We start from the raw sequence: 72,089 nt of genomic DNA, 5'->3' as shown, positions 1-72,089 counted from the left end.
ATTCTAAAAGTTAGAAATTTAATTACTAACAATTAGAAACATGAAAATAAGCTAACTTAGAGTACAATTACCATTTTACCCTCTACATGTGAAAAAATGACCATTTTACCCCTAACTTAAGGATTTCACATCTTAAATCTAAAAATTTCCAAAATTTACGTTACTCATTTCAATTTTGTCCTAAACTCAAATATCAACTCAGAAAAATTTAAAACAAATCATAACTATGGAAAACACACTATGGCCGAAACATCCATAGGCCATTTATCTTATTTTTGTTGCAATTCCTTCCAACTTCAAAACTTATGCTTAAACCAAAATTTTGCAACAAAGATCTTCCTATCCTAAGTTTAAAACCATACTTAAAACATCCATTTATAAAAAGTTAATAATCAACACGAAACTTTTTGTAAAAAGATCCAAACACTTGAATCACAAGCTTTGACCCTAAATCAAAACATCTCAAAGAATTCTAAAAAAGTCAAATCTTACTAACCAAGATATGTCCATTAGCTTGGTCAAAAACTCCAAAACATAACATACTCTCCAGTTTTACGCTCAGAATGACCTTTCCATAGTTAAAAATACTTTCGACCAAACAAATGACCATGGAATGAGACAAATAATATATATACGGAGACTAGACTCAACGAAGAACAACTTTTGTAAACATTTGAAAATACTTACAAAGGGTCAGTAATTGCCACGCAAAAAGGCCCAGAAATATGCCCGAGAGAGCTCTTTTGGGTTTTTCTCTAAGAACAGGGTGAAGAAGTGATAAAATGGAAGGAAGTGTGTCTTGCACGACTCAGGACTTCTGGAGGGGAGAGATATGGACTTGAATGAACCTTGATTTGAGGCGGATATGTGACATAATGTGGAAAATAGTGAGGGGTAAGGGACTGCCAGCAGAAGCTGTGAGGTATGAAGGTTGATGAGATGGATTCTCATTCCCATCAAGATATTATTGGGTGCAGCCAAAGGCAGTGGATGATCTGCCATGTGGGGGAGGAAGCTTCTTTAAGAAGCTTTGCCAAGGTGGCCAAATTCGTGGGCCTTCGTGGGCCTCAACCAAGTCGGCTTCCAACTTCAAAACTTATGCTTAAACCAAAATTTTGCAACATAGATCTTCCTATCCTAAGTTTAACACCATACTTAAAACATCCATTTATAAAAAGTTAATAATCAACACGAAACTTTTTGTAAAAAGATCCAAACACTTGAATCACAAGCTTTGACCCTAAATCAAAATATCTCAAACAATTCTAAAAAAATCAAATCTTACTAACCAAGATATGTCCATTAGCTTGGTCAAAAACTCCAAAACATAACATACTCTCTAGTTTTACGCTCAGAATGACCTTTCCATGGTTAAAAATACTTTTGACCAAACAAATGACCATGGAATGAGACAAATAATATATATACGGAAACTAGACTCAATGAAGAACAACTTTTGTAAACATTTGAAAATACTTACAAAGGGTCAATAATTGCCACGCAAAAAGACCCAAAAATATGCCCGAGAGAGCTCTTTTGGGTTTCTCTCTAAGAACAGGGTGAAGAAGTGATGAAATGGAAGGAAGTGTGTCTTGCACGACTCAAGACTTCTGGAGGGGGGAGATATGGACTTGAATGAACCTTGATTTGAGGCGGATAGGTGACATAATGTGGAAAATAGTGAGGGGTAAGGGACTGCCAGCAGAAGTTGTGAGGTATGAAGGTTGATGAGATGGATTCTCATTCCCATCAAGATATTATTGGGTGCAGCGAAAGGCAGTGGATGATCTGCCATGTGGGAGAGGAAACTTCTTTAAGAAACTTTGCCAAGGTGGTCAAATTCGTGGGCCTTAACCAAGTCGGCTTCAATTTGAGATTTAAAGGGGGTTTGGTTAGGTTTTGAGATGCTATCAAGCCCAAATCCAAATTTTTTTCGCCCAAAAAATTACCAAGGTTTAAAAGGTTGGATAATGATGTCATAACAAGAATTTGAGAAATTAATAGTATATGGAAGTGATTTAATCAAGTGATTAAACACAATGCTAGAAATTGGATCAAAAAGGGTTGAAGGCCAACTTTAGGGTTTGGGAAAACTGTTTAGGGTTTCAGTTTTAACCAAGCTTTTGGGATTTCAATTGGATTCTAACCATTTAGGGTTTCACTAGGGTTGAAATCCTCTTTGATCTAGCTTAAATTGGTAGATCAGATAAAAAAAATTTTGCTTAGGTGACATGATCTCACACCTTGGTTTCATTTACAAATCCATCTAATGGTTCCTCTTTGTGCCAAGTGTCTAATACTATTCACTATGTGTGGCTAAGATCTTGCCAATTGTTCAAATAAAACTTTCCTAACCTAATTTGGACATTCCACACTATGATTTTGAAAATACTGTACTTAGTGCGCTTATCGAGGTTACTATTCACTCCACAAAAATGCATAATAAACTTAATTTTGAAAAATCCTAAATATTCATATTAACCTACGGCGAAAACCGTTTATCAAAACTCAACCCCGAAGTGGCCCTAAAAATAAATTCACAGTTTCGAACAGCCATTTCGTCCAAAATTATGAAAATGGGTTATTGCGCCATAAAATCCTAAACATTCAACTGAGTCTAGTGGCGTATACCATAACGTATTCTAACACTTTTAACTATCTCAAACAATTAAAATCACAATTTTGTCACCACAATGAGTGATAACACTAACTATATTTGAGATGAGAATTTTGAGTTTGAGATGAGAGTTTAAAATATTAGTTTTACTATTATTATTGTTTTGGGATTTAAAAAAGTTGTATTGGGATTTGAAAAAGTTGAATTGTTTATTATATTTTGTGTGGGGATTTGGGAAAGTTGTAATGATGAGATGAGAATTTTGAGTTTGAGATGAGAATTCTCATCTACCAAACCTGCCCTAAAACCTGTGTAATTGGTCGATTCATGAAAACTTATGGAGTTTTCATGAGGTTCCTAAAATTTATAGAAATTTCACCATTGAATTTATAGCGGGCTATTACAGACTTGATTGGTATTTGTTTGGAGAAAATAGACTTTGTGAACCTACTAGTCTTATGCATGAGTTGCTTGTGCATGGATGTAGTTTGTTGGGACATTTTGGTGTAAAGAAGATTTTTGTCCTATTTCATGAACACTTTTAGAAGTATGGTTTGCCATTCATTGAGTTCGCATATAATTGGAGTGGTCATTTTGGTGAAAGGAAGAATTTAGATGTGTTTCATGAATGTTTGTGGGAGTATCATTTGCCATTTATTGACTTGTTGCATGAACATTTCTTTTGGCCTAAGATGAAAAGAGGCGTCAATCGCATTCGTGGCAGATGCATTACATGTAGAAAGGTTAAATCTAAAGTTTTGTCACTTAGGTTGTATACACCCTTACCCATTCCTAGAGAGACATTGGTAGATACATCTATGGACTTTATTTTGGGGCCGCCTAGGACAAAAAGGGGTAGAGATTCTATTTTTTGGGTTGTGGATACATTTAGAAAAATGACACATTTCATTCTATGTCATAAAACTAATGATGCCACAAACATAGCTGACTTGTTTTTCAAGAAGATAGTGTGACTTCATGGTGTGCCTAGGAGTATTGATTCTGATAGGGATGTTAAATTCCTTAGCTACTTTTGGAAGGTTTTGTGGGGAAAATTAGGTACTAAGCTTTTATTTTTCACTACTTGTCATCCACAGACTAACAACCAAACTGAAGTAGTTAATAAGACCATAACTCAGCTCTTATGCATTGTTGTTCATAAGAATTTAAAAACTTGGGAGGATTGTTTGCTATTTATAGAGTTTGCATATAATAGGACCATGCTTACTACTACTTTATATTATCATTCTGAAACTGTTTATGGTTTTAATCCACTCACTCCTTTTGTTTTGATGTATTTGCTTATTGATGACAAGAGTAACTTGGATAGACTTTTCCAAATTCATGAGAAAATTAATGATAATTCATATCAAGTGGATCTTCCAAGTAAGTATCTTGTTTATGCTATTTTCAATATTACTGATCTTTTCCCCTTTGATGCAGGTGAAGATTCGAGATCGAATCCTTTTGAGGAGAGGGTGAATGATAGGCTTCAAATTGGACTGAGTCTTAAAGATCCCTTGCAAGTTCCAAATGGGCAATCACAAGATCGAGAGCTAAGAAGAGAAAGTAAGCAATGCAAGGATTGGTACAATTCACTTGGGATGAGTCTAGTAAGAGCCCAATATTCAAGATGGGCTTGAGAGAAGGAGATCCAGTTTTCATCCATATGATACAGGTAATGGAATAGTGCAACATAAATTATGACCTATTATTATGTTTATGTGATTGAAGGCCTTGGATTTGTTATTTCATTAGAAGGGCTTATTTTTTTAGTTATATGAATTAGTTTAGAATAATTGGGCTTGAGGATGCTTGGCCCACATATATTTTTATTTTGTTGAATTAGGGTTTCGAAAGGCTAAGTTACTGTAGTAGTAATGTAGCCATGGCACTATTCACTTAGGGATATTTTTGGAAGATGGGGGTTTATTTTGGCTAGGGTTTTAATTAGGTTTTGGTTTAAATACTCTTTGTAGCTTTATTTTAAGAAGCTTATGAAAGTTTATGCAATTTGATGAATTTTATTCATTGTGAGTTGAGTTTATCTCCTCTTGTTCTTCATTAAACTTTTGAACTTATCAAAGGTAAATCACAACCTTTGTGGCATTCCTCTTTTGTAATCTGGGTTCTCGGGTCTAGATTTTAATATAATCTAGGTTCTTGAAACAAATTCCTCAACAGGTCTAGATTCTTACATCCAATGGCTTGATTTTGGCTTTTTTGGGTGAGTTTTCAAATTAATTGTGGGTTCAAAGGATTCCAATTCTGTGGATTCATATTAGTGTGTATGCTATAGATTATTCTCTATTTTGATTATGTTCTTTTTGCAGTTCCATGGAACAAGAGGGCAAGACCAACCCTTTCAGCATAGCGAGTGCGCGAGATGCAAGAAGAGCTTTGTAGGAGACGACTTGTCGAGCTGAATAGGGAGTTAGCCGCTGATTGGCAGAAGATGAAATGCCAAGAGCACCACCATGCACACATCTTAGATATTGATAGTATCAAATTGGGATACTCGAGGAGAGCGTTACCTCACAAAGAACGTTACCTGCCGTTGCACCCAACTATATGGTTAGACCAAGATAGTTTCAAGGCTAAACTCCGCAACAAAGGAGCACGCCGCAACCACCAACCGTGAGCCTATGACGTCAGGCTCATCCATGTCATCAACTCACCACAGGTGTTTGCTGGTAGAGGGTCAAGAGCTAGATAGTAACAGAGAAGAGGTCGTGCAGCACCCCGACCAAGTTCATTGCGCCAACATGGCATATGATTCAGAAGATGACGCGTTCTACTACTTACCCTAGCATGCCATGCTGCTGGACATTGAAGCACCATCAACCGGAACTAACCAGTGATGATACATCCAATGATGGATACTAGGTTTGGTGAGCAAAATCTTCCCCTTAGTTTTATTGATAGTTAGTACTTGCATCGATATTGAGGATGAAATCTTTTTTATAGAAGGAGAGGATGTAACAGCCTGCTAGAAATGAATGGTATGCTTTAGGAACCTTGTGACAGCCCCATAAGTTTTTACGAATGGACCAATGACGTAGGTTTCAAACTATTAGCATAGTTAGTTTCACAACTCACTATGGTGCTAGAAGTGCAATTTTATTTATTTGAGGTAGTTAGAAGTATCAAAATGCATTTTCAAAATTACAGTGTGGAGTGTCCAAATTTGTTAGAAAATTTTTATTTGGACACTTGGCAAGATCTTAGTCACACTTGGTGAATAGCATTGGACACATGGCATCAAGAGGAACCATGAGGTGGATTGTGAGGGAATCAAGGTGTAAGATCTTGCTACCTAAGCAAAACCCTATTCCATCCAACTATCCAAATTGTGTCAAACCAAAGAGTGTTTCAACCTTAGTAAAACCCTAAATGGTTAAAATCAAATCGAAACCCCAAATGCTTGGTTGAAACCCAAACCCTCTTTGATTTGATTTCTAGCATTATATTTAATCACTTGATTAAATCACTTCCAAATGCTATTAATTTCTAAAATTCATGTTATGACACCATTATCCAACCTTTTAAACTTTGGAAATTTGATTGGGCCAAGAAAAATTAGATTTGGACTCGATACCATCTCAAACCCTAACCAAACACTCTTTAAACCCCAAGTAAAGTCCACTTGTTTAAGGCCCACGAATTTTGGTCACCTTAGCAAAGCTTCTTGAGGATGTTTTCCCTCACTCATGGTAGACCAACCTTTGCCCTTGGCAGCCCCAAATAGTCCCTTGATATGAGAGGAAAATCAATCTCACCTTCTCCCTTCTACGCGGTAGGAGCAGCAGCCACTCCCCCTCACTATTTTCACCTTTTTGTGACATAATCACCACATATCAAAGTGTCACTCAAGCCTGTACCTCACCTTTCAGAATTCTAATAGGTGTGCAAGCACCCTTTCACTCAGTTCACCACTTTTCATTCTCGTTCTTGGAGAGAACACCTAGAAGCTCTCTTGAGAAGTTTTTTTAGCAATGTTGCTTAACATTTTTGGAACCTTTGTAAGTATTTTGTCACAATAATTATTTCGTGAAAATTGTTCATCTTTGAGTCTAGCTTCCTTGGTTATCTTGTTTGTTTCATGTCATGGTTATTTGATTGGTAAAAAATTATTTTAACCATGCAATGATCAATCTGGGTGATAATCTGGATAGTGTGTTATATTTTGGAGTTTTTGACCAAGCTAATGTACAAATCTTGGTCCATTTTATGGAGTGTTATCAACATTTTTATATGAACGTTTGTTGGAGATTAGTTACAAGATTAAACTTTTTTATGGAAGATTGTTTTAGATCTAAAAGTTTAGAAATTGGAAGAGGAAAAATAGTTTCTATTTTAAAAAAGTTTGGATCTTTTATGGTCTATCCTTACTCTGATCCATGTTTTGGTTTATTTATAGCAATGTGATTTTATAGTTAATGCTTGGATCTAATTTAGGACACATTTTTAAACCATGTGATGTTTTGATTTGAAGATCTCATCATTGTATGTTAGGGATCAAGTGTTTGATCAAAGCAAGTTGAGAAAAAAAATATTTGTTTTTGGACTAAGTGTGGAGTTGTGTACTTCAAGTGATGTTTTGTTGATTTTTAGGACTTTTATGTGATGATTCAAAGCCTCTTTTTTTTTTTTTTTTTTTTGAGTAAAGAGACAACTTCTCATTAAAACAGAAATATTTGTAACATACGACTCTATGACTAGAGACCAGCATAGAGTACCACGATTACGTCTCAGTCATTGCCAAATCCCAAGTGCTAGCGGTGCCACAATTGTGTTGGGAACCAAAAGCAAGCTTTTTGACAAGTGGCATGTGTAATATCCGCTCCTTCTTCTTCTTCTTTAAGTATGAGCCTTGATCTACATGTCAAACTTTGGTGTACGTGTCGAGCCTCGTTCTACGTGCCAAGCTTCAATTTACGTGTTGAGCCTTATCCTAAGCGTTGTACCTCCATGGCGTGTTCTAAAAATTATCAAGCAAATTTTGAAGTAAGATAGATATTTTAATGCTTATAGATATTTTAAATATTATGAAAATATCTATTGAATATATTTTCAGTATTATTAAATAAGCTTACTTTTAATGTAGCACAATTATAATATTTTAATGAGCTCTAAAAATATTATAATTGTGGATAATTACTTATATTAAATATTTTAGTTGTTTTAAAATATTAAGAGGTTTAACTTTATGTTGAAAACTCTTATTTAATTTAAATGATTTTATCCTCTTTCAGTAATTAACAATACTTTATCATTTTAAACAATGATGAAGAAATATTATTTTATAAACTAAAGTGTGATATCCCGTTTTTACGTATATTTTCACTGAATCAGTATTTTAAATTAATTAATATATTGGTTCATTATTTTAAATTATTTTATTTTAATTGGTTTTATTTTAGTTTGATGTAGTGTTTAATTTATTTTAGTCTTTTTATAGTTTTTAAATTTGTTTTCGTCGGATCAGTTTTTGGATTCTGGAGGTGAGGATTGGACCTCATTTCTTTTCCCCATTTTTTCTTTTTTCTTTTCTCTTTTTCTTTTTCTCTTTTCCTTTTCTTTTTTCTTTCCTTCTTTTCCTTTTTTCTTATTTTTCTTTCTTCTTTCTTCTTCCTCCCGTGCGCACTGCACTTCTCTCTCTCTCCTCTGCCGCCGTCCAGCTCCTCAACCCAGAACCGCCGCTTGTCGGCGATGTGACCAACACCACCCATCCAGAAACTTCCCCCTCCAGCCGGCGCACCTCCCCACCAAATCTCACCTCCATCCGAGTAGCCGTTTGCCACCAAGAGCCCATCTAAGCTGCACGATTTTTGTGCATTTCGACTGCCGTCACTCCACCTCCAGCCACCATCTCTTCACCACTTCATCACTTACCTCTTGCCGTCCTAACCCACCCATTTTCGGCCCCGATCCGTTGCTGGAGCAGCTCCCATGAGCTCAATTCCGATTTGCCCTTTTTTCACTTCCACCGCCATTTCCACCGCCACCCACGGCCAAAACTCACTTCCATTAGTTTCATAAACATCTCTAGGCCATTTCCTATCAATTTCAAGTCTTGGTTTGTCCCTGTTCGAAAGTGGGTATTTTACAACCCACGGTCACAGTGTATTTTACACTGTTACGTTGCCTTTCTCTGCCGTTTATAGCTCCTTGATCCTTCAAAAATTATCTTATAGCGCTATAAGTATTTTCCAAACTTCATTTTAGATTTAAATATATTATTGCTTTTACAATAAATTATTTGACTGGTTGGTTAATTTCGGACTGAGTCTGAGGAGTCGGGGATCGGATAGATTGAGGACGGAGTTGCTTGGTTTTGTTGATATTGTGATTGGTTGGTTGAATTGTGTCTTGAGGTGTGCATTACATGGTGCATTCATGTGCATGTTTTAAATTGAGAAAAATTGGTTTTATTTGCGTAAATGGATTTTTGAGTGCGTGTATATCACGACCCCAAGCCGGGATGGGGTATTATCTCAGTGGAGCTCCTCTGGTCACTCGGGAGTGGATAATACTGAGTGACATCCCCTGGGTTGTCGCTGGGCGACGACCGGATTGCAAGATACAGTAACGCTGTCGTGTCGACTCCGTGGTCCCTAGGGTGGCGGGGACTAGAGGCTGGTCTGATCCAGGTACGCGCTGGGCTCGAGAACTGGGCATTGCTCGTTTAGGTGTCACACTCATAGTCGTTACCTACGGTGTGGCACAGGAGCCAGAGTGTGCGGATGATCCCTAGGGGAGATCATGGTGCATGCAATAAATTGGAACAGGTTTTGGACATTGGATACGGGCCATTTTATAGATAAATGGCAAGGTTATGTTTAAGGTTTTGTAATCCATTTTCTGGGAAAAATGGTGGTGTTCTTGGTTTGGGCCATTATCTAGGATATTGGCAAGGTTTTATTTAAAGGATATCTTTTGGGCCAAAATGGGATTTTGGCATGCATGGAAAACTGAGGTTTTATGGGACATGTGCATTTGGCATTCTTTCATGCATATTGTTTGAGTTTAATATGTTTTTATCCTGTGGCGTTTGGATCTTTATTTACCTGCAGCACCATTATTGGTACCGTAGATTTTGATGCAGAGGTCGAGGAGGAAGAGGAGGCTGAGCCCGAGGAGGCGGCTCTACTGGAGTATTGATTTAGAGTTTTATGCCTTGTAGTTTGGTTTTGAAACAATATTTGTGGCTTGTAATATTTTATTATGTATGTTTTGAACGGGTTTGTATTAAACAAAGAAAAATTCTGGTACTTAGTTATAAGACTTTTGTTATCCGCTGTGTGTTTTTATTTGCACACTTATTGCATGTACACACACTTGGCACTTGGTGATAGGGTGGTGACCTGTGTTGTCATCATCCTGACGTCTCGATTTCCACGTGTCTGTACGTGGGATTTGGGGGCATCACATAAAGTTTATAAAATAATATTATATCTTAATTCCTCTTAGTGTTTTATTTTTAAATAAAACACTTACGCATTTTCAAATTAGTGTTTAAACTCATCGTTAGATAGTTTTGAGGATCCTGGAGTGAAGAGCTGAGATTAAATACCCAGGCCCCTCTCTATTCCTCCTCACTTTTTCTCTCCCCATGTCTTTCTTCTCCTCTAACTCTCTCTTTTTCTCCAATGGGTCTCCAAAGCCTTAGTTTCAGTTGCACCACCGTGCGCCGCCATGCACGGCTACCCATGGTGTTTTACCACCACCATCTTGTTCCTCTCATGACCATGATCTTCTCTAACAAATTTCATGGCCAACAAAGCTATGTATAGCTCCCACTCTCCCTCACTCTCCAAGGCACAAAACTAGCTTCAAGTGGCCGATCTGCCGCCGTGAGCCACCGTATGGCCACCACCTCACCACCATAACTCCACCACATCTTCCTCTACCTTTTCCTAGCTTTCCATGAAGTTCTATACCCTTCATCCACCTCAACCAAACTCCTAGCATTTCGGATTCACTGTTCACGGCGTGATGCTACCGTGCTCCGCCACCTTTGACCACCATGAGGCCATCATGATCCTTTCCAGGCCATGCCTAGCTATCCTCAAACCTGAATCACCACTTTATGTGGTGGACAACCACCGTACATGGTGTTACTGCCACAAATCAAGTGTTGTAGTGAAGGGAGTACGCGTGCGCGTACTCCATGTTGCGTAGCGATGCACTGTGAGACGTGTATCGTAGTGATGTTTGTTGTAGTGTGGGTACAAGAGAGTTCACGTCAGCGTACTCTATACTAGGTCATGATACACAGGATGGCATGTCACGAAGGGTTGGATGGCGTAGCAGAGAAGTGTAGAGTGTATGGTACAGTGTCAGGAAACTGTGTAATAGTGTCCCAAAGCAATGGTGATATAGTTGTATTCCAAGCTAATGGGTGTTGCCTTGAGACTGACTTGTGGCTGAAAGTAAGTGTGAAGCGGTGAAAAGGTATCAGAGAGCACAGCGGAAGCATGATGGACCTCATGCTGTTATTCAGGAATCTGTCTTGAGCTGCATAATGTGACAGAGGCGCATTTGTGGATGCAGTCCTCTTGTTAAGTGGCGGGAACTGTGTAACAGTGTCCCGAAGTAATGGTAATATGGCTTGTAGTCTGGGTTGACGGGTGTCACCTTGTGGTTGACTATGACTAAGAGTATAAGGAAGTGGTGGAAAAGTATCAGAGCATGCAGCGGAAGCATGATGGGTATAGTGACGTGACTCGAGATTAGTCTCGAACTACGTGACGTGACAGAGGTGCATTTGTGGATACAATCTGAACAAGTTGGTATTAGAGTATAGAGCTTGTTTATACAAGCGGATGTTCATTGGAACTATAAGTTACTCTTAGGTGATAAAAGGGGATGAGATACAAGTGTCTCTGGGGAGACACGTGTGTCGGATAGGTTTACCATATGTAATGGGTAATCTATCCTTAGCAGAGTTACATGGTGTTTTAGTCCCAGAGTTGGCTTGAATTCATGTAGCCTGACTGGTTGGGAATGAGGATTTAGTATGGACTAGGATACGTGAAGGTAGTAATGGGTAAGTTGTCTAAGGTTGGGATGTATGACTCTGTTGGTCAGAATCATGCGTCAGATTGTGGACATAGAAGAATGAGACGGAGGTCTTAGTGCTTAACCCTAAGGTGAATCACAAAAGTTCACTTTAAGGAATAAGACTCTGAAAGTTTTAGCATAGTAAATAGCACGTAAGAGCCCAAGGATGGATGGAGAGTGTTCTAAGTGAGGCATAGTTCTGTTTTTTTTAGAATAGTTACTTATGCATTAGATAAATGATGACGTAAGGTTATATGTATGCATGTAGGTTACCATCTAACACGCACATGAATGGATTGCATGGAATGAGTATGGCATAAATCCAGGTAAGTATTACGTTCATACTCTTCTAGAGTTTTCTTTATAGAAATGAAGAAAAAGAGGATGAGAGCTTTTATCTAAAAGGAAAAAGAAACGTAAGTTTTCAAGTACAAGTACGTAGCGGCCTTCCTTGGCAACCCCTTTTTACGCACCCAAAGTATGTATATTTATGTATGTGAATGGATGCTATAAGTAGTACGTATTGTATGTATGTTCATGAAAAGAAATGAAAAGAAGCTTTAAGAAACGTAAGAACTATTAAGGACTGTAAGAACTGAAACTGAAAGGAAAAGAAAGAAAACAAATTTTTAAAGTAACTCTCTTTCCCAAAAAAATGATTCTTTCTAAAATAACTTTTTCAGACTCTTTGTAAAAAACTTATCTGAAAACAAAGGAAAGAAAACCATTTTCTTAATTAAAACTTTTATGAACTGAAAGAAATGAAGAACCGTAAGAACTATAAGAAACGTAAGAACAGTAAGGACTGAAATGAAAGAATGAACTGTAAAGGAAAGAAAAGGACTATAAATGAATGAACAGATTGAATGTATGATGTATGAAAATATGTAAGGGCCACATGGACTGGAATGGAAATGGTACCAAAAGAATGGACTGGACAGGGCAGATTGCAATACCGAGTAAGTAGTACTGGTAGTGCACCCAGTGCTACACCCTGACGGAATGGATTCTCAACCCGTGGCCATGGGCGAAATCAGGTCCAAAAGACCACTAATCTGAGCACACGGGGCATAACAGTGTGCTACATGGCCAATGAAAGTGATAAGAATGAACGGATGCATGTTAAGAAAGAATGCATGTATGTATGGATGGACGAAATGCATGAATGTACGTAAATAAGAAAAGATGAATGCATGAATGTATGTACGTATGCATGAATGTATGTAAAAAAGATAAATGCATAAAAAGGTTCTTTAATAAATGAAGGCAGCGATGCGTGGGGAACTATTTTAAAGAAGAAAGCATGTTTATAAAGAAAAATCCCACCTCGCAACGTTTTAAAATGAAAAAGAAAGACGTATGCATGATAAGTACGATATGTATGTATGGAATGATAACTGTATGACTGAAAAGCTATGTTATTATATTTTGACTATATGAAGTAATGCTTACGAGTCACCGACTCATTTTAGTTTTTATGTGTGCCCTCCCAAGCACAAGATGAGCATGACACGTCAGGAATGGTATAGCCCAAGGGAAAGAGCACGAAGGCCTAGGCAAGATGTTTTAGATTGGAAACTTTAATTATGAAATGTAATGTTTTCCGCTGAAATCTTTAATTAAGAAAAGTGAATTTTATTTATAACGTGGAGTCTTTTGCATCCTGGCATGAATGGAAAAGAAATTTAAAAGGAATTGTAATTTCTGTCGATTTTTATCAAAATTGATATGAAAAGGACCTACCACAAGGACAGGTGTTACAGTGTGGCTCTTCAAAACCAAAGCCTTCCTTCCCTTTTTTCCCTTCCTCTTGTGTCTTTATTCAATGTACTAAGTGGTAAAAGAGTCTTTCTTCCACCGAAGATCCTCCTCAACCTTGTGCATGTGTGCCAAGTAGCATGTGGAGTGTGTGGGGTGTTGGTGGCTGAAAAGTCCTTCTATTTCCCAAGGAGATCTTTCATCTTCCAAGGTCTTGTAAATGGTGTGATTGCATAAGGAGAATGGCAAGGCACAAGTCCCTATTGCCGTCCACCTCAAGTGTGCATCTTACAAGATTCTTCTAGAAGCCCTTAGGTGTGTAAGCTACCCCTTTCTTGCAAGATCTTGCCCCTTCCCAATGCCATCTTCTTCCTTTTTCATCATTTCACTCGAGCCCACTGTCGAGCAGAAGTCGAGCGTTTGAATCTGCCTGACTTCTCTCGAGCGGCGGCTTCGCTCGAGCGAATTATACTTTAATCCATATTAATCAACAGTTGATAAAATTAGAGCAGAAATTCATGCTTTTAATCAATTAAAATCACAACTTTGATTAATTCATTTTTCCATATAAAACCAATGATAAAGTAATGAAAGAATTAATATATATATTGATTCCAAAAGCATTAAAAATGCAATAATTCAGCTCAATCAATATGCCTGTGAAAGCCCCAATACCTGCCCCATTTCCCCAAAGGTTGCAACATTCTCACAAGTTAGTTCAAAATGCTGATATTCTTGAAATTTTCAAACAAGTAAAAATCAACATTCCTCTCTTGGATGCAATTAAACAGATTCCATCGTATGTTAAATTTTTTAAAGATTTGTGTATAATGAAGTGTATGATGAAAGTGCAAAAGAAGGCTTTCCTCACTGAGCAGGTAAGCGCCATCCTTCAGAATAATTCTCCTCCAAAGTACAAAGACCCGAGTTATCCAACAATTTCCTGAGTGATTGGAAATTTTAAAATTGAAAAAACTTTACTTGACCGTGGAGCTAGTGTTAATCTCCTACCCTACTCAGTATATGAGCAGTTGGGTCTTGGTGAACTTAAACCCACCAAGGTAACACTCCAACTTGCTGACCGTTCAATTAAAATACCGAGAGGGATAGTTGAGGATGTGTTAGTGCAAGTAGGCAAATTTTATTTCCCAGTGGATTTCATTTTTTTGCACACAGAACCTGTCGTTGATGTTTGTATGCAAATTCCTATAATTTTGGGGAGACCATTCCTTGTGACCTCGAATTCCTTAATAAATTGTAGGAGTAGTGTGATGATAATTTCTTTTAGCAACATGACTTTGGAGTTGAATATTTTCAATATTTGTAAACAACCTGGCGATGATGATGATGTGCATGAAGTAAATTTGATCCAAACTCTTGTTCAAAATAAATTTGATTTGTCAAGTCTTTCTGACCCTTTTGAAGCTAGTTTGGTTCATGATAAAAATTTTGATGATGATTCTATGCTTGCATCTATGAATGTTTTACTAGAATCTACTCCTATAATGAACACTGATAAATGGAGAACTTGTTTTGAGGAATTGCCACCTCATGATGTCGTGTCTCTCCCCTCAAGTGTGCAAACACCAAAGCTCGACTTGAAACCTCTACATGCTAATCTCAAATATGCACTTTTAGGCCAAGCAGAGACATTACCAGTGGTCATCTCATCAAAACTAGATGAAATTCAGGAGAGAAAATTAATCGGTGTTCTCATTGAACACAAAGAGACAATAGGATGGATGATAGCTGATATCAAAGGTATCAGTCCTTTAATTTGTACCCACAGGATATAACTAGAGGACAATACTAAACCCTCTAGAGAGATACAACGTAGACTGAATGCCAACATGAAAGAGGTTGTCAAAGCAGAGGTGTTAAAACTTCTGGATGTAGGGATCATTTACCCTATTTCTTACAACAAATGGGTTAGTCCTACATAGGTGGTACCTAAGAAATCTGGTGTGACTGTAGTGAAAAATGTTGATAATGAATTGATCACAACTAGAGTTACTACTGGTTGGCGTATGTGCATTGACTACATAAAACTAAATTCTGTCAACAGAAAGGATCTTTTTCCCCTACCATTCATGGATCAAATCATTGAACATGTAGTGGGCCATAAATTTTATTGCTTCCTAGATGGTTATTCTTGATATAACCAAATTGAGATTGCTCCTGAAGATCAAGAAAAGACCACTTTTGTAACAGCCCGCTAGAAATTCAACTGTGGAATTTCTATTGACTTTAGGAACCTCGTGAAGACCTCATAAGTTCTCACTAATCTATTAATCATATAGATTTTAGTCTAACCACATAGTTAGTGTTATCACTCACTATGGTATCAAAAGTGTGTTTTTAATTATTGGAGATAGTTAGAAGTGTCAGAATGTGTTATGGTTTATGCTATTAGACTCAATGGATTATTTCAGGTCTTATAGCGCAATAACTCTTTTTCATATTTTTAGATGAAACGCCTGTTCGAAATTGTGATTTTATTTTTAGGGTCACTTTGGGGCTAATTATTGATAAATGATTGTCACTGTAATTTCAAAATCACAGTGTGGAATGTTCAAATTAAGTTAGAAAAGTTTTAATTGGACACATAGAAATATTTTAGCCACCTCACTCTTCCAATTCTACACTCTGCCTTTAGAAAATATCTTAAGCTGATTTTTGTGGATATTATTGGGTAAAAATATCTTGAGCTAATTTTTGTGGATGTTATTGGGTAGGAAAGGCCAAAACTCAACCTTCACTTTAGCCTCATCCTCTTTCATATCTTGTGCATAAAGATCTTCAGCCCACTCCCCATGAAATTATTTTCCTTTACACCTTTTATTGAAAGAACACCAAACACTCTCTCGGACAGCTTTTAGCTATTCTTTTGCACGTCCATTTCGAAGCTTTTATAAGTATTTTATCATAAAGTCTCCTAATATAAGTTGTTCCTTTTTTAGTCTAGTTTACGTGAATATCTTATTTGTTCCATTTTAAGATCATTTGGTCAGTCAAAAATTGTTTAAACTCTAGAAAGGTCATTCTAGGAGATAAACTAGAGAATATGTTGTATTTTGGAGTTTTTGACCAAGCTAATGGATAGATCTTGGTCTGAAATTTTTATGAAGTATTGTTAACATGTGTATATGATTATTTTTTGAGGATTTATTGCATGATTAAAGGTTTTGATGAAATATTTTCTTAGATCTAAAAACTTAGAAACTGGAAGAGGAAAAACAGTTTCTGTTTTGAGAAAGTTTAAATCTTTGGTGGTTTAAACCTATTCCAATGGCTTTGATAATTTTATTGGAGGATTATAAGTTTCTTATATACATGTTAGAATATTATTTTAAAAATATTTGATGTTAGTTTCAAAGATATGAATATTATACAAAGAGATATTCGGATAGGCTAAAGTGTGGATGTTCTTGGCTCAATTTATGTTTTGGTTAATGTTTAGCCATGTGATCTTGAATTATAAGCTTATATATGTTTTAGGACATCTTTTTAAATCATGTGATGATTTGGTTTGAAGATCACATCTTTATAAGTCATAGATAAAAAAGTTGATCAAAATAAGTTAGAAACAAAAATCAATGGAAATAGCATATGGGAATTTCGGCCCTATGCAGTTTTAATAGTTGTGATTAGTTTTAATTTTTTCTCAATTGATATTCAAGTTTAAGACAAAATTTACATGAGGCATGTAAATTTTGGTGACTTTTGGAGTTAGTATGCAAAACCCTTAAGTTAGGGGTAAAATGGTCATTTACCCACATGTAGAGGGTAAAATGGAAATTTTACTCTTAAGTTAGTATTTTTCCATATTTCAAATTATTAGTGATTTAGTTCTAACTTTTAGAATCGCTAATTACAGTTCCTCGTGATCGCGCTTGAGCTTTCGTAAGAAACGCGAAGATTAAGGTAAGTTAGCTTTTAACTTACTAGCAGTTTACTGTATATGTGTGCTAAGTAAAGGAAATACAATGTATGTATGTGTGTTATCTTATATGTCATGCCATGCTAAGTTATCACATATTTATCTGTTACACAAAATTTATTCTGTAATGAGTTTTCATCTATTACATCAAGTTAGTCATGTCTTTCAAGTTATGTTCAAGTCACATTATGTTACGTCAGGGCTTATGTCCTTTCGTATTCCAGTCATATCTCATCTTGAGTACAGTGTTTGTATTTCGAGAATAGTCAAGTCAAGTTATTCATGTCAATCACGACCCTAAGTGCTAGGATGGGGTAGTATCCTAGTGAAACTCCTTTGTTCACGCTTGAGTGTTTAAATAGGTGTGAAATTTCCTGAGTTGATGAAATACTATCAATCAGCGGGTAGCGGGCGAGGACCTAACTAGCTGGTCACCGAAGCGCACCAGGCACTAATGCCGATGAAGCCACATTCAGTTTTGTGGGGTCCACAACAGTTGTGGCACACGAATTATGGGGTCACAGCAATTATGATGCATACAGCGTGAGACACAGCAATTGTGACACGTAGAATACATTGGGCCACAACAACTGTGGAGTATGTATTAACGCACTCATAGCTGGTTCAGATACCTGTGTTGTGATGCGGTAATCGGCAGGGACATATGGCTCTAGGGGACCCATGTAGCATCCAAGAAGTTGAGTTACATTCAGTTTCATGGGGTCCACAACAACTGTGGCATATGAAGTATGGGATCACAGCAATTGTGACGCATACACTACGTGAGACACAACGATTATGACACGTAGAATACATGAGGCCACAACAACTGTGGAGTATGTATTTAAGCAGTTAAAGAATAAGTTTCAGATCACGTTTATGTTAAGTCAAGTTTCAGATCAAGTTCATATTAAGTCAAGTTTTGCCAGCCTTGTTATCTGTGTTACCGGTCTATCCAAAGTTATAAAGTTCTCTGATTTACTATTGTCAATTCCTTTTTCTTGTTTTTTTTCTCCAATTTAAATTCCGCTCACATGCTTATTTGTTTTTTTCTTCCTGCTGTCATTTGAGTTTTTGGAATTCTAATTCAATTCGTGTCCCCATGTTTTTTGGGGGATGCGGCTTCTGCTTTTCTTTTTTTTTTTGATAAATAAATAATTATATTGATCAAGGAATGGCAACTCCTAAGTCAAAGAATGGCAACGCCTAAGCTTTTCTATTTCCCAAAATACTCATTTTTTTTGTCTTATTTTTGCTTATAGCTTTTTGGTTGCATTTTGTATCGTAATTGCAGTGAATAGCTTTGCCATATTCAGAATACACGAAGTTATGAACGGTTTTCTTTCACTTTCTACCAACTACTGTTTAGTTAGTATATCTGTGGATCAAATTGCTCATATTCAAATACATGAAGTCATGGCTGAGAAAAAAACATGCATGTTGTCATTAACAGAATCCTTTTACATGGATGTTTTGAAATATCTTTTCTGAACCAGTAAATCCCAATTTTTATGAAACCTTTTTTATGTCCCCGTCACTTTTCTTTTCGATTTTTTTTTCTCAATATGAAGGATTGGTGTTTTGAATGAACATTTCACTACATGTAAAAATTCAATTGTCAGAAGTTACTAGTATAGGGAGGGAAAATCGGCCCATTGTTGTCATGGTGTTAGTATGGATGGGTTTTCTGATATACTTCCTTGCACATGACTCACTTTTCTTTCGTGGAACCTTGCTTCATCATTTTATAATTACTTTTCATTTATATATAGATAGCTAAAGTCAATTTATGTTTTTTTGTTTTGGTAGAAACTAGAAAACAAGTGATGGAGGCGACACAGAGATTAGGTGGCCAATACAGCCCTAATTTGCATCCTCAGTGTACTCATTTGGTGGTCCAAATATCCTTTAAATTGTTTTTGAAATTGTTTCAATTGTCTTATTCTATAGTAGACAAACTCAGTAAGATTGGCTTAAGACTTAGTCACTGATGCTGTTTTCTCTCATTCTGTTTAGTGTACACTATATGTGGACAAGTGTCGTGGGTACTTACTTGGTTTCATTTCCAATCTTCTTTAGTTGAATCAATTGGTAAGCTTTTTAGGAGGAAAAGGAAATTGGTTTGATTATCGCTGATTTTGTAGAACTTTTCAATATGATCTTATGCGTATTCATGGTAAAGGCAGAGGCAAGGGAGTGTGAAGATGGGTGGCCATGGCCTCCCTAAAATCCTGAGAAAATCCCCACTCCTTGGCCCTAAAAATATCTGCAAGAATCCCCCTTGTTCCTCCCAAAATTTGAAAAAAAAAAAGAGAAAAAACCTTGGAGAAAAATTTCCTCCGCCCCACAAAATATTTGACTCTTTTTTAAAACTAAAAAATTTGACCCCAAAAAAATGTTGGATAATTCTTCTTTCAAAGTATAAAAATTACCTCCATTTGATTTTATTTGTTATTTTAGACTGTGTTGCTTAGATAGTCTATGTTTAATTGTTTTATTTTGCTTTTAGGTTTTTTGTAGAAATCTAAGTCCTTACAATGACTGGAGGTGTATTATATTTCTAATGGGACTAGGCTAGCCCCTACAAGGGAAAAAAAATCATAGCTTCCCCCTTTCTCATGCGATGTATATCAAGTAGACTAATGGGAGGGCTTTGTTTCATTTCCTGATCCTAGCATTAGTATCTCTAATACCAATCAAGAAAAAAGCATCGGTATCTCTAATACCTGTGATGTTCTTCAATTATTTAATGCTTTTCTGAACTCCTTAACTCTTATTACAAATTTGGTGGATGTAAGTTTGAGCACGCTTTGAAGCATGGAACAAAAAATAGTCTCTTTATCGTCACGCTTGGGTGGTTAGTGTCCGGAGGAATGGTATAATGAGCTACTTTCTATTTTATAAGAATTCTTTTTTAATTTTTTTTATTATAAACTAACTACTTTCTATCTGCTTTTGTTTGAAAGTTGTTGTCAGTTTGTTATTTAGATTTAAGTAGTATGTAGAGTTAAAATTCTTGGCATACAATGACTCAGGTTACAATCTTTTGAACCAATAAATCTCCTAGTTGCATTAAATATTTTTGTCAAATGAAGGTCGAAAGGCATGGAGCACAAGCTTACATGATATATAAATGTCTGTCCGTACGCTCAACAATGTCAATGTTTTGCCCTATTTGTGATTTTATTTATTCCTAGCACATAGATGTTCTTAACACTTGAGAACTTAATTCATCCTAAATTATAGCCAATAAAATAACTCCCACTCCATACACAAATCGCTTAAGGATATTAAGGTCTCTATATATGTATATACCCCAGGTCCCCACTTGGAGAATAAAAGATGGGAGAAGTGCTAGGTTTACAAAGAGATACCACAAAAGTAAAGCTCACATTCGTGGCTAGATGTGATAAGGTAGATCTACTTTATGGTAAAAAAGGCTTTGCAAATATGTACCACAACAAAATCGTATTTGTGAATTTATTTTTCTTAGATCTATTTGTGAACCAAACATTTCTCTTAAAGATCTTCTCTGTCTCACTTTCTTTGTTTTTTGTTTGAAATGTCATAGTTATTAATGGTAACATAAAAGTATAGTGGTACATCTGAAATTTATTTTTATTTGGGATGTGATACCCCATATTGAGTGTTCTACATGCATCATGATAATAAAGATAAAAGACAAGTTATGAAAGAAGCTTTAAGAATCGCCATAAGAGATGGCATGGTACCAATGCAGTTGTTGGTGGATGTGCCAGCCATGAATCTAAGTGTGGTCCACCATAATATGTTATGATAAGTTAAGCTATTCTTCTTGTGGCCATAGGCAGTTGAAATGTCCAGGTAAAGAAGATAGTGTTGAAGAGCATGTAATCGGCATAGATCATGTTTCAAGAGATTTTTAGACTCAGTTAATAAGTGCTTTTTACACAAAAAGAACAATTTTAAATTTCATTGCAATGAGACTATTTATTCAAATATTTTTCAGGACATCTTTTATGTATATTTTCCATTTTTCTTTCAATAAATGAGATATTTTTTATCAAGTTGGATCTCTTTATTTGGCACAATTATGAAAGTACGTAACACTCTATGGGAAGGGTGTGTTACAGATTCCAATGGGAGTCATTTTGGAGAATATGCCAAAATGTGGCTTGGGCTTTCCCTTGGGGTGTTACAAATGGTACTAGAGCCTATCTTAATCAAAATTGTGAGACTTTAGCCATGTCACCCATTATGGAATGGCCCGACGAGGATGTTGGGAGTATAAGGGGGAGGGATTGTGGTATGCCGTACCAAGTGGTGACTATAGGTGGTTTATGAGATCTTGTATTGAGGGTGTTGGTAAATTTGTAATGCCCTAAGGGAGGTCCAAGCCACATCTGATTGGAGAATCTTTCGTTGAATTACCTGAGGTGCACTTGCTGAAAACCAGGGCCTACGCAACCCTAGAATGAATTGGGACTTTGTTATGGACACCCGGTGCCAATAAAAGGGAAAACAAATTTCCATCCCAAGCAATGTGGGATCCACCACCTATACTCCCTCAATGTCAGGTATCACAATCTCCCCTTTCAAATTACAAACGTCCTCATTGGACCATTCCATCATAGGTGGCACGGCTTAAGTCCCACATTTTTGGTTGGGTTAGGCTCTAATACCATTTGTACCACCACAAATGAGACCCAAGCCACATCCGAGTCTATACTCTAAAAGGACTTATCAGTGGTATAATTGGAGCATATTGGAATCATTATAAATATTAAGAACTTTTCTATTCCAAGAAATGTGAGATCCCATATGCTACCTATACTCACTCGATATGGGGTTTCACATGGGATGTGTATCTTGGCATGCTCCAAGAAATAAAGCAAAAAGTTTAATTGGGATGTAGGGAGTAATAAAGGTAAATGCACTTTAATGCCCAATAAAGTATTTAGGTGTAAGCATCCAACCATAAATGAAGTGATAAAGTACTTACATCATGTATAATGCATAATGAAGTGCTCACATATAAATGTCACATTATGTAGGTGATTCATTGGCTCTTGGAACCTTAAGGCAACTAAATCAGTTCTAATTGTGGTATTGTTTATGAACAAGGAATTGCAGTATCACTTGTGATACCCCTTTTTACGTGTATTTTCACTGAAGGAGTATTTTTAATTTAATTAATATATATATTCTTTTATTTTAAATTATTGTATTTCAATTGGTTTTATTTTATTTGATGTGGTGTTTAATTTATTTTAGTCATTTTATGTTTTTAAAATCGTTTTCGGCGGATCAATTTTTGGATTCCGGAAGTGAGGACTGGACCTCATTTCTTTTCCCTCATCTTTTCTTTTTCCCTTTTTTCTTTTTTCTTTTCTTTTTCTTTCCCTTTTTCCTTTTTCTTTCTTTTTTCTTTCTTTCTTCTTCCTCCTTCTTCCCGTGCGCGTGAGCTGCTTCTTTCTTCTCCTTCCCGTCGCCGTCCGTTGACCCGCCCAGTTCGCCCCCGCGCAGTACACCACCCCCACCGGTCGACTCCCCTCCGGCCGATGATCACCTCCCTCAATTTTCAAGCCAACCCATGTAGCCGTTAGCCGCCACACACGGCTGGAAGTCACGGTACCAGCTCTTCCTTCTCTCTTTATCGCCGGTTGCTTCCTCAGCCCAAAACTGCCGCTCGCTGGCGACATGGCCGACACCACTCACCCAGTTTTCTTCCCCTCTGGCCGGTGAACACCCCCACCAAAAATCACCTCTATCCGAGCCGCCGTTAACCCCCTAGAGCCCCTCCTTTCTGCACGGTTTTTGTGCTTTTTCGCTGCCGTCATTCCAACTCCGGCCACCATCTCTTTACCACTTCATTACCTACCTCTTGCCATCCTAAACCACCCATTTCTAGTCCCGATCCGATGCCGGAGCAGCTCCCATGAGCTCAACTATCCTAAACCACCCATTTCCAGCCCCGATCTGTTGCCGGAGCAGCTCCCACGAGCTCAACTCCGATCAGCCCCTTTTTGCACTTCCACCACCACCCACGGCCAAAGCTCACTTCTATTAGCCTCATAAACATCCCTAGGTCATTCTCTATCAATTTCATGTCTTGGTTTGTCCCCGTTCGAAAGTGGGTAATTTATTACCCACGGCCACAGTGTAAAATACACTATTACATTGTTTTTTCTCCGCCGTTTGCAACACCGCGACCTTTCAAAAAATACCGTATAGCGCTATAAGTATTTTTCCAAACTCTACTTTTAGATTTACAATAAATTATCTAGTTGGTTGGTTGTTTCCAGACTGAGTCTGAAGAGTTCGGGGGTCGGATGGATTGAGGACGGAGTTGTTTGGTTGATGTTGATATTTGTTTGAGATATTTGTACCTTGATGTTTGCATTGTATAGTGCACGCATGTTCATGTTTAAAAAAGGAAAAACTGGGTTTTCATGTAGTTGCATGCATGTACATGTGTTGGAACTTGAAAACTGAGCTTGTAAGCGAGAAATTATTTATGGTATATGTGAACGGTTGGACTGACTGGTTTGAGTCAGAGGCACACGGCGTAGGGATGGTGGTAAACAGGGATGGTGGTAGAATCCCGCCTGTGATTCTCACCTACGGTGTACTTAGGAATGGTGGTAAGTAGGGACGGTGGTAGAATCTCGCCTATGATTCCCACCTACGGTGCACGTGTAGGGACTGTGGTGAGCAAGGATGGTGGTAGAGTCCTGCCTATAGTGCTCTGATGGTTTGGTTTTTGGGCCATTATCGAGGATAATGGCGAGGTTATGTTTAAAGGATATGTTCTGGACCAAAATGGGATTTTGGCGTACGTGGAAAAATGTGGTTTTTGTGGGTCATGTGCATTTGCATTCTTTTATGCATATTGTTTGGGTTTTAATATGCTTTTATCTAGTGGTGTTTGGATCTTACTTACTTGCGGCACCATTTTTGATACCGTAGATTTTGATGCAGAGATCGAGGAGGAGGAGGAGGCTAAGCCTAAGGAGGCGGCTCCACCGGAGTATTGAGTTGAAGTTTATGCTTTGTAGTTGGTTTTGAAACTATATTCGTAGTTTGTAATATTTAATTATGTATGTTTTGAACGGTTTTGTATTAAACCAATAAAAATTCTGGTACATAGTTATGAGACTTTTGCTATCCGCTGCGTGTTTCTCTTTGCACATTTGTTGCTTATACACACACTTGACACTTGGCAATAGGGTGGTGACCCGTGTTGTCATCATCCGGACGTCTCGATTTTTCCGTGTCCATACGTGGGGATTTGGAGGCGTCACATCACTTATGACATTGATTTGGTCATCTATATCTACTACTCGACATTGAGGGAGTATGGAAGATGGAATTGGCGACATGGAGGATGGAATTGAAGACCACATTGTGAGCTATTATGAGAAGCCTTTTACGGAAGTATATTCATGGAGACCAAAGTTAGATGGGCTGGTGTTTGAGCCCATTGATCAAATGAGTGCAGATTGGTTGGAGCAAACTTTTGAGGAAGAAGAAGTTCTTGATGTGGTTAAAGGTATGGCGAAGGACAAGGCACCGGCCGCAGATGGTTTTTCCATTGCATTTTTCCAAGCATGTTGGGACATAGTGAAGGATGACATTATGAAAGTTTTTGGTGAATTTCATTCATTCCTAAAATTTGAGAAGAGTCTTAATACTACATTCATTTCTCTCATTCCTAAAAGGCAGGTGCAATGGAGATCAAAGATTTTCACCCTATTAGCTTGGTAAACGGGGCGTATAAAATTATTGTGAAAGTGTTAGCAAATCATCTCATTCCTTAAAAGGCAGATGCAATGGAGATCAAAGATTTTCGCCTTATAAGTTTGGTAAATGGGGTGTATAAAATTATTGCCAAAGTGTTGGTAAATCATATTAGTATGGTTATGGGCAAGATTATTTCAAAGTTTCAGAATGCATTTGTGAGGAGAAGACAAATTCTTGATTCGGTTCTAATTGCAAATAAATGCTGGAAAGGTATAATAAGAATGGGTAAATCTAGAGTTTTAGTTAAATTGGATATGGAAAAGGCTTTTGACCATGTCAATTGGGATTTTCTTCTATACTTGGGAGATTTGGTTTTGGTGAGAAGTGGTGTTCATGGATTTTAATTTTGATGGCCAAATCTTCGATATTAGTAAATGGAAATCAGGTTGGTTTTTTTAATAGCTCTCGGGATTTGAGGCAAGGAGACCCCTTATTTCCTTTCCTATTTGTAATAGTGATAGATCCATTGAGTGGTATGCTTGAGGCGGCTATCGAAGGAAGTTTTCTATCAGGATTTGTGGTGGGTAATTAGACACGGGATAGTATTTCAATATCACGTTTGCTTTTTGCAGACAGCACTTTGATTTTATGTGATAACTATCAAGATCACCTTCGTGTTTTGAGAGCATTACTATTATGCTTTGAAGCTGTTTTTGGTTTGAGATTTAGATTGTGTTTGGGTAGTGAGATTATCTCAAATATTCTATGAATAGTAGTGAAAAGTATTGAATAATAGTGCATAGTAGTACAAAATAGTAAAATGTAGGTGAAAAGTAATGATAAAATAATGAATAGTAGTGAAGTATTCTCACCACCCAAACCAGCTAATCTTTCCAAGTCTGAAATTGTTCCAGTGGGTACAATGAGGAATATTTTGGATCTAGCCAATATTTTGGGATGTAAGATAGTTGCGTTACCTATGAGATACCTTGGACTACCTTTAGGTGCCTCTCATAAATCAGTTTCTATTTGGGATGGGGTGATTGAGAAGATTAGGAGGAGAATAGCAGGCTGGAAAAAATTATGTTTGTCTAAAGATGGAAGAGTTACCTTGATCAAGAGCACTTTGACTAATCGCCCTACATATTTCCTCTCTCTCTTTCCTTGACCAGTGGGGGGCTGTTGAGAGGATTTATAGGAACTTTCTGTGGGATGGTATGGGGAGGAGAGAAAGTTTCATTTGGTGAGTTGGAAAAAGGTTAGTCTTCCGGTTGCTTATGGATGGTTGGGAGTGAGAAATTTAAGTCTTTTCAATAAAGCTCTACTTGGGAAATGGCTTTGGAGATACCTTAAAGAGAGCAATGCATTTAGGAGAAATTTTGTGGATGTTAAATATGGGAGGATGTGAGGGAGTCGGTTTACGAGTGAAGTTCGTGGGACGTTAGGAGTGGGTCTGTGGAAGTCTATTAGGCTGGGAAGGGGGGACTTTGTCAAGAATTCCATATTCAAGGTGGGAAATGGGGCAAAGATTTTTGGCACAACATCTGGTGTGGGGACTCTCCTCTTAAGGTTGTCTTTCCTAACCTTTTCAGGATTGTTAAAGATAAAGGAGCTGCAATGGCTGATTCTTATCGCTTTTCTAATAATTTGATTTGCTGGACAGTGGAATTTATTAGAGATGTGCAGGATTGGGAAGTAGGGGAAGTTTCTGACTTCTTAGGAAGATTATATGAGATGAAACTTGATCTGAATAGGGAGCACAGTCTGCTGTGGGTGCATCAGTTAATCTAAGATTTTTAGTGAGCTCTTATTATAAGGTGTTAACCAGTCATGCGGTCAAAGACTACCCTTGGAAAAGTATTTGGAGCCAAGGTGCCTAGTAAGGTTGCCTTTTTCTGCTGGCTGGTGTCCCTAGGGAAAATATTAACAGCAAACAATTTGAGGAAGAGAGGTTTTCAGATGGCTGAATGGTGTTATATATGTAAAAAGGATGGTGAATTTATTGACCATCTTTTTATTCATTGTGATGTGGCGACTCCATTGTGGAATGAGACTTTTGCAAGGATTGGGATTTCATGGGTGATACCTAGGCATGTGGTGGATTTCTTTGCTTGCTAGCAAGGTATCGGGGGGAGAAGTAATAGGACTGCAGTGCTGAAGATGATTCCCCTGTGCTTACTTTGGTGTTTATGTCTAGAGAGGAATGGGAGATGCTTTGATAATTGTGCACGTTCTATAGGGGAACTCGGAGTTTTTTCTTCGTACTATATTGGGTGAAGAATCTTGTAAGGAATGGAAATGATTGTACTGTTCTCTATCTTAGTTATTTTCTATTTTAGCTAGTAAGTAGGTGTTCTCATTTGTATATATCCTGTGTATTTGGGCTATGCCTATTTACTTGGAATAAATTTATCTTATTAATTATAAAAAAAAAAAAAAATATTTGCTACCTATCAGTTGGATCATTTTTGAAGTCTTATTGGCATTTAGTATTATAATCCCTTTCTGTCAAGGATACAATGTTAGATATCATAATTCAAAAAATCGGTAAGTAAACAACTAAGTAAACTTTATCAATAAACTCAAATAACGTATATAACATGCCCTTTTATAGGGTTGGGAATTTCACTTTCATAAAATTTTATTGCACCAGGTTATAAAGATCCAAAAATACCTCAAAGCATGAATAGAAATTTATATTAGAACTTAATGATAATAGTAGAGAATCACATTACCTGAAAACTTAGTAAACACTTTCAATGTCATTTTGTTGTGACAAACCAAATGCTAAGAGATTCAAATACAGTAAATAGATACATTACATATCAAGTAGGGTAAAATTGATTTTAATTTTTAATTGACATTCAGACATTTTTAGAGGACATTCATGCATATAACAACATTTTCCTTTTAATCTCTCAAGTGGCCAACTCACATTTACTCCACTTATTTAAGGGCTGACAATCTCAAGGATCTCAGTTACGTGCCTACAGCCCATCTAGGATATGGACCAAACAAGATGGCTTGCTCCCACCCCTCTATCTCTGGTACAATTGCACATCAATCATAAGGCCAACTGAAATGAAAACTTGAAAAATGTTATTTTAGAACTTATTTCGAAATTATTCAACCATATGAAGATGAACCCCCTAATTTTATATACTCAAAACCCCAGGCGCTTGGGTATGACATCAGTGTGTGAAGTTGGTGTTCTACTTTCACGCTGAATGTAATCCGGATGGGAAAAATGGCTGTTCAAAAAATAGATGGTAAAGTTTCTTAAACCATTCACATACTAGTGAGTGGTTTCTTCTAAAGTTTTAGCACTTATGTGATGATTGGGGATTAAGAAATCCTCTTATCAACAAACAATATCTGGTTAAGTTTGGGTTGTACGTAGGTTAAATGATGTCCTCTCTTTCTGTATTTTGAGGTCTAGATCTTGTATCATAAGGATTTTTTAACCTAAATCATTCCATGCGCAAGTATTGGTCTAAGAAATATAAGCCAATTGACATATGATCTTATTCGGTACTTTATATTTAATTTGTTGCTTTGTTACCTATCAAAAAAGAAAATTAGCTTGTTTTGTATGATGCAGTGAGACTGAGTGAATCACTCTACAGTGTTAAGAGTGTTGAAGAAAATGGTATGCTCTTGGATGAATTAAGTCGGCTTGCTGGGTTTGCTAGCTCTGAAAATTCCTGACTTCCTGTTGGTGCTCACGTTGCCACGCAATCTAACAAGATAGAAGAATCACATCTATGGTTATCGGGAAGAGAGTTTAGCACAAGTGTGGACTCTTCTCTTTCTGGTCATTTCATGTATGTTGATCCAGACATTTCAGCTGAACTGCGTAATAAGGTAAACTTGAATGTTTAGTGGGAAATAGTGTGTTTTGTTTGGAGTTTAGAGAATTTGATGCCAGCTGTCAATCTGTTATTAAGTGTTGTTTTTTTTTTGGGAGGGGGGGGGGGGGGGTGGACACCTTGCTTCTGTCGAGTAAGCATCTCTATAGGTACCTTGAGCAACTCCTGAGATGATTGATATCTTTGGTAGGTTGTTGAGGCTGCCACCAGAGAAGGTGCCAAAGTTGTAGAAAAATGGTTTGCTGGTTGCAATGCCAGTCATGTGGTTTGTGAAGGCACTTCTGTCCAAAGATATCTTGGCTACTCTAACAACCTTGTCACGGTGAGTGCCTCCTCAGTCATTTATATGTTTGTGAATGAAACTTATGTTTTATTTAGCTTTGAGGATATATATTTCTGTTATGAAGTTATATGTTGCGTAGATGGTTGGTATGCTTCACTTAATCTTTTTCGGCGGTCTTCCTATTTGCACATCATATTGGTGAAATTTCTGTAGTATGGAAAACATCAATGTACCTGATAGGAATTGGAGAGTTCTCTATGTAATTACTTTACTCACAATGAAGGTTATCTGTGTCTCAGTTACTGTGGGTAACATTGATATACCTGGTAGGAATCATAGAGTGCTCTACATAATTACTTTAATCACAATGAGGTTTATCTGATATACTAATGTCTCTCAGCCACTATGGGTTCTGAAAACAGCAAAGGATAAATATGTGCGACGGCTTGTTCATATGTCTACTGACTTGGCCAGGCAAATCAGTATGCTGATTGAAGATTCTCAAAAAGGCATTGCAAGGAAAAAGAACACAAAGCCATACTAGCAAGGACATGTCTCGATAAAATTAATCTCCCACCCACATACAATAATCTCATTTTCCAACCGTTAATTTTCTTACTAACTTTGTTCACAAGTTCCTTCAAATCTATAATTTAAGCATTCCTGAAACTATGGGGACTCCCAAATATTTGAAAGGAAAAATAACCTTGGAAAAACCAGTAATTCTCTTTAGATGACGTTTACGAGTGATGGAAATTTTATGCAAAAAAAACATTGCAGTTTTTTCTTTACTAACTGATTGACCAGACCACTCCTCATATGTAGCCAAAATTTCCAAAAGACAATAGATAGAATTCTGACCTCCATTAGTGAAAATAACCATGTCATCCGCATACATAAGGTAAGATATCAAACAAGTACCTCGAGGTTGAGAAAATTGGCCAAGTCTTTTCTCATCCACATTTTGCTTAATAAGCCTAGATAAGACTTCCTGCAAAATAATAAACAAGGGGACAAAGGGTCCCCTTATCTCAACCCGAGACCACCTTTGAAAAAATCTTTAGTAGTGCCATTCATCGTGATAGAAAACCAAGGAGTAGAAATACATTCATTGATCAAGGCACAGACTTGAGGAGAAAAACCAAAAGAGCAAAGAGCCTCCAACAGGAAGGCCCAACTAACATGGTCATATGCCTTCGCCATATCCAATTTAAGCACCACATTCCCCCCATGAACCTTCTTGTGAATAGAATGAATCATTTCCTAAGTAAGATTGATGTTCTCAAAAATACTTCTACCAGGGATGAATGCGCCTTGTTCCAGAGATATCATTTTAGAGAGAGGAGGAGACAAACGATTCACTATCACCTTCGAGTAGATTTTATAAAACACCGTACAAAGGCTTATGAGTCTAAATTTCTCAAACTCCGTAGGAATATCAGTCTTTGGGATTAAATCCACATAAGATGTATAAAATTTGGAAAATGTACCTCCTTAGAAAAATTCTGAGATTGCCGCCATAACACAGGTTGAATAATATCCCAACATCTCTTAAAAAATCCTGATCCAAATCCATCCGAGCCCTGTGCACTATTAGAAGGGATAGAAACCAAAGCTTGGTGAACTTTTTCAATAGAAGGAATAGCACAAATAGCGTTACTATTGGCCATAGATATAATCAACGAAATGAGATTAGTTAAATCGGATAGCCTACTAGAGGACTCTTCTTGCAAAAATTCTAAAAAATAATTAACAACAACTACATGAATTTCCTCCGGGGATCTCAAATAGGTAGCATCTTGAAGTCTCATATTCAAAACTCTTTTCTTCCTTTTATATGGTAAATAGGCATGGAAAAATTTAGAATTTTGGTCTCCTTCAAGTCACCACTTAACTTCCGACATTTGAGCCAATCTAATCTCTTCACGATGCCTCCATTTAGCCAACTCCATCTGTTTCTACAACATCTCATGTTCAATCCCAAGGTCCCATTCATTTAGCAAGGCTGACTCCAAAACATCGACCAGCTCTTCAAGAACCCGAATATCGAATCAGTTCTACGAAAGACATGCTTATTCCAATCTCGTATTGCCCCCCTCAGCTTTTTAAGTTTAAGGGCCAACTTCAAAAGACTAGTACCACCTATGTCCTCCTACCAAAAAGTAGCCACAAAAGAATGAAAACCTGCATGCTCAATCCACATTTTCTGTAAACAAAAAGGAGAAGGACTATAAGAGAAAGATCAAATTGAATCTCCATAAGCATCGGAGAATGACCTGATGTTGATCTCAATACATAATTGTTGGTTGCATTCGGAACTTTAGTTAGGCAACTAGCATTCAAGAAACATCTATCCAGTTTCACCCAACTCCTCAATAAACCACTCTGCCCATTACACCAAGAGAACCTCCTTCCCACATACTTCATTTCAATAATACCACACTGGTGAAACCAAGAATTAAAATCTTCAATTGCTGCTATCAGACGAGGTCTCCCACCCCGACGTTCAGAGTCCTTCCTTCTGATATTAAAATCTTCTGCAATAAGACATGGTTCATAGCCTAGGACCTGGCTATTTAACTACTCCCATAAGGCTCTTCTATCAATCATAATGCTTTTGGTAGAAACAAAATAGCAAGGGAAAAATTATTGAGACCATCACCAACTTGAAGTAAAATAAATTGTTCACTGCTTAAAACCAATTGAACTGAGATAACATCCTGCCAAAACACCCAAATTTTCCTGGCTACCCCTTCATTAGTAATCAACTGATCCATATGTAAGAGATGCAACAAACCTTGAGCTTTCTCAGATGATGTAAAAGGTTCCATCAAAGCAACAATTTTAGGTTTCATTTTAACAACCAACTTCTTTAATCTCCCTCTCGAGGTACCTAGACCTCGGATGTTCCATGATAAAATTGGACCAATCATAGAGAAAGTTTATTGGGTTTGGCTAACACCTGAGACGATCTCTGAACATTTGCAAACATCTTCCAAGCTCTCTTTTTTTTTTTTTTTTTTTTTTTTTTAAATTCATGGTCCTCATTTTCAATGGCATAATCTTTAGGTTTAGTAAAGATCTCAGCATCGAGTTCCGGATCAGGTTCAGAAACAGAGTCATCCAACGTAAAGGTCGCAGCAGTAGGTGCATTAGCATCATCATCACCACTGGTTGCCAGAAGTCCCTCTCCTACAACCTCTTGAATATTTTCAACCCTTTCAATCTGTTGTTCACCCTCTTTAGGCAAATTCTCTTCACCCAGCTTAACATCAACGTTGGTTTCCTCCATTGGGATATTACAGGAAACTTGCATTCTACTGTAAAACGTATCCTCCTCCTGAATATGGATTGATTCCACCAAATCCACAACTTGGGAGGCAACTTTTTATTAGTGTTGCCAAGATCAGAGTCTGAGATAACCAATGTACCTTTGCCTTTTCCAACATCATCGAGTAGGGGAGTAACTTTAACTTCCTTCACTGTTTCAATCTCTAATCTCTTCTTCCTCTCCCAAACTTTTTCACCATTTTGCGGGTACGCACATTGGATCTTGAACCGAGAACAGAAAGTTGGTAAGGTCTTATAGATCACTTCCTATTTATGACCACTCCCTAGCAACCTGATCCAAAAATAAGGATTGGCTCCTTCGCTGCATCCATCTCCAAACACAAACGTGCACCATCTATATGAGTTGCACAAACTGTAGGGCTGTCTATGTGAATATAACAACACCCTATCGGTGTAGTGAAGATTTTTAAAATTGATTCTTGGTAAAAGTTGGTCGAGAGCCCTGGCAACACAATCCAAATAGGGACCAAAGAAGGCTTTTCATCTTCATTCAAATCAGTTTTCTAGTGAAACACATGGTGTTGGACACCATTCACCTCACAGACTACATATGAAAGAGATTTCTAAAAATTTGATTCATTTGACATGCAGACAAACACGTTTCTAGGATGCCTCATCATTGAAACAACTGGTAAGCATGATAGACCCCGAAGGGCATCTAGGACCATGTCGAAGCCCTGGTCCAAACAAGATCACAAAACGTGGCCTAGATGAAAAGTCACCACCACATGATTGCTTGCAGTTGTGCATGCCTAGTCCAGTTGATACTTGGAATGAACTTGTGTTTGGAATCATCAGAAGAGAATATGGGGGCAACAAAAGCTTTCCACCATGAGATATTGTTTTTGGTTGCCAAGCAGCCTACATAGTTATGTTCATGTGAATATGCAGTGACTAGTTTGGTAAGGTTTAATTTATATTGAAGACGTGGTAAATTTATTCTTTTATTCTTTCATTTTAATTTCTTGTAGAGAAACTAGTTACTATAATATATGGGAGGATAAGCAACTAGTTTATTTATTAAAGGTGTTTTCTTTCATTTCTGAATTATAAGTTACTATATGTTTCTATTGAATTTGCCAAGTTTTGTTAAAATCCCAATCATTGTTATATAATAGAAGGTTACAGATTTAATTAATTGGCATTTATTACTTTTAAAATCAAAATTATGTGCAAAATCATAAGTGGATTGAAGAAATGTTAGTCTTTAAAGCTGGCCTAGATTCTTTCCATTCATGTTTTAAGTGCCCAATATAAATATTACTTACAAAAAAGAATATTCTAAGAGTTTTTTAAGCTTGTTTTTTGTCCTTCTTTCTAGCTTACATTCGCATGAACATTTTTTTTTTAAACAATTAAAACAATAATGCTACAAGGAAGCGCTCTTAATAGCACGAAATTGCTAACATGGATAAATTAAAGAAACAATGAAACAAAACAAATTTCTCATCGGGTACAACTTCAGCCTTTCTCATTCGCCCTTCCTCTGCACAGCCTCTCTCTCTCTCTCTCTCTCTCTCTCTCTCTCTCTCTCTCTCTCTCTGTGAGTTGGTTCTTTTTAGCTTTCAAAAATTAAAGTTCTCTTGGGTTGGTTCCAAACCAAGAAGAGACCATATTCACCATATTCAAGGCGTATAGGAGAAATTTTGGATTTCCAACACCATTTTTCAGATATCAACATTTGCCTCTATTGGGTTCTTTCACTCACTATTATTTACTTAATTTAAATGCTACTTCTTTGATTTTTTCCTTAGATCTACCAGCCATGAGATGAAACTTTATTCATAAAGAGTTTTTAAGAGACAAAATTGTTCATGCTATGCAATCTCAGAGGAAAATTTAGATGAAGGCAGTAACGACATAGACAACCAAAACACACCTCTAGCAAGACTTGAAAAAGTTGGTCATACAAAAAAGGTGGTCAAAATGGTGGCATCTACACAAAACCTTATGTTGACTATGAGGTGTGCGACACTAAATGACGTTCTATTTTTTTAATGCCTTTAAATAACAATCGAAGTGGTAATACATTTACATCATCATGGGAATATAATGCACATAATTGGGATGATGGTGAATCAGTTAGTGGTTCACTGAAGCATGGTTTTATAATGAATGATGTCACAGTAAATGAATCAAGGAATCCCCAATATGGCACCGCTCCTCACTCTACACTGTTCAATTTGTGCATCAAGACCATAGCAAGAATACACGTTATACCAACTAGTAAATAGATAGTAAGAGGATATTAAGCTATCTCAGCTTCAGAAACAATTTGAAATTCAAATCTATGTGTTCCAAAGATCTCATTTAAAGAAAAAAAAAAATCATCAACGATACCTTTTGCTCAAATGGCTACATCTCTCTCAGTGAAATTTTTTTTGACTCTCGACATACTTTCCCAAGAAACACGGTTTGTTCTCATCCAAACATTTTTAGCATACTAACGGCTAATTTGATTGCAGTTATGTTAGGGGATAAAGAACTTATCTCATTGGATTTCAGTTTATCATTTAATTTCACTTTCCTTCTCGTTCCCTTGTTTTCTTGTAAATAATTGGTGCTCTTCTTCTCCTAGATTGATTGATGTGAATCACAATCGACTCGCTTTGAGACCTAACAACAATATTGGAAAACCAACCAAAGAAAGCCAAAATCAAGTCTATGGATGGAGAATTTAGACCCGTTGAGAACTCATTTCAATAACCTAGATTATATTAAAATCTAGACTCGTTGAAGAATCCGTCTCAAGAACCTGGATTACAAAGGAGGAACGCCACAAAGGTTGTGATTTACCTTTGATAAGTTTAAATGTTCAAAAAAAAAAAGAGGAGATAAACTCGACTCACAATGAATAAAATTCATCAATTTCAATAATGTCTAACCCTCTCAAATGAGGCTACCGTTAGTTTAAATACACAATTCCACAAAACCCTAAGTGAGCCGCATTACTGTAGCGTGAATAGTAATGCGCTACAATAATTTATAAAACCCTAGTTCAAATAATATAATACTTTCCAAATAAGCCCTTGGCCAAAATACAATGCCTTCCCAAAAATCTTAATTCATAAGAAATAAGACTTGTGGGCTGGGACTACTTTTGCTCTTACATTTTTTAATAACATGTTTATGCTTTCACAGTCTGAAAGTGAAAAGTAAAAATATTTTGTTTTGCATTCTGAACTCTGTAAATGCTCATATTTGCACACTAGTATATATTCTCTACTTACTAAGTTACTGATAACTCACCCCATATCTCCTCAATATTTTTCAGATGATTTTAGATATTTCAGCTGAGAATCAAATTATGAAACATTGGGTGAGATGATTTAAGAATGGTAGTTTAAGTTTACAGAGTTTCTATATGTGTATTGGCGAAGTTTATTAAGAAATTTTATTATGTTTTGAAAACTTAGCATTTTGGGAAATTTATTATATTGAAGAAATTAGTTTGAATCACAATTTTGTTATGATATTAGGAATTTAGAGTCTATAATTATATTGTTGAAATGGGGGTTTAAGTGATAGGAAGTAACTCTCCAACCCCTCCAAGACTGGGGCGTTACAAATAATATCTCCATAACTCCTACAAATCTCTGAAAGCATTAAGCAATCTAAGACAAGTTTCCGAAGTCTCAACTTGAAGGAACCAATTTTAACTTCTTTGTTTCATGATTTATCTCCTTGTGGAGATTTAATGGAGAATCAAATGCAAGGTCAACAAGTTCTTCTCTAACCATGTTATTTTCATCTCTAACCACTTCATCTGTAGCAACCTTTGCTAAAGTGATGATAGATGATAACACCCTAATAGAATCGTTACTGCCTACTGGTGACCCAATGTGAACAAGAATCCCATTTGGGCCCCACCCAACCCGGAATGATCTACCCATGAACAAGCCTGCACCCATAATGTTGCAAGAATGGCTTCCAGTTACTAGTGTTTCTTTCTTGAGGTGTAGCTTAAAACCTGGTTCAGGTTTTAAAGGCCTCAGAGATAGACCCTTATTTTGTTTGGCCATCAGAATGGCTCCATGAGAGTTTGAGTCAAAACTACCATGGTCATACTCCAGCAATGGTAATGGGGCTCTTCAAGCAATGGGTGGACTAGATCTATGGCTAATCATTTGAGCAGAGTTGCGGAAGGGAGATCTTACGCTGTCTTTACAAAAGGATGGCTTCTGGTATGTGGTATTTCACTGGTATCCTTTGCCTCCTTTTCCTCATCAGGAAACATTAACATTTTCATCTCTCTCATTCTTATAGGGTCAAGCCCAAGATGGGCAAGAAGAGAGTGAGAGAGCACAACACTAGTGGCTTCCATGTGTGTTTCTTCATCAATATCAGGAGCCTCACCACTATTCATACCCATGGGATTCTGAACTATAGTTGCATCATCCATTACAATATCTTCCTCATCATCTTCATTCAAACCAAACCTGCTGAAATGTTGAACCAGGAATTTCCATTCACCATTTGCTGGGTCAAACGAAATGAAGCAACCCCCTGTCTTTCTGCAATGATTCTTAATTTTTCCACAATCATCTCTAGTTTTCCCTCTTCAAAACCTAGGGATCTCACTTGTAGCACTAAAGTCACCTCAACAGCCTTGTTAAGTCCCCGTCCAACTCTAGGCGTAGCATTTTCATCCTTATAAACAACTATCTCATGCCTATGGAACTGCAAAATGACATGTAGATCCAACCATCTAATGTCAGTCTTCCCAAGAAACTTGATCGATCCATAACCCAGCCTCCCAACTATGAAGTCCAAAACTCCGCTGCAATAACCAGGAAGTTCCCATGTAGCCAATTCCTTCAAACAGGGTCTCATGTGATACTCAGCTGACCTTAAAGTAAGTAAGATAGCTTCAACCTCACTCAAAATCCCGCACAAAGAAAAATCGTTGTTTTGAGATGTCATTCTTTTCTTGTAATGAGATACAACTTCTGAACTAGTTCCCACATCAAAGTCCACTTCACAAGAACTACTAAATGACACGTTTCTTCTACTCTGAAGTTCACTGGAAATCCCTAGTAGCATAAAAATACTGAATTAGTTCACTGAAAACACACTACACTAATTTTCATACGTGGAGTAACATAATCGTAATTTCCTAGCAACTAAACTAGAACAAACAGAATTTCCCCAATTGAAACCATTACGGCAGAACACACATTTTTACTTGCATTTAGAGAAAAAAAAAAGGAAAAAAATTGGTCTTCAATCATTCAAAAGAAACCTTCATCTGCATTGATTAATTACCTAAATTCCACATTTTATAAATATCAGGCAATAAACACTAAAAATTAACCCCTAAAAGAAGCTAGATCTCCTCATATCGAACCCAAAAATGACAGCCTTCGACCCTTTGACACGCGGAAAGTTGTGCTTTCACATTGCTCTCCTAGTTGTCGCATCTTAAAACCACAAAATGTTGCTTGCTAATTAGCTAGTAATTTTATTGTTCTCAGGTCCCAAATAATGAAGAAGGCTGAGAATTAAATGTTACGATCCTAAAGGTTAAAGATTTAACTAAATTAGTATCTAATAGTCTTAGTGCTTTTGGATCAATGGTTGAGTATTTAACAATTGGTATCAGAGCTAGGTTCCATGTCAAGGGTTCAAATCATGAAGGGGACAACCTATAGGCTTGATTAAAATGCATTTGGTCTCACAAATGCACCTTCAACATTTCAAGATCTTATGAATGATGTTTTTAGGCCTTCTTTGAGAAATTTGTAATTGTTTTCTTTGATGATATCCTTGTATATAGTAAGGATATAGAATCTCATTGTGTACATTTTGCTATTGTGTTAGCAACTTTAGAACATAAAAGGCTCTATGCAAAAAGATCCAAATGTCACTTTGCTTATGAAGAAATAGAGTACCTTAGCCATCTCATTTCAAGAGCTGGAGTCAAAGCAGACCCAAAGAAACTTGAAGCCATGATCAGTTGGCCCATACTAAAGAATGTGAAAGGTTTGAGGGATTTTCTTGGACTAACTGGCTATTACAGAAAATTTATTAAAGCCTATGGTCTTATAGCAGCACCATTGACTGCATTATTGAAGAAAGATTCATTCCTATGGACTTCAGAAGCTAAAAATGCATTTGAGGAATTGAAAGCAACTGTCAAAAGTTCACCTATGTTGGCATTACTAGATTTCACAAAGGCTATTAGCATTGAGTGTGATGCCTGTGTAAATGGAGTTGGAGCTGTACTAATGTAGGATCAAGGACCTTTGGCTTTCTTGAGCCAAGCATTGAAAGGGAAAAATTTGTTGTTGTCCATATACGAGAAGGAGTTTTTAGCTTTAGTGCTAGCAGTTAAAAAGTGGAGGCCTTACATTCTTGGTAGTGCTTTTGTAGTGAGAACAGATCATCATAGTTTGAAGTATTTACTAGAATAGAAGGTTGGTATAGCAGCTCAACAGAAGTGGTTTTCTAAGCTCTTAGGCTATGAGTTTACAATTGAATACAAGAAGGGAGTGGATAATAAAGTAGCTAATGCTTTGTCAAAAAGGGATGAGGTTGATGATTCTATTTCCTTGAATGCAATTACAGTTCCTAATCCTACATGGTTAGAAGATATTTGAAGAGCTTATGCCAAAGATCTTGAGGTGAAGCAGAAGATAGCAGAACTGCCACATGATCAATCCTCTTCAAATATGGTTCTAAGTTAAGGCATCCTTTTTAAGAAAGGAAGAATTTATATCCCTAATTGTTCAGATTTAATGTCAAAGATTTTATACTATGTTCATGTTAGCCCAATAACTGGACATTTAGGATTTCATAAATTCTTGCATAGGGCCAAAACTAATTTTTATTGGCCTGATCTTAAGCTTTAGGTGAAAAATTTTGTTAAAGAATGTGAAGTGTGTCAAAGGAATAAAGGGGAGAACATATTGCCAGCTGGTTTATTACAGCCTTTACCCATTCCTCAACAAATATGGACTAATGTGTTTATGGATTTTGTTAAGGAACTGTCTCTATCAAAAGGGTTTTCTGTAGTCATGGTAGTGGTTGATAGGCTATCGAAGTATATACATTTCTTAACCTTGAAGCATCCATTTATAGCAGCCATAGTTGCTGCATTATTTGTGAACAATATCTTTAAACTATATGGGATGCCCAACAGCATTGTGTCTGATCAAGGGGCCACTTTTACAAGTTCTTTTTGGAAGGAATTTTTCAAGTTACAAGGAGTAAATTTGTCTTACACCTCAGCTTACCATCCTCAAACTGATGGTCAAACTGAGGCAGTAAACAAATGCTTGGAACACTTTCGGAGATCCTTCTCAGGTGACAAACCATGGGGTTGGTTTGATTGGTTGCCACTTCCTGAATGGTGGTACAACACCACTTGTCATACCTCCACTAGAATGACGCCATATGAAGCAATGTATAGTGTCCCTCCTATGAAGTTACAGCAGTACATTCCTGGTTTTTCTCAAAACTAGGCTATGGATGAGTCATTTAGAACAAAAGAAGAGATGTTAGTAGTATTAAAGCATAATTTGATGTTGGCTCAAGATAGAATGAAACTCTTTTTTGAAAAAAGGCATACTGAAAGGGAGTTCATGGTAGGTGACTGGGTCTAATTTAAGGCTTCAGCCTTATAGACAAACTTCTTTAGCACTTCGAAGGAATATGAAGTTGGCACCAAAGTTTTTTGGTCCATTCCAAGTTGTAAGTAGAATTGGACAGGTTGCATACAGATTGGGTTTACCACCCCAATCTTGTTTGCATCCTCTTTTTCATGTGTCCTCTTTAAAGAAGAAATTGGGCTCACATATATCTCCTTTGTTTACCTTGCCACCAATTGATGCACAAGGGGAACTTGAGCCTGAACCACAACAAATTTTGGAGCGCAAGAGTAGAAAGGTTAATAACAAAGCTGTTGTGGAAGTGTTGGTTCAATGGTTGGATGCTACACCAGAAGAAGCGACTTGGGAATCATACTAGAAGCTCAAGGAAAAGTTTCCTCACCTTATAGGCAAGGTGCTTTGAAGGGGAGAAGTGTGTAAGACACTGTTGTGGAAGTGTGAAGGCCTTTAGAAGTTGGTTGTGAAAGTGTTAAGAAACTTTGGTGCAGTGTTGTATTGCCTAGGGCCAAACGACAAGGAGTTTAATAAGCATGTTGTAATATGAGTTGTAGTTTAGTGTGGATTTAAATAGCACGGCGCCGTTTTGCATTGGGAAGAAATGTTTTAAATGAGACGATGTCGTGTAAGTATAAAATATTAGAAGTGAAACGCTGCTGTTTGTAGTGCTTTTCAACTATAAAAACAAACTGAAATGAAGAAGAAGGCATCAGAAGTTCATGCAATTGTCTCTCTTCATCTGTCTGTTTTTCATTTCTTTCTCTCTTATTTTCTTCTATTTCTTGGAGATTGACTCTCTCAAATGAGTCTAGGGTCCATTACATTAAGTAGTAATTTTCTTTTCTTTTCTTATCCTAAATTTTTAGAGCAAACAAAAAAAATCAAAGAGAACTTGATAGTGGTGACCAGAGACTTGACTACTTACCAGAAACTAGGAGTAGAGACGAGGATACCATGGTTGCAGCAAGAGGAGTAATGAAAGTTCAAGTGACTGGGCTTTTTAGGGTTTTGCTAGAATAGGTCCACTGGTTCTTCCGGTTGGCCAGATATTACATTACCTTATTGCACTTTAAAAATAGTAAGGGAAAAAAAACGTCCACATTGAATTAGCCACATTGGTTTCTTTCTTATGCTACATTTGGATGTTGAGTTAAGTTGAATTGAGATAAAAATTAAAAGTCGAATAAAGTATTGTTAGAATATTATTTTTTAATATTATTATTATTATTATTTTGAAATTTGAAAAGTTGAATTGCTTATTATATTTTGTGTTGAAATTTTAAAATATTATAGTGATTAAATAAAATAAATTGAAATGAGTTAGAGATCCAGGCCTAAATTATTTTTCATTTTCAAATTTAACTCATTGATAAAATTGGTCCACATTGAATTAACCAAATCCATTTCATCCCAAATACGAGGTACGTAATTTTATCATTTTCTTCAAAAATGAAAAGTTCAACAAGTTTAAATACATTGTTTATTAATTTTAGCTCTCCCGCGGCTTTTTCTCTCTCTTCTTCTTCCCTCTCTTTCTCCCGCATCTCTTCCTTCTTTCTATTTTTCTATTTTTTTTTCTCCTCTCTTCTTCTTCTTCTCTTTCCCTCCCGCGGCTCTTCTTCTTCCCTTTTCACTTCCTTCTCTCCAGCACGGCACCGTGCCAGCTTCTCTCCAGCACTGAGTTTCAATAACACCGTTAAATCCGAAACCCTAGCCTTTATTTTACTCTTGATTTTTGTGTTTGGGTTTGATTTCTTTTGGAACTGAAGGAAGCATTGGTTTTGCAGGTCCGGTAAAATCCACAACAGTTCATCTCCGAGACGTTTGCAGGTCAGTATGCAACGGAAGCCAAGGAAACTAATTTAATTCCTCGTACAGCCATCTTCCTGGTTCTTTATATAATTTCGTGTCGAAACAGGAAATTTTTTTATGAGTATTTGTAAAATAGGACTTCGCTTTTGAGTGTTTGATGCTTTTCTTGGGAAATCTCATTGTTGATTTGGTTGGCACAATTTTTAGGTCTAGATCTGGTCAATTTTCTTGCGATTACGATTTGTTGATTTGGTTCCAAGTCTTCTTTTCACTTGTGTTATAGCCGTTTGTTGTTTCCAATCTTTTCCTACGTTCCAAGCAGAGGAAAATAAAGAAAAATAAAAGATGTGGTCACTCTCTGCATGAACCACTGGGTTTTCTAGTTTCAACTTTGCTTTAGATTTATTTACTTTCATTTGATATCTTCTTCTTCTTCTTTTTTATTTTTTTTATAGGCAAAAGTAAGCTATATTAATAACAAAGGCTAGAAGTATACAAGGGACATGCCAGAGTACTACTTTCATTTGATATCTCTTTTCTTTATAGTGAAAACAGAGTTGGTTTTGATGAAAATAAAAATAAAAGTATTTATTTTAAGCAATATCGCTTATGGAAGAGTTATTGTAGATTATGAAAATAAAAATAAAAGTATTTTGAAAATAAAAATTAATCAATATAGAGAATGTGATGGCTAATTTAATGTAAACTTTAAATTTTGACTGATTAGCTAAAAGTGAAAAAAGTTATATATTTTTAAAATTTTTAAGATTGGGATGACCAATCCAATGCCAATGCTATTATTTATGTGAAGCCTTTTTGCATGCAGCATCATTCTAACGCTACGTTGTGAGTGCTATGCCTTCTTAACCAACGCCATGCTGTGCCTTTGACTGTTTCACACTTATATCTGGCTCCAACTTTGAAGCAAAATTCCCTCTCTTTCTCTCTCTCTCACGTATTAGGAGTTTTTGGAGGCCTCTCTCTCTCTCTCTCAAACGTACGAGTAGTTGTAGTTTTGGAGGTAACTTTCATATTCATTCCTAGTGTTGCATATCCTTGTTCTAATTTTAATTTTGTGTTTCTCGTGAACTTGAATTCTTATGAGATTTGGTCTCCCATTTTGTGGTGTTAGAATTTTGCAGTTCCAATGTCTGCTTTCGGAATCCCTGCGGCCCCGAACCCTAATCGGAATAAGTCCTTTGAGGTAGGCGTTGTGATTTGAGTGTTTAGTTTTTTTGTTTTTCTAACTTTTTGTTTATTCTTTAGCTTAATTCCATGATTAAAACCCTACTTATGTGGTCGAATGTCTGACTTCTACTATTGCATCTGAGTTCTTATCTGAATTCCTGTATTTCTACTATTATCGAGCTTGAATTGTGTTGTCACAGAAGATATTAATGGCCACATTTTGTTTTTCCCTTTGTTTCTTAAATTGTTTCTCAAAGTATTTTGCAAACAAATTTTGACAATAAGTATCTTTCTATTTTTATTTTTTATTCTTGTGTTATTCCCTCGAGTTATCTTGTTCTGGGAAAAGTATATGTGATTTTTTTCTTTGAATTGATCATGATTATGCAGAATTCTTAATGGCTTTTGACATATCCAGTTGCTGTACCGTTTTGTATCAAATGGCATTTTATCATGAACCTGGAGCCTTTATTTTTGAAGTAGAAATCTATGTTTTTCAATTAAAGATTTGTCCCTGAATTACTTTGTGGTATCTGCATGTATCTAAGTATAACCGACAACTTCCCGATATTTAACAGAATATTAGTGAATCAAATATTACTGCTATTCTGTCATTCTTGAATTCAGCTTCACTTGATATGGAACATAGTTATTCCCATTATATATTCAACGTACTTACAATTCTTGCTTTCTGAGCTTGTTTGCTTACAGAATTTTCTCTGCAGTAATGTGATTTTGTTTTTTTATTTATTTATTAAAACGTTCCTTGAGTTGAAATGACTTGGAGATATAATTCTAGGTGGCTTAACCTCCCAGCGATTCAGTTTCAAGCCTTAGTTTCAGCCCTAAGGCCAATTACCTGGTTGCTACTTCGTGGGATAGCCAGGTTTGTTCAGTTTCTTATTTTCTTGTTTACTAAACTAAATTTTTTATTCTCATGCTAACTTGTCTTTCCTTAACCTTTCTTCAATCCTATTGGCTTTTTTTTTTTTGTAGGTAAGATGTTGGGAGATAATGCATAGTGGGGCTGTTGTAGGCAGTACACCCAAGGCTTCAATATCTCACGACCAACCGATAAAACTAAAGATCATAACTTATTCAAATTTTCTCGCTGTTGCTGAATCTACAATGGAAATAATCACTCTCTTGGTTGACCTTTTTTTAAAAACATTTTTTTTAAGGTGTTGTGCTCTGCTTGGAAAGATGATGGAACAACTGTATTTTCCGAAGGTTGTGATAAGCAAGCAAAATGTGGCCTTTGTCTGGTGGGCAACCAATGACTGTGGCCATGCATGATGCACCTATCAAAGAGATTGTGTGGATCCCAGAGATGAACCTCTTAGTTACAGGAAGTTGGGACAAGACCCTCAAGTAAAACATTGATTCATATCTTCATCTAGATTCCTTAGATTTCCTCATTATTGTGTAGTTATGTTGTTTTTCTCTACCAGTTCAATTGGAATACTTAACTAAAAGTTATGAACAGTAGCATTACTGTGGATTTTGTTCTCATGATTTGTATCTGATGCTAACATTTTAGTGTTTCGAGACTATTATGGAAGCTGTCATACTTTTATCTCTGTGGCCAGTGTGTGCGTTGCAAAAGAAATACTATGGCTTAGAGTTTGATACTATTGATCCTTTGAGTGCTCAATGGCTTGAGCAACCTTTCAATGAGAATGAAGTTCTTACTGTTGTAAGAGGGATGGTCAGAGATAAGGCTCCTGGTCCAGATGGTTTACCATAGCTTTTTTTCTGGATTGTTGGGACATTGTGAGCATATGATGAAAATGTTTCTTGAATTATGCTCCTAGACAATATTTCTTTTGCATTGTGGAAGAATTTTTTAGAAACACAGTGTTCTCTTATGTTATGGGATGGATATAAGTACAACGTTTTTATCTGTAATTTTTACAGATTGGATCACTGATCGAGGCTTTGTAATTTTATATCCTTATTCATGTTTGGGCACTCGCTATTTATAGTATTTTTTTCCATTGGATGGTTAATTGTGCACTACTAATTGTTTTACATGCTCTACCATGTTTTGCAATCTGGTCGTCTTGTGCACTTGACTACTAAGATTCTTATATTTGATTAAATATTTCTATTGTTTCCTACCAATTCTTAGGTATTGGGATACTAGACAGTCAAATCCAGTGCATACTCAACAACTCCCTGATCGTTGTTATGCATTGATAGTGAGGCATCCTTTGATGGTTGTTGGCACTGCAGATCGAAATCTGATAGTCTTCAACTTGCAGAACCCCCAGGTAATGTCCTGAAAGAAATGAGTGAAATATGCCTCTGACATGATGATTGAGTTGAATTATTGCATTTTTAATGCTTTTGGAACCAATATATATTAATTCTTTCATTACTTTATCATTGGTTTTATATGGAAAAATGAATAAATCAAAGTTGTGATTTTAATTGATTAAAAGCATGAATTTCTGCTCTAATTTTATCAACTGCCAATTAATATGGATTATGGTACATTTCGCTCGAGCGGCCAGAAGCCGCCGCTCGAGCGAAGTCAGGCAGATTTAAATGCTCGACTTCCGCTCGACAGTGGCCTCGAGCGAGATGCGGGGAAAAGAGATCGCTTGAGCGAAGGCATTTGGCCGCTCGAGCGAACTTAGGCAGAGTCGAACGCTCGATGTTCGCTCGACACTCCGCTCGAGCGAATATCGCATTTTTACAGATCAGTGATACCTCAGTTCCACGGGATGGATTCTGAGAGTCCTTACCAGCACTTGACAGATTTTGAGTTGGCTTGCACTACTTTTATCACTAGGGCTGTTACTGATGAATTCATTAGACTTCGTTTATTTCCTTTCTCTTTAAAGGATAAAGCGAAGATTTGGTTTAATTCTTTGAGGCCTAATTCTATTTCTAGTTGTTCTGATATGCAGCGTGAATTCTTACAAAAATTTTTTCCTTTTCAGAGAACTCAGTTTTTGCAAGAGCAAACTAGTCAGTTCAGTCAGAGACCCGATGAGACCTTTCAGGCCAGTTGGGAAAAATTTAAGGATTTGATGAACATCTGTGCACATCATGGTTTTGAATCTTGGAGGTTGGTGAGCTATTTTTACACTGGTCTTACTCCAGAATGCAAGCAGTTTGTTCAGACAATGTGCAATGGGGAGTTCTTCAGCAAGGAACCTGATGAAGCACTATCATTTTTTGACTACCTTGCTGAGAGCGCACAACAGTGGAACACTCGTACTGATCGAGTTCCATTAGCAGCACAGCCACTGAGGGCTATTTCTGGAGGGGGTAGATATGAGCTTAAAGAAGACACCGATGTTCAGGCCCGAATAGCTGCATTGACTAGAAGACTAGAGGTAATGGAAATGGAAAAAGTGAAGGCTGTGAAAGTAGTAGAGGCATGTTCTATATGTGTTGATTCAACCCATAAGACCCAAGACTGCCCGATTATGCCAGTATTTCAAGAAGGTGGGTCTGAGCAGATGCAATTAGTTAACTGGGTTAATAGAGCACAGAATCAGCCTTTCTCCAACACATATAATCCGAGGTGGAGGAATCACCCAAATTTCTCATGGAGAAATGATCAGCCTGGTCGGTCCCCACCACCTCAGCAGCAGCCATTTAATCAAGGTGCTCCTCAGCACCAGTATCCACCATATCAGAATCCTCAGAGCTATCCTTATGTAGCTCATCCTGGATTTCAGCCTCATGTAGCTGCACAGAGTTCTCAGCCTTCATCATCTGCAAAGAAGACTCTAGATGACAGTATGGCTCAGATGGCCAATACACTTCAGCAATTCTTGCAGATTCAGGCCACCACAAATAATCAGAACACTCAGGCCATAAATGAGTTGCGAGGCACTATTAATAAGATGAGCACAACCTTGAGCACCCTAGAGAAAGGGAAATTTCCAGCACAACCTCAGCCTAATCCTCAAGTGTACAGGCAACAACAACAGCAAGTGCATAATGTCTCAGGGGATGTTATTGAGACAGCAAAGGCAGTTCTTACTTTGAGAAGTGGGAAGGAAGTTCCCCAACCAGAGATGCCTATAGACACACAGGTAGTTGGTCCTACACCTGAAGATGTAACAGAGAATGATGAAGTTGAGAAAGAACCAGAGGTAGTAAGACCAGAGCTGAAGAAGCCTGTGAGTGCAGATGTTGAGACTAGTAAGGGATACCAACCTGTGGTTCCCTATCCTCAGAGATTGGCAGCTGGCCAAAAGAACAAGTATCACACGGAGATCCAAGAGATTTTCAAGCAAGTGAAGATCAATATTCCACTCTTGGATGCCATACAACAAGTGCCTTCATATGCAAAATTTTTGAAGGACTTGTGCACAGTGAAGAGGAAGCTGAATGTGAAGAAGAAAGCTTTCCTAACGGAGCAAGTTAGTGCATTGATATTGAGTGAGACTCCTCAGAAGTTTGGAGATCCTGGCTCTCCCAACATTTCCATTATGATTGGTGAATCACGCATTGGGAGAGCTTTACTTGATTTGGGGAGTAGTGTGAACTTGCTACCGTTCTTAGTATATGAGCAGTTGGGATTGGGTGAGCTGAAAAAGACCTCCATCATGCTACAGCTGGCTTACAGATCCGTTAAGGTACCTAGGGGTATTGTAGAGGACGTGTTGGTCCAGGTGGACAAATTCTACCACCCAGTGGATTTTGTGGTTCTTGACATGCAGCAGCCGGTCTCCACTATTTATCAAGCTCCTGTCATCCTAGGAAGACCATTTCTAGCTACATCGAATGCATTGATCAATTGTAGAAGTGGAGTTTTGAAGCTTACCTTTGGGAACATGGCACTTGAGTTGAACGTTTTCAACGCTTGCAAGATGCTAGCACATTTTGATGACACAAGCGATCTGAATGCTATGGAGAGTTTGACACCAACAGATTTTATTTGCTCAACTTCTCCATTCTCTGATGATGATTATATTTTTCAGACGCCTGAATTTTTACTTGATGAGAAAATTGATCATATCAATGAAGATGACTTTGATTTTTTTGATTGTTTTGCAGATTCATCTTTACCACTTGAAGTACAATTTGCGGGAGCAAGATGGAAATCCCAATTTGAAGCTCTACCACCACCAGACATGCTTAAATCTTCAGAGGAAGAAGTTCCCCAGTTGGAACTGAAACCACTTCCTCAAGATTTAAAGTATGTATTCCTTGGTCCTGAAGAAGGCACTTTTCCGGTGGTGATTTCCTCAAAGCTAAATCAGAAGGATGAAGCCCAGTTGATTGAAGTATTAAGGAAGCATCGAGGCACAATTGGTTGGACAATAGCTGACATCAAAGGCATTGATGCCGCTGTATGTACCCACAGAATCCATCTTGAAGACGATCCTAGACCAGTTCGTGATGCTCAACGTAGGCTCAATCCTACCATGAAGGAAGTTGTAAAAGAGGAGGTGCTTAAGCTACTCGCAGTGGGTATCATTTATCCCATCTCAGACAGTAAGTGGGTAAGTCCAACTCAAGTGGTACCAAAGAAATCTGGTTTGACTGTCATAAAAAATGATAAAAATGAGTTGATTCCAACTAGAATGGTTACTGGCTAGAGAATGTGCATTGACTATAGAAAACTTAACTCAGCCAGTAGGAAGGATCATTTTCCTTTACCATTCTTGGATCAAATTTTGGAAAGAGTAGCTGGTAATGCATATTATTGTTTCTTGGATGGCTATTCTGGTTATTATCAAATTGCTGTAGCACCTGAGGATCAGTAGAAAACCACTTTCACCTGTCCTTTTGGTACTTTTGCTTTTACTAGAATGCCTTTTGGTTTGTGTAATGCTCCAGCTACTTTTCAGAGATGCATGATGAGTATTTTTTCTGATATGATTGATGACATTTGTGAAATATTCATAGATGATTTCTCTGTTTTTGGAAAATCCTTTGAGAGTTGTTTGCATAATTTGGCATGTATTCTCCAGAGATGTGAGGAAAAAAATCTTTTACTTAATTGAGAGAAATGCCAATTTATGGTCACTCAGGGCATTGTATTGGGGCATATTGTTTCTTCTGAGGGAATACAGGTTGATAAAGTAAAGATTGAATTAATATCTAAACTTCCTATTCCTAGGACGGTTAGGGATATTCATTCTTTTCTTGGTCATGCTGGCTTTTATAGGCGGTTTATTCAAGGGTTTAGTTCTATTGCAAAACCTTTGTGCACTCTTTTACAAAATGATATTGAATTTGTTTGGACTGATGAGTGCCAAAAAGCTTTTGATACCCTGAAAAAGTCGCTTACCACTGCACCTATTGTGCAACCTCCTCAGTGGGACCTTCCCTTTGAGATTATGACAGATGCTAGTGACTATGCCTTAGGAGCTGTTTTGGGGCAGCGGGTGGATAATAGGCCATTTGTGATTTATTATGCTAGTAGGACCTTGAATGATGCCCAGAAAAATTATACCACTACTGAAAAAGAATTGCTTGCAGTGGTTTTTGCACTTGATAAATTTCGGACTTATATTCTTGGTTCTCCTGTTACTATTTTCACTGACCACTCTGCTCTTAAGTATTTGTTGGCTAAGAAAGATGCAAAGCCACGCTTGATTCGCTGGATTCTATTACTTCAAGAGTTCAACATCAACATTAAGGACAAGAAAGGAGTTGAAAACGTGGTAGCTGACCACCTCTCTAGATTGTCATCATCTCCTTCTTCAAATGTCAGCCTTCCTCTTGATAATAGTTTCCCGGATGAGTAGCTGTTTGTAGTTGATAGAGCTCCCTGGTATGCTGACATAGTCAATTATCTGGTGACTAAGAGAATGCCTTCTGAATGGTCCACCCAAGATAAGCGTCGGTTTCTCTCTGAGGTACGACACTTTTATTTTGATGATCCATATCTTTTTAAATATAATTCGGACCAATTGATTCAAAGATGCATTCCTGATGATGAGTTTTCTTCTGTTTTGAGATTTTGTCATATGGGTGCATGTGGTGGTCATTTTTCAGCAAAGAAAACAGTTTCAAAAATTTTACAAAGCTGTTTTTACTGGCCTTCCATGTTTAAAGATGCTTATAATTTTTGCAAGGCTTGTGAGCCTTGTCAAAAATTGGGATCGATTAGCAAAAGAGACATGATGCCTCTTTCCCCTATTCTGACTTTAGAAGTTTTTGATTGTTGGGGAATAGACTTCATGGGACCTTTTCCGGTTTCTTTTGGAAACACATATATTCTTTTAGCTGTGGATTATGTTTCAAAATGAGTGGAGGCCATTGCTTGCAAAACAAATGACCATCATGTTGTCCTGAAATTTTTACAATCTTTGTTTGCTCGTTTTGGCATGCCAAAAGTTATTATAAGTGATGGGGGTTCTCATTTTTGTAACAAACCATTTTCTACACTTGTGAAGAAATATGGTATCACACACAGAGTTTCTACCCCTTATCATCCTCAAACAAATGGGCAAGCTGAATTAGCAAACAAAGAGATAAAAATTATTTTAGAGAAAACCATCAAGCCTAATAGAAAAGATTGGTCGATTAAACTTCTTGATGCTTTGTGGGCTTATAGGACAGCTTTTAAAACAAATCTAGGGATGTCTCCTTATCGATTAGTTTATGGTAAAGCTTGTCATTTACCTGTTGATATTCAGCATCGAGCTCTTTGGGCCATAAAACATGTTAACATGTCACTTGATGAAGCTTCAGGGTTGAGAAAATTGCAGATCAATGAATTGGATGAAGCTCGTCGGAATGCTTATGACAACACTCAGATTGCAAAGGAATGCATGAAAATTCTGCATGATCAGAAAATTCATCCAAAGCATTTCACACTTGGCCAGGAAGTTCTTCTTTACAACTCTCGCTTGCACATTTTTCCTGGAAAGTTGAAATCCCGATGGAGTGGGCCGTACATTGTAAAGACCGTTCATCCTCATGGTGCGGTAGACATTGTCAATCCAAAGAATGGTAATAGCTTCACTATCAACGGATAACGTCTAAAGTCATTTCTGAAGGTCTTTGATCCACATGAAGAGATCTTGCTTGTGCAAGACCCCAGGGAAGTGTTTTGATTTGTTTCTCTTTCTTTACAGTTTTCTTTACTTGCTTTGTTTTTATTTGTTCTTTTGCCTTGATTTTATATTTCATGATTGATTGTTTGTTTTGCTTGCTTAGTCTGTGCACTTTCTTTTCTTTCGCTCGACTCATTGAGAACTATGTCTCCCACTAGTTGGGGGGTAGCATGTGTGCACAGTTTCAAAAAAAAATAAAAAATAAAAAATAAATAAATAAATAAATAAGATTTGTGAAATTTGAGCATCTTGGTGGAGTAGTTGAGCGGGATCATTTGTGAAGATTTATTTTCAAGCTTAAACATAGAGCATGATTTTTGATGCATCATATTTTGTTGATATGTGGCTTGAAACACCGGGATGTTATGCTTATTGAGATGAAACTTGATAAAATTCTTGTAGAACGAAAGGCAAATTTTGAAGGACAATTTGCACATGCTTACGCTTGTAGTGTTCCTTATTTACCATTCATTGATTTAACACTGGAGAAGTAAACTGCAGGACTACCGAGCCATGCCAAAAAGAAAAAAAAAAGAAAACAAAGAAAAAAAAAGGGAAAAGGATTTGAAAAAATTAGAATGAAAAGAAAAAAAAAGAGAGAAAAGGAATTAAGGCAACTTAGTGAATTTTCCTAAGTAAAAAGGGCTAGAAACAGTTACCCAAGACTTTGGGGGCTGAGTGTCCAACCTTTAAAAACAGAGCTGGCGTGAAAACTGCTAGACCCTTGGGCTTTGAGGTAGTTAGAATCAGCAATGATTAATCTTAAGGTTGAAAAATCCTATGGCAAATCATGGCTAGTAATGAGGAACACACAACCGATCTAGCTCCACACACACATTTGAGTTCTGAGACATTTGCCTTAATTCTATGTGAAAGATTGTTAAGATAGTCTTGGTGGGTATAACTCTTGGGGGTTGAGTAGTAACGTGTCACTTTTGTGAGAATTCAGAATTGTGTTTGATTGTTTTTGTTTGAATTTCGATCTTTATGCAATATTCATCTCAATTAATTTTTACTATTTTGCTCAAGGATTAGCAAAATGCTAGTTGGGGGGTGTGATTGAGATGAATTATTGCATTTTTAATGCTTTTGGAACCAATATATATTAATTCTTTCATTACTTTATCATTGGTTTTATATGGAAAAATGAATAAATCAAAGTTGTGATTTTAATTGATTAAAAGCATGAATTTCTGCTCTAATTTTATCAACTGCCAATTAATATGGATTATGGTACATTTCGCTCGAGCGGCGGCTTCTGGCCGCCGCTCGAGCGAAGTCAGGCAGATTCAAACGCTCGACTTCCGCTCGACAATGGGCTCGAGCGAGATGCGGGAAAAGAGATCGCTTGAGCGGAGGCATTTGGCCGCTCGAGCGAACATAGGCAGAGTCGAACGCTCGATGTTCGCTCGACACTCCGCTCGAGCGAATATCGCATTTTTAAGATCAGGGTTCATTCCACCGTCAGAGTATATATATGCTTTTTTTACATCTTAGGACGACTTTTGGGGCTGGAAAACTCGGTTTTTGAGTAGAGAAACACTTAGAATTCATTTTTCCTTTGATTTTCGTTCAGATTCGAAGAGGAGGATTCATTCAATCGATCATTCACGCAGCTACACAATTTCCACTGGATCATTCACTCACACTGCAGCAGATTGAAGAACTCGTTGAGGGGTCCAATTGCCACTGCAGCTCAGCCTCCTCCACCGCTTTGATCTCCATTCAACTGGCTTGATCTCTTCAATTCTCTACTTGCTATTTCATTTCAATTTTGAGTTTCTGAATTATTTTAGAGAATTTTGATTTAGACATTTGAGTAATTTATTTGGTATTCATTTAATTCGTGTTATTTATTCTTATCGTTTCGTTAAGCTTTCATTTTAGTATTGATTACAATTACGGTGGTTTAATTTGAGAATTTGTGATTTGAATATAATGATGAACCCTAGAACATTGAATTTGGGGCTTTTCAATTTTCAATGCATGCTTTATCAATTACTTCCTAATTTAGTTTAATGCTTAATTTAGTTTTATTAATTTCTGAGTTTAATCTATTAGTCCTTTATATTCCAATCCGACAATCAAAATCTAAAAACATGAATCTAGTCCATGACTAGTACCCTTTTCCATCCATTGCACATACCATCATTTTATTTTCTCTTTGTTTCACCTTTTTCAATGAGTTTGATTTTTAAGTAACTTTCCCTGAGGAGACGATCTAGGTATTTATTTCTAATTATTACACGACATCTTCCTGCACTTGGGATAGCTTTAGTGCTACTCATTTTTGAGTGAGTCACATGATTTTGTAGTCTTTCAACAATCAAATCTTCATTGTCACAAAATAATATTCAGTAACTGTCTGGTAGTTGGGCTTTGCCTATTATTGTGAATAAAACTTCTTGATTACCAATAAAAAAAAAAAAAAAAGAAGAGACTGTCTGGTAGCGATATTTCAATAAGGAGGGATAGAGTAGGGAAGGAACTTATGGGGAGATAGAGTAAAAGGGAGGGATTTTTCTGGTGTTAATGAGGCCTAAAATTTTCTCTTGGAATGTTAGGGGGATAAATAACGTTAATAAACGCCTTCATATTAGAGCTCTTATTCGTAGTTGGAAGGTGGACGTTGTTTGTCTCCAAGAAACCAAATTGCAGTTTATTGATTGTAATATTATTCGTAGCTTGTGGAGATGTGCCTTTGTTGGTTGGATTTATTTACCTTCTTTGGGGGCTTCAGGTGGTATTTTGTTAATGTGGGATAAGAGAGTTGTTGAGTTGGTGGAGGATTGCATTGGAGTTTTCTCGGTAGCTTGTGTTTTAAAAAATATTGAAGATGGTTGGATTTGGGTTTTGGCTAATGTTTATGGCCAAATAGAGATCGGGCTAGATTTATGTTGTGGGATGAATCGTCGGGCTTACATTACTTCTGGGATATGCGATGGTATTTTTGTGGGGATTTTAATATTACTCTTTTTCCTAGTAAGAGGGAGGGTAATTCTCCTTTGTCTTCTGCCTTGGAGAATTTTTCTCAGCTTATTTTTGACTTGGAAATGCTGGATTTGCCTTTGGTTGGGGGGGAATACACATGGTCTAATCGTAGAGATGGTTCAAGGCTGGACAGATTCCTTGTTTCTTCCTCTTGGGAGTCTCATTATCCAAGGGTAAGTAAAAAAAGAATGCCTAGGGTTTGTTCTTATCATTTTCCCATTCTTCTTGATTGTGGGGGTATTCTTGAGCCTAGATGTTATTTTAAATTTGAGAATATGTGGCTTCAAGTTGAGGGTTTTGTAGACAAGGTGAGAAGCTGGTGGCATTCTTATTATTTTGAGGGAACTCCTAGTTTTGTGTTGGCAAGTAAACTTAGAGCTTTGAAGGCCCCTTGAAGATGTTAAATAAGGAAGTCTTTGGGAATGTAGAGCAGCAGAAAAAATCTCTTTGAGAAGAGCTTCAAGCCTTAGATTCAGAGAGGAATTGTGAGGACTCATTGTCAAGAAAAAACGAAGTGGTATTAGAACTTGAGAGAGTGCTTTTGTTAGATGAAATTTCATGGAGGCAGAAATCGAGTCTTATGGCTTAAAGAGGGGGATAAATGCACTAGTTTCTTTCATAAAATGGCTAATTCTTATAGACGTAAAAATGCCATTGAGTTGCTCAAAGCTGATAATACTGTTCTGTCTTCCCCTGATGAGATTCATGAGCATGCTGTATAGTTTTATAGTTCTCTTTTAACAGAGACGATGGATTGGAGACCTAAACTTGATGGGCTATTTTTTGATTCATTGGATTCTGTTTCAGCAAACTGGATTGAGAGGCCGTTTGAAGAGGATGAGGTGTATCGGGTGGTTTGTGGGATGAGAAGAGACAAAGCTCCGGGTCCTGATGGTTATACTATGGCTTTTTTTCAAGATTGTTGGGAGATAGTGAGGGCAGAGGTGATGCAAGTTTTCTACGAATTTTATGATTAGCACAAGTTTGAGAAGTTGTTGAATGCAACTTTTATTTCTCTTATCCCTAAGAGAGTAGGTGCTTTGGAGTTAAAAGATTTCCAACCTATTAGTTTGGTGAGTGGTATATATAAGATAATTTCAAAGGTTTTGGCTAATCGTATGAGCACGGTGATGGAAAAGGTTATTTCAAAATCTCAAAATGCTTTTGTTAGAGGTTGACAAATTATTGATTCCGTGTTGATTGCAAATGAGTTTTTAGATAGTCATCTTCAGGAAGGTGTTTCGAGGGTTCTTTGTAAGCTGGACATGGAGAAGGCTTTTGACCATGTTAGTTGGGATTTTCTGATATGCATGCTTAGAAGATGTGGCTTTGGTGTCAAATGGTGTGGTTGGGTTAAACAATGTATTTCAACTGCTATGTTTTCAGTCTTAGTTAATGGTCAGCCTTGTGGTTTTTTTAAGAGTTCAAGAGGCTTGAGACAAGGAGATCTGTTATCTCCTTTCTTATTTATTCTTGTTATGGAGGCTTTTAGTCGTATGGTGGAGGCTACTGTAGGGGGTGGATTTATTTCAAGTTTTTCAGTTGGTTCTTCTTCTAATGGCTTTACTTCCGTATCGCACTTACATTTTGCCGATGATACTTTAATTTTATGTGATGCTGTTGACGATCAGATTAAAGCATTGAGGGCTGTACTATTATGTGTTATGTTTTCAAGCCATTTCTAGGTTAAGTGAACTTAGGTAAATCGGAGTTGGTCCCAATTGGAGTTCATAATAGTTGTTGACTTGATTAGATCAAATAATAGATTTAGAGGTGAGATTAGAAGAGAGACTATAATTGAATAACCAAAAAATGTTTAAACAGTTCTAGTCAATGATGTTCCAAAATTTTATGCCACCACCACCACCACAATCATAATTCATTTATGTTTTCTTTAATCGCCTTTAGTTATGATGTTCACAAACATTTGAACAATTGACGTTTGAATTACAATTTGTGTAATATTAGTATGATATTTTTAATTAAATTCTGATATGTTTGATCAATACCGTTTCAATGGTAAATAACCCATTTGAATGGTGAATTGCCATTTATGCATCCATTTGAGCAAAAATAGATCCATTTGAGCAAAAACAAATCCATTTGAACAGTATCCGATAAATACAATCCGTACGTCTGTTCAAACAATAAAATATTTCTTTGAACAACGTTATTATGCAAAACCTCATTTGAATAGACAATTTTTGAAAATAAAATGTCTATTCGAACGGATATAATTTAAGTTTGAACAAAAGTCACTTGAAAAATGTGCTAATTCGAACGCATAAGTCTGTTCGAATACTTTGTTCATTCGAGCAGGTGCAAAATGGGTATTAGTTGAAATAAAAATTTCATATTATTCGAACGAAAGTGTCGGTTTGAATAGAAATTTTTCCATTCAAAAGGATTTTTGAGACAACATTTTTTTGTCTAAAAAACAATTCCGTTCAAATGGTTTCAACTGGTTTCACCCAATTTCCTCCCTAAAAATGATTTTTTGGGACGAAAATTCAAAAAAAATTTGAGACGGTCTTTTGGAGACAAAATAGAGAAAAGTTTTTGTCTCCGAAAACTTTTAGGGATGAAATTTGAACTTTTTGAGACAACTTTTTGTCTAAAAAAACCCAATCTCTTGTAGTGATTGTAAGCAAAGTGTGAGTAAAACTGTAATAACATGTAGCACTACTATATGAGAAAAGAGAGATCAGATTATGGAAAGTATGTCAATATTTTAAGCAGAAAATGTTTAAAGCAGGTCAATGTTTAAAGCACCAAGCATTCATTGTTCAGTGGTAGTGGTGGCCAATTTCTTCCTTAATGAAAAAGGTTTGAATCAATCCAACATCACAAAAGCATTTTTAATTAGAAAAATGATATTTGTAGCTGTGAGTGTACAAGTACTAAGCAATCATTTTGAAAAAAGTTAATAAATACGAGGTCCTCTTGAAAAATTAATTTTTTAATAGTAGATCCTACTCTTTTTCAAAATGACTATACGGCACTTGCTTACTTCATGATTGTATATAGCTTACTATTTTAATTAATGCTTTGTTGGGGATTTGGGCTTGTGTGCCTGGGCGCATAATCATCCTGTGCGCTGCCCAACAGCCCATCACGAGTGGTCTCAAAGGGAGACATGGGAAAACGAAATATTAAGGGTTGCCCCTTTTCAGACTCGAAACAGTGCCAATTGGTTGTAGAGCATTGCAAAGATTTGAAAATCTGACTCCGATTTCAACTTGGCATCATTGGAGTCGAAGTTTGATAAAATGGCTTGAGTTGCCAATTGGAATCAAAATCCAACTCCACTTCGACTCCGCTCTAATAAAATCCAAATCCGACTTTGCTCTAATTTATTGGATCGAAATCGGACTTCAAATTCAAACTTCAACAAAAGTCAGAGTCGAAGTTGGATCTTCTGGATACTGACTCCTACTCAATCGGTGCTCAACTCTAGCTGGTTGGAAATAGACAGCGTTACCATTAATCCAAGTCAAACACAACTCTCTTGTGATAACACGTACAAGTATATAACAATTTTGAAACTATTTTAACAAAACAAAAAGGCTTAAATATTAAAATAGTTCATGCGATTTACCATTGTCACAAATTAGTCATTACGTCTTAAATCTGAACTAATTTTTACTCCTTATACTTTGAACTTTGATCAAATTAATTCTTTTATTATCTTTGTATTAGTCAGCTGTTAATAGTCATAGATCAATACCATTAAAAACTTGACACTTGTGCATCACTAGTAGGAGTCAGAGTAGTGTCTCAATCTCAGCGTGGCTGGTCATCCTCTCGAACCAACTATTGATCATCTCCTTCGAAAGATATTGCCTCACCAACTCTCTCTAGTTTTTTTTTTTTTTTTGAAATAAAATAAATTCTCCAATTTTATACCACATATATATCTTCTTTTAACACCAAGAAATGGTTTTTATAAATCTAGAAATAGAAAATAATTTTTGCATTTATAATGGACAATGAGTCAAGTCTTTTATTTTTTAAAAAAATTAAAAAATATGGAAATAATATAAAAAAATTATTTAAAATTAAATAAATTCTTAAAAATAATTCAATTTAAAATGAATATCATATTTTGGATTTCATCCCAGTTTTAACTTCTAAAACTAATTAAACAATTCTTTAGGATTTAACTTGGAATTAAAACTAAAAATGTTTCTAAAAGAAATTTCAATCAATAGTTTCTTTAAACAAAAATATAAACTCAAAAGGAAAACATGGTTATTCGTTTTAAATTGAATTTCTTTTAGAAGTTTTTTCAAATTTTTATATTATTTGTTTTTTTAATTATTTTTAAACTTTTTATTAGAGTTGACCTCACATTTAACAGTTGACTAATGAAATTGTAACGAAATGATTAATTTGATCAAAATTGAAAGTATAAACAGTAAAAAGTTCAAATTTAAAACTTAGGGACTAATCTGTCGTAGAGGCAAATCACATAGACTATTTGAAGATTAATCCAAAAACAATTATGACTTCTTGTTGGCATCCTTTAGTCATCCTTTAGTCATCTATTGATGCAAAGAAGTATTCGAACTCTTTCTCCCAAAAGTCTTTTATTTCTTCAAACTAGTTATTAGTATATGTATATTCTGCAGAAAATATTTTACTAATCTCTTGGCAAAATAGTATAATCAGAGGGTTTTCGAATCTAATTTCATTTTTGTATCGTGCAATTCAATAATGTACTTATTTTGGACTTCATTGTATTTTGTAGGCAAATTCATTAATAACTCGTGTGCATACTGCTATTGGTGGAGATGAATATTAATGTGCGTGCCCTAAAGCAAAATCCTTTACTCCCTTCTTCTTGCATACTGATTGAGTTGCATTATTGCATATTTTATATTTTTAGAAACTAAGATATTTTTAATTATTTTAATTTTTACTTAATTTTGTAACCTATGATTTAATTAGGTAATAATTCTTCACATACATAATATATTTTTGATATTCTATATTTACTTTTTAATTTATTTTTGATTTTCTGTTTATGTTATTTCTTTTTCTTGTTCTTACTGCTTTTAAATAGTGACTTTACTTCTAATTGTTTAGACAACATGGCACGGAATCAATGCGTAAAAAGAAAGAAATATTTTGAAGATGTAAAATTGATCAGCATGTTGACACATGGTTTGAGCGAAATATATTTTAATAATTAATGAAAACATGTGAGGAATATGAGGGAAGCACCTGGCAGTTATTCATGCATGCACTAGCTAGCAAGTTAGCTTTGTAATTGATCGCTTGGTCAAGAAAAAGATAAAGGGTTGTTTTTAAACTTTCTAGCCTTTGACTTTTCAATGGGACACATGTAATTACGAAGCAAAAGTATTATTTTTGCACATGGGCGGCACTTTTTTTTTTTTTATCTTTATATGTTTCTACATGCAGGTAATGACATGTGATTTCATTGCAGTCTAGGAGCTTAAACTCTAGCTGGACCCTGCAGCTCATGCAAGACTTGTTGGGACACAGAGCACACCTAGAGACTTGTTGGAACGAAGTGCAGCAGAGATGCAGAATGCAGATAGGGACAACTCCTGCGTCAACTTGCGGAAAGGAGGAAGCTTTCCTCCTACATCAACATGGACCCCGCAGCATGTTGAAGCAGCATATCTCTTCTTTTGGGCGTATAAAGTTTAAACATGTATTACCACATGAGTAAAGAGAAGAGCCATTGATCAAATATTGACCAATTCTCTCAAACATGCAGAAAACAAACTTTCTACCTGGACAGTTTTGGATGGACGTGAGAAAGTAAGCTTTTGGCTGCATGCAAGTAGTGGGCTGAGATTGACAAAGCACGAGAAAATATATTTGGCACGCAACACAGCTTCTTGCTTTTGACAGTGCTTTTGAACACAAAGCATGCTGACAGAAGTAGGGTCCTTTTCTAAATTCACGTGAGATGCAGCTGTCCTTCTTTTCATGCACACTGTCGGTCGCATGGGATTTATGGAGCAATTACTAAGATGTGCACGCTATAAAAATAACGGAAGTAGGGTCTTTTAAGGGTGTTGGATCATTCAGTCGAGAGAGCATAGTATAGTGTAACTTTTCTTTAATTTTTGAGAGAATTCAGGTGAGGAGAGGGAGATGGTAGTGCAGTTGTAGAGCCTCTTTGATGCCTAACCCCCAAGTTCAATCTCGCATCGAACTCAAGAGCTGGGCCAATGCAGAATCGCTCTGCAGCGTTGGAATCACACCAACAATAAATTCAAGAACTTCAAATGAGCAACATCAATCCCTTCATCCTTTCATTATTTCTCTAAATATCAAACCACATTACAAACTTCCAATCCAAACTAGGAAAGCAAAAACAAACTAGGAAAACTAAATTAAGAAAGCAATAATCTCGGACGATAAAAACAGAATTGACCGAACAATAGAATCCGAATAATTAGACTTCTAAAAGCAAAACATGAATTTTCAAAAAGGACGTAAACTTCCAAACTCCTTTGCTGCCATGTTGCTTACGGATTATCATCACCTTCCAGATTTGCCTCTACATCAATAGCACCTTCCAGATTTGCCTCCACGTCCATATCTACATCCATATTTCCCTCTTGATTTGCATCAATTGCTGACTCTCCTGAAGAACTTGACTCTAGCAAGTTTTGCTGAATGTAAGCAGCAAAAAGATGTGGATGTAAACGTTTGAGTTCCGACGCTTGCAACCAAACAGAGTCTGAATTCAGACAATTCTTCCACTGGACCAAGAACTTGTAATATCTGCCCCGTCGAGTGGAAACAAATTGATGGTCAAGAATTGCAGCAATCTCATCTCGTGGCGCTGTGTTCTTTGGTATTCGCATAACTGGGATGACCTCTGGAGCTGGTAATGCAGAAAAGTCACTAGCATCACCTTTGAATGCAGTAAGGTCTTCTATGTTAAACACAGGGCTAATACCAAAATCAGAGGGTAACTCAATAACGTATGCATTAGTTCCCAATTTCTTGGTAACTTTAAAAGGACCTGCTCGGCATGCGTGAAGCTTGGTAAAACTCCCTGGAGTAAAACGCTCTAGCCTAAAACGAACAAGGACCATATCACCTTCGTTAAATTGTCGATCCTTACATTTGGAGTTGGCTGAAGCTGCATAAGAATTTGTATGGAAAGTAAGGCGCCATTTGCACTCTTCGTGAACATTTTGCATGAAACTAGAAAAATCCAAGGCAGCCTCGCTTGGCCTGGATGGCAACGGCAATGAATTAATATCAAGTGGAGTACTTGGTCGGAATCCATAAACCACTTCAAATGGAGCACATCCTGTTGATCTATTAACAGAGTTATTAAAAGCAAACTCGGCATGAGGAAGTACCATATCCCAACTGGTAACGTGATCTGCGACAAGGCATCGTAATAAATTCCCTTAGTAATGACCAAAATTCCATGCTGCCTAAATTCCATCCTGCCTAATCTGAATCTATGTACACTTTGAGCTGGAAATCAGTGGAAGTAGATGACCAAAATAATTATAAGCCAACTATGGCTTTGACGTATTGAACCACCCTATTCACAACTGCCATGTGTGGAACCCAAGGCCTATGCATGAACTGGCTTAATCTTTGCACTGAAAAGGCAATATCTAGCCTTGTAATGGTTAGGTAAATCAATCTACCAATTAATCTCCTAAATTGAGAAGGATCTTCTAACTCATCCCCACTTTCAGCATTCAAAATCAAATTTTGTTCCATGGGTGAAGGTGCTGGTTTACAACCAGCTAAGCCACAATCTTCAATAATCTCCAGACTTTCTCTAAAAAGGTGAATTCCCTTAGTAGACCTAGTTGCTTCAAGGCCTAAGAAATACTTCAAAGGACCTAGGTCTTTCATCTTAAAATGGTTGTTGAGACATGACTTCAAAGCTTCCCTAGCAGTAGCATCATTACTCGAGACTAAAATATCATCTACATACATGAGAAGAAAGATAACTGAAGCACCCTCTTGCTTGCTGAAAAATGAATAGTCTGATCTTGATTGAGTAAACCCATTGAGCAGCAAAGTCGATGAGAATATTTTGCAAATCATTGCTTTGATGCTTGTTTTAAGCCATACAAGGATTTCTTAAATTTGCATACAAGTTTTGACTCCCCCTTGATGTCAAAAGCAGGGGGCAATGACATGTAAACCTCTTCTTAAAGCTCACCATTCAAGAAGGCATTATTTACATCTAGCTGAACAATTGGCCACGGTTTGGTAGAAATGATTGAAAGGAAAATTCTCACAGTAGTGAGTTTGGCTACTAGACTAAAAGTCTCATAGTAGTCATGTCCTTCTAATTTGGGTGTATCCCTTGGCTACTAACCTAGCCTTACATCTTTCCACATTCCCATAAGATTTCAGCTTCAATTTGTACACCCATTTACATCTAACTGGGAGTTTACCAAGAGGTAAAGGGACTAAATTCCAAGTGTCATTCTATTGTAAAGCTGAGATTTCAGCTTGCATAACTTCTCTCCATTTAGGATACTTCACAGCTTAACTTATCACTGCCATCCTATGCTGCTTGCATAACTTCTCTCCATTTAGGCTCAACAAGGATAGAGGTAGTGAGAACAAAAGATTTATGAGATGGAGACAGTTTATCATATGTCAAATACCTACTGATTGGGTGAGAAATATGTGAGGAAGTAAGACCAGCAACCCGTTGATCAGTGGGAAAGGGTGAATGCAAAGCAGCAACCTATTGACAGTGATATGAATGAAGGTATGAAGGAGGGTTTCGAGTCCTAGATGACCTTCTAAGAGAAAGAGCTGAGGGAGCTAATGAAGGATTGGAATTAATATTACTGATCTCAATTTGTGGAAGAGCGGTAATATTAAAATCAGAATTAAGAGCAGGATTGGGTAGAGGACCAAGAGAAGGATTTTAAGTATTATGTAAAAACATAAAATCTATAGCATAGGATGGTGTTGAAGAAGAATATTCAAAAGGAAATACTTCTTCATGGAGTGCTACATCTCTAGAGATATAGCAAGTTTGAGTTTCTAAGTTTAACAGTTTGTAACCCTTAACACTAAAAGGATAACCTAGAAAAATAGACTTGACAACTCTAGGAGAGAATTTAGAACAAGCATGAGAGAGTGTTGAACCAAAACATAAACATCCAAACACCCTAAGATGAGTATAAGATGGTATTTTGTGATACAAAAGCTCATAAGGAGTCTTATTCAAAATAATAGGACTCGAAATTCTGTTAATCAAATAAATAGAAGTAAGGATGTTATCTCCCAATAAAAAAGAGGAAGTTTAGCATGAAAAAGAAGGGATCTCGCCACATTAAGGATATGCTGGTGTTTACACTCCACAACAAAATTTTGTTGTGGAGTTGTAACACAACTCAGCTGGTGGAAGACTCCCTGGGAAGCAAAAAAAGATTTTAAAGCAAATTCAAGACCATTATCGAACCTAAGCGCTTTGATTTTGAGATTGAATTGTGTTTCAACATGAAGAAAGAAAGACTGTAGCAAAGATGCAACTTCAGACTTAGATTTCATTAGATATACCCATGTAGCCTAAGAATAATCATCTACTATAGTGAGAAAATCTCTAAAACCATCATAAGTGGAAGTTGCCATTGGTTCCCAAATATCACAATGTATCAAATCAAATGATGCATTACATTTACGATTACCAATAGGAAAAGATAATTGCTTCTGTTTTGCAATTGGAAAAGTTGTACAAGTATCAAATTTGGAATGCAAAACAAGAATAAACCATTGTAAAGAATACAGGCCAGAAGAAGATGGATGACCTAAACTAAAGTGCCACAAGGCTACATTAGATTGAATTGCAAAATAGGATGTAGGAGTAGAAGATTCCCTGGAAATAGTAAATGGCTGAGGAAAAGTCAACCTGTAGAGGCCATCTTGCATTTCACCCATCCCAATCATCTTCGAGGTTACTAGGTCTTGCAAGAAACAATGATGAGGTTTAAGGATCAAACAACATTGTGATGTTTGAGTAATTTTGCTAACTGATAGGAGAATTGAAAGTAAAACTAGGTACACATAAAACATTGGTGAGAATAAGAGAGGAACTTAAAGCAACATCACCAATATGTGTAGCCTGAGCAAATGTACCGTTAGTTAATTTGACGGAATGAGAGAATAGCAGGCTTGCTGGTATAGAAACATGGAGAATAAACCATATGTTCTGATGCACCACTGTCAATTATCCAAAAATACGAGTGAAATGAATTAACAAAGGCACAAACATAATTAAGAATTAAAGCCATGTTCACTGAAAGAGGTGGAGAGGAAGCAGCTAGTTTGAGTAAGGCTAGTAATTACTGACACTAATCTGTAGTAAGTGGCAAGGAAGATGAATCAGTGTTCTGAACAGCAGTGGCAGAAGCATTGACACCTTTAGTCTTATCTCGAAATTTATAGTTAGGAGGATATCCATGGATTTTGTAGCACTTGCCAACTGTATGGCCAGAAATGCCACAATGACTACAGGTGACCTTTCTACGGGTAGAAGGTTTGAAATTCCTCACTACAATGTCTGGCTTGGAAGCTAAAGCAACATAATCAACAGATATAGAAGGAGTATGCCTCTAACTTACTAGCCTTTGGCGTTCTTCTTGTATAACAAGACTAAAAGCTTTATTAATAAATGGCAGAGGTTCCATCATTAAGATCTAACCTCTCACGGCATCAAATGCATCAGTAAGCCCCATGAGAAATGTCATCACATAACTCTAGTGATGATATGAAGCAAAGGTCTTGGATGAATTACGTGTACATCCTTCACAGATGCATACTGGTAAGGGTTGGTAATTTAACAATTCATCCCAAAGCACCTTCAATTCAATGAAGTAAGTACTTACATCGCTTTGATCCTGTCATAGGGCAGAGATGGCAATCTGCAACTCAAAAACAAGAGGTTCGTTCCCCTGAGAAAATCTCTCCTTCAATTTGAGCCACATCGCATGAGAAGATTCAACATACATGACACTTTGAGCCATTTTAGGGGACAAGGAATTGAGAAGCCAAGAAATGACAATAGTGTCACATTTGCTCCACAGAGAAAATGGAGAGTTAGTTTTAGCAGGAGGATCCATCAATAAAACCTAACTTGTTTCTCGCCTTCAAAGAGAGAAACATAGATCGGCTCCAGGAATGGTAATTGCTTGTGTGGAGCTTCTCATTGATGAGGAGCACACTAAAATGATCTGCAGTCATTCTTAGGCATGACTCTAGGGTTTGTGATTTAGGCAAAACAATGAAAAATGAAATTCCAAACAAGAAACAAAATTGAAACTGAAAAAAAAAAAATTGTGTACTCAAAATCAAATGTGAGAATTAGAGGATGATGAGATTGTGAAGGAGATGGAATCGTGAAATGGAAGGCTCTGGAAATATGAAAAAGGAAAGCAAGGTTAATTGCAAAAGAATAGATTTACTGATACCATGTCAAACTCTCCCATTTCAAATGTAAGAAATTCATTGTATTAAAATAATGTGTGTGACTGTACAAGACAAAAAAGTCCTATTTATACATTTGATATTCACTGAGGTACCTTATACACTGTGCCAACTTTAATTAAAGAATAAAAAAAAACATACACATGTAAAGAGTTTACATTACAATCTAATACATATAGATACACAGAGGGAGATAGAGATGGGTACCTATGCAAATTTGAGAGAGTTTTCCATGGCAGTTGGGAGGAACGAATTTATTCTTGTGTTGGGCTTTGAAAAGGTTTGATTTCTGCATCATCTCTCCCTCTCTCCCTCAGTCATCCACTCTTATGTATGCCAAATTTACAACAACCATTTTTGGGAGAAAATAGAAAGAGAAGAGGGAGAGGAAAGCCTACATAGAGAATAAGGAGAAAGGAGCGAGGAAGAGAGATTATCGTTTGAAGAAGATGAAGAATAGAAGGGTGCTTGCAGGTTGAAGAAGACAAAGGATCAAATGCTAGGAGCTTTCGAGAGAAGAAAGAAAAACGAGGGAAATGGGCAACTTTGGGTAGAAGAAAGAGAGAAGAACGAAGGAAAGAGAGAGGTAGGTAGCTGAAATAATAAAAATATGTCTTTCCAGTACGAACAGTAATTCACCAGGTTCATAGAGGATTCAACATCTACTGTAGCTCAAGTATTTAGACTTTTGGTTAGTTCAATATAAATATTTTTTCTCGGATATAGTTAAATTTAGGCTTTATTGACATTTGGATTGGCCTTGGCAATGCTCAACAGCACCAAATCCAATTAGCCCATTTTCTCTTCTAATCTGAAGGTATGACGATGATGATGATATTGTTATTCAATATTCACTTTCTTTGTACGAGATGAACAAGATGGCAACAATGGGTTCAAATTGTTGTTTTGAGTATTTAGTGAGTTGTTTCAGTTTGAACTCTAAAAATAAGGATTTTAATTAATTGTGTGGCGCTGGAGATAAGAGACTGAAGGAACAATTTAACTAGATATCAAATTCTGACGAAGTGTTTGAGGCTTGCCAGGAATGATTAAGTGCATCTTAATGTTCTGATGAAAAAACGTGTTATGTTGAGTACCTCACAACAATCTTTTGGATGGTGTTTACAACAAATCCTGATCCAAGGTGCACTCATGTCATATTATTTTATCCATACCCGAACACTTTGTAGAAGATAGAAATTCCATATACTTGAGAAGATCATTGATGATCGATGATAATGATTCTTAATAGCGTTAGGGATTAATTACTTTTTGAATCTTGGAATTGACCTTTCATCCAGCAGCCTTTACTTGGAATACCATAAAAAACCGAAAGGACAAAAGAGGAATAAAAAGTTGTAGCATAGTAGTGCACTATTATTGGCTTAAGCCCACCAGATAATGTGGTGGCAAGTCTGGTGGGCTTCACCTGGTACACCTTGCATAGATAATGTGGTACACCTTGCATATAAGAAGAAAAGATATTTATAATTGTGAATTATGTAATTGTCGCGTAATCGATTTGAAAAAAGTGAATAAAATATGATACCCACATGAAAAAAATTTATTTTTTAATAGTAGACTCCACTATTTTTCAAAGTGATTATGTGGTATTTATGCACTTCACGATTGTATATAGAATTACTCATATATAAGAGCCAAAAGCTCAATGCATGATGTTCACAGAGTGTTTCATGCGCCTGGGCGACCTTACACTCACAACCTTTGAACAATTGCCTGCAAGGACAAGAATAGGGAGCTCAAGGCTAGGGAGTCTCCAATGCTCAATTTAGATTTGCTCTCAGGAAAAAAGGGGACAAGAGATTAAAAAAAAAAAGTATAAACATTGAGGAGGAAGGAATAAAGAAAATGAAAGTTCATAGCCCCTTTCTTGGCAGAGTGAGGGGTCGCACATCCCTGACGTCCTCTACTTATTTACCAGTCCTGTTAGACCTGAACAACGATGCAGCTGACATCTGGGCAAACTTTTTTGTTGCATGCAATTCCTCTAGGTACATTAATGTGGTGTGGCCATCGGACGAGCTCTCTCGTCCATGTAGACTCGATGCGCCAAGCTCGGCACGTTATTGATGGTCGGCCACTTCAGGTGTCAACCCTCTTGCTTGCCAAGGCTAACCAGCTCTTAGTCAGGCATGTCAGGACACTTGATTCCAATTGTGATCCGCTTGTTGCCCTTCCTCTTGGGCCATTCCTTCCAGCCCATCCCGACTCTTGAGTGGGGGCCCGAGCCCCTTCTTCCTTGGCCTTTAGAGATTTCCTCCCTCACAGTACCTCGTGAATTCTTAGCACATATGTGTGATCAGAATTCCCAAAAGGCTCCGCCTCATGCTCGACTCTCATGCTACCTTGTCTCCTTGAGGTTTGGAAGCCCATTCACCAAGGTCCACGTGCGCAAGTCTCCATTGATGGCGTTGTTGTTCGCCACATGTCCTTTCATCCCACGTCATGTCATGCCGCTTGGGTTTCCCGAGGCCACTTACCCCATCATTATCTCCTAGGATTTTCACTGTTTGGACCTCTTTAGTTCCTTATCTCTGACCGTGGTGTTGTGTAGGCCACATGTGTCTCTGCTTAGACCCTCCATTGGCTCATGCTCCCCACGCAGCCATTTGCAAGGTTTTCCCATGCTTAATATTTTGTACCGTTTGGTCTTCTATATGTTGACAATCTGTTGCTGCGTCATACCTAGGTTTGCACGTGAGGTTATACAAACCCCTAATCCCTTTTATTTTTCCCATTTGATCCTATCCTTCCTCCTCTACTCCTTTGGCGCTTTGAACTTCCTTGCCTCAAAGATTTTCCTCATCCCTTGCTGAACTCGACGTCTTTGTTTTCCTAACCCATCACCATCGTCTCTCTCTGCTTTCGCTCCTTTCATCAGTTACCAATGACGACCTTCACACTCTTAGAGCAAAGTACAACATCCCTTCGACAATGAGCTTGGAGGCTCTCGACAGTTTCGAGGCTCCCATTGACGCCCATGGGATGGCTGGTTGCAAGGCCTTCCTTATGTTCACAAATGGGCTCCAGCTTCCTTTCTGACAACCAATCCGCGATGTGCTCAACTTTTTGGGGTCAGCTCCAGCTCAAATTCATCCTAATGCCTGGCGTCTGCTAGTGGCGAGCTATATCATCAACCGGTGAGTTCTCAACTCTGGCCCAGAGGAGCATTTTGACCTGACTGCTCACGAGTTTCTATCTGTGTACAGGGCGTTGATATTGGATGGGAGCGTGTGCAGCTTTCAATCACACACTCTTGGTAAGTGCATCACCAGTATGGAATCGTGTCATTTGCATATCAAAGACTAGTCCCTGCAAGTTTTTCTTCGTTTCAGGCCTAAGGTGGGAATACCCGAAGGGGGAGCATGATCTCCAGAAATTCTCCATCCAAGCCATTTGGTCATACGTTCCCTTAGCCAAGAGTTTGGGTGTGGACTTGTCTCGGAGGGAAGAGGCCCGACTAGTGACTGTGCTATCTTGGGTTACAACTCATTACGACACCAAGATCGACGACGTACTATCTGATGTCAACATCGAAGACTTTCTCACCACCACCGATCGATCGTATGTATTTGGCTGGGAGTTCCTACTGGATCTTCCTTCACCTTGAGGCTAGAAAATCCCTAGTTCCCCTACCTCGCGTGGTAAGGGCAAGTGCCCAAAAGGGGCGCATGATGAAGAGAATGAGGCTCTGTGAGGAAGATCCTCCCATGGGGCTGCCATGCATCCCAAGGTCCAAGAAGGGTCGTCTCGCGGCGGGCCTCACAAATATGGTCCCTCTCCTTCCCCCACAGCTTCGTGGGGTGAAGCGAGCATATATTCTCAAGAACTTACCCAAGCAGAGTTACAAGCGAGGGAGTTTTGCCAAGCTCACCATGCTACTCCCTCACCCTCGCCTATTCTCCAATCTCCCGAGGCTCCGGTTCCTCAGGGCGCATCTTCTACTCGCCCAGCTACCCCTGTTGTTACCACACGAGGGTTCATCTCACATTCCCCACAGGCTCCACTGAGGCTGCCACACCTTCTGGCTCTCATGAATCTGTGGTTCCTATGTTTGTTGCCGTTGAGGAGGGGGCGACAAGGTGTTCCGAGCCATATTCCTAGGCACCTTTATCGAGCTGACCCCGCGGGAGGGTGTTGCCATAGACGCCCCCCCTTTCCTTTGAAAGGGTGCTTGCTTAAGAGACGGCACCCCCAATTTTGCCCCAGGCCAAGTCTCCCTTAATTCCTTATTCTCTGGTGGTCCCTACTCTAAGCGCTACTTCCCTATCAATTTTCCTGGACGTTGGGTGTCCTTCTGGCTCGGGTGTTCTAGACACTAGGGCCAAGGAGGGACTAGGGTTGAGTTATCCCTTCAAGGTCGAGCTTAGTGATAGTTTCAGCCTGCTCCCATCCCTGCCATCGCCATCCCCTTCAGGGCCTAAGGCTAACTCGTACCTGGCATCTCCTGGGATGACTCCTCAGCCTAAGAAAGAACCTCCCCATGATGGTGCTGACCCATCCAGGTCGAGATTCCCCTTGCCTCCTTTGCTTGTTCTTGAGTTGATCCCGAATGCCAACTCTCCACGGGGGGCCTTCCGGGAGGTTCCTCTTGCCGCACTATCCTTCGATGAGGGCACCTCCTTCTCCCAAGCTGGCCGATCACCGCGGGCCCTAGTTTTTCCATGGCCCAAGCTGATGCCATCCAGCGTAAGGCCAAGAAGTTGAGGCCTCTCTTCAAGCAAGTATGTAATCTTCCTTTCACATGAAACCTTCTTTTCCAGGTTCAGTACCTCTAATGTCTCCCTCCCCCCCCCCCCCGGGGAAGTCGCTAACCAATTAGTAAGCATAATCATGGACGAACGAGATGAGCTTGAGGAGGAGATCCAAGCGCTTTGTTCCCTATCCATCCTGGCCCGCCAAGAGGTTCAAAAGGCCTGGAATGAGCCGAAGATCACCTCGATTGAGTGCAATACCCTCAGTGAGAAGATGGACAACTTACAAGAGCACCATCAGAAGCTGTGGGACAAGTTCCAACTCCTTAGCCAATGCATTGCGGCCAGCCTAGGGGCTGGGCTTGTGGTGTACGAAGGCCGGCAGGTCAATTCACTTGTGCCCAGCTAGCTGTGAAGGAGAGAGCTCAAGACTTTGTGGCCCTACCCAATCAATCATCACAGTGCATTGCACTAGGGCTGTTGAGTGTTCTACTCGTGCCCGGGTGGCTATAAAGAGGGATGGCTCAAGAGGCCCTAGCCCTTAGTCAATGCATAGCGGCCAGCTTAGGGACTGGGCTTTTGGCACATGATATGTTGGTATTTTGAGGCAAAAAGCAACAAGGGCTAACCATACTTTTATTAAACTGATTTGTGGGTTACATGGTTGGGAGGGTTACATAAATGGGCAGACCCATGTTTTTCAACCAAAATATCCTATCACATGCGGTCTTTTTGGCCATGCGGTCTTCTTAAGTCTTGGACTACTTTGCCACTTCGGTCATCCTCTTGAGGGTTCAAACTTCAGTGGCATTGTGCTTCAGTTCCTAAGTGTAGCAATCGTAGCCACCTTTTGCTCACCACGCACTTCTCCCACTCTCATTGGGGTAGGGAACTTCATTCTTAAGTGGTAGGTTGACATCACTCCCCTGAGCCAATTTAACGTTGTTCAACCCAGGATCACATTGTAGGAGGAAGGAGCCCTTACTATGAGGAAGTCCACCACGACCGCTACTGTTCATGGGGTTGTTCCTACCAGAATGGATAGGGTTATAATGGCCCAACCAGTTGGATGACATCTCTAGTAAAACCCTTGAAGGGATAATGGGCTAGGCACAATCAGTCTGGTGCGATTCCCAACCGAACAAACGTTTCCTACTATAGAATGTCCCTCGAGCTGCTGTTATCTGTTAGGATCCTTCTTGTTAGATAGTTGGCGATACGCACAACCACAACAAGGGCATCGTCATGGGGGCACAGGACTCCTTCTTCATCCTTTTCACTGAAGTTTATGACTAGCTCCCTTGCGTGGCTTCTCGTGCTTAGGGGTGCCTTGTAAGTAGTGAATACTTCCTCGTACCTTACTCTCCTGGCATGGGCCTTTCTCACCGATGAAGTAATGCCTCCGCCTGCATATCATCCTGCTATCGTGTGTATCTCTCCCATCGGGCCTTCCTCTCTGGCTGGACTCTTTCATTGAGGGCTAGTCCTATTACGCCCGTCTGACCTCCTCCTATCTAGACTCTTGCTTCTTCGTGTCCCAACTCTGTCATCATACCATAGGCCTCACCTCTCGTCACCCCGCTAATCTACTAGAGCTTCCATTTCTTCCAACTTTTATTTCCTTGTAACGCAATCTTCTATCATGTGGCTGCTAGTCTTGTGGTA

General features: G+C 37.7%; 1 protein-coding gene and 1 pseudogene across 1 annotated transcript; one reads left to right on the top strand and one right to left on the bottom strand.

The window, feature by feature from the left end:
- Positions 1-28,704: 28,704 nt before the first annotated feature.
- LOC122289213 lies at positions 28,705-29,799 on the top strand. Its single transcript, XM_043096192.1, has 3 exons — positions 28,705-28,967; positions 29,163-29,294; positions 29,656-29,799. The coding sequence occupies exons 1-3, from the start codon at positions 28,926-28,928 to the stop codon at positions 29,797-29,799; spliced, it is 318 nt and encodes a 105-aa protein (XP_042952126.1). The 5' UTR covers positions 28,705-28,925.
- Positions 29,800-36,089: 6,290 nt separating this feature from the next.
- On the bottom strand, positions 36,090-41,169 carry LOC122289212 (annotated as a pseudogene).
- Positions 41,170-72,089: the final 30,920 nt, after the last annotated feature.

The sequence above is a fragment of the Carya illinoinensis genome, chromosome 12, assembly GCF_018687715.1.
Source record: "Carya illinoinensis cultivar Pawnee chromosome 12, C.illinoinensisPawnee_v1, whole genome shotgun sequence".
Lineage (NCBI taxonomy): Eukaryota > Viridiplantae > Streptophyta > Magnoliopsida > Fagales > Juglandaceae > Carya > Carya illinoinensis.
Note: the sequence above shows the minus strand (reverse complement) of the source record. Positions and strands in the feature narration are given on the sequence as shown.

Coding starts and splice junctions, on each gene's coding strand:
- LOC122289213 (XM_043096192.1), top strand. CDS start 28,926: ATGTATGTTGATCCAGACATTTCAGCTGAACTGCGTAATAAG. Junction 28,968..29,162: donor CAGCTGAACTGCGTAATAAG/GTAAACTTGAAT, acceptor TATCTTTGGTAG/GTTGTTGAGGCTGCCACCAG. Junction 29,295..29,655: donor ACTCTAACAACCTTGTCACG/GTGAGTGCCTCC, acceptor AATGTCTCTCAG/CCACTATGGGTTCTGAAAAC.